This window comes from Cucumis melo, chromosome 12 (genome assembly GCF_025177605.1).
Source record: "Cucumis melo cultivar AY chromosome 12, USDA_Cmelo_AY_1.0, whole genome shotgun sequence".
NCBI classification, from domain to species: domain Eukaryota; kingdom Viridiplantae; phylum Streptophyta; class Magnoliopsida; order Cucurbitales; family Cucurbitaceae; genus Cucumis; species Cucumis melo.
Window position 1 is genome coordinate 21,315,984 of NC_066868.1, and position 69,070 is coordinate 21,385,053.

Consider the following 69,070-nt stretch of genomic DNA (forward strand, 5'->3'; position numbering starts at 1 on the left):
ACTCTAAAGTTAAGCGCTAAGCTTTAGCTTGAACTTTGGAGTAATCTTATGTTGGGTGACCTCTTGAAAAATTTCTTAGAAGGACTCATGTTGGATTATGGCTATGCCTTTCACTCTAATATGCATCTAAGACAAGTAAGGATGATGTTGTTGAGTCATAGGAGGTCGGAGATCCGAATTCCGAATCTTGATGTCGGTCCATAAATGACATTATATTTTGTATTTAATTATGTGTTTCAAAATGAACTTATCAACCGTATATATAATATGAAATTCTTATATATGTATATTGACCAAGATTTGACTTCAAAACCTCAAATATATATATATATGTTGAAAAGGAACTCAATTTTTTTAAATTTAGAGGCAGTAGTTAACTTCCAACATTCCATTGGCTTTTTTAATCATTATATATATATATATCTTAGGTGATAGGTCAAAAAAATTAGTTAGGCATATAGGTAGAGTTGTAAATTATGGTACGAAGGAAATTAAAATAACACTAAAGTTTCCCATCTCTTTTCAATAATATGAATAGATAATTACATATAGTTTCCATTAGGAAAAGAATCTTCAAATACTTTATAACTCTTCTAATTAAAACACCTAACAACATATATAGATCATATAGGTTAATTAATTAATGTGAGATAAAAAGAAAGTGATATGATCAACTTAGCATTTTTATGCTCTACCTAACAACTACTTCATTAATCAGTAAAATGGACCTTTTAGGCACAAGAGGTGCACGTCATTCTAGTCTTGTGTTGTAGGGTACAATTTATATCGAGTCAAAAACACTATTTGTTCAAAAAAAAAAAAAAACCATTTTAAAACACATGTTGCAATAATTTCGATGTCATTTTGAACGTGCAAAATAGATTTTCACTATTTTTTAAATCATATTCAAACAAAAATAAATAGTACATCTTACCTGTTAAAATTACAAAATAATTAACCTAACGTGTATAATTGTAAACCAAATTGAAGAGAAAGTCGGTTAAAACCAATAAATGGGTTTGATTGTTTGCTCTCTTGATTTTTTGTTGCACTCACCGAGAAACAAGTAGCAACGGGGAGGACACACAAATCAAACTTTAATTTATAATTAGGGTAAACTTGTAAAAGGGAAAAATCATATGTGATAATAATTTCAATTTGTAATATCAACACATTTAATAAAGTCCCAAAAATTTATAATCCTAGCCCTGCTACTTTTTGCCTTGATCTCTTGCAAGAAGAAAAGATATAGATAATGACACCCTCTGTTTGTGTTGTGTTTCTCTCACAAAACCAAGTTTTTGGACAAAATGGAGCTTTTTAGTAAATAGTATGTCTACATGGAAGCAATAACCCAAAATTAATAACATGTGCAATGTCATTATGAAAGGAACATTAAGCATATCCAAATTAAATCTTGTAATGAGAGCTAATTAAGTTTCCAAAAAACAACCACATTTATTACTTACTAATACCACAATTTTAATTATTCTTCATTAATATATAGCATTTTGAGGTCAACTTATCTCTATTGCTCTCAACCTAATCGTACATAATAACATACTTTTTTTTTCCTAATTGTTTTCATATTATACCAATAAAAATTAAGAAAATCGTTAAAAGTAGCAAATTTGACGAAATATTTACTAACATATAGCAAAATTTCAAATTCTATCAATAATAAACATTAATAGACACTGATATACTTTTATCAGTAGCATTGATAGACACGAATAGAAATCTATTAGTTTCTATCGTTGATAGAATCCAAAAGTTTATTATAGCTTGTAAATATTTTAATTTATTTTGCTATTTTTAAAAATATTCTTAAAAACTATTCCTTTTTTATTTAAATATTCGGACGTTGATTTTAACTCTAAACTTTTAATTTTATTAAATATTATACTAATCTCTTTGGTTATTCAAATTTACTTTAACATTTTTATTAAAAAAGGTTAAATTAATATAAGTAAACTTATTATAGAGAGTTACATATCATATCATCGTTTTATTGTTGTCCTCCTTGATCTATAGTGACATCACCTTGATGTTGCTACGACATTCTTTTTTTTTTGTTTAGTACTTGCTATGAGCATACACGAATATCTTGTAATATAAATGTAATATTAACAACGCGTTGGAATAGAAAAGTAAGAAAATGATAGAATGGTTTGTTTAGGGAAAAAATTGAGATGAGTGTTTACATATATCTGTTTCCTTTCACTTTCATGAGATAATTGAAAGAAAAGGGGAAAGCAACAACTCATAAAAGGGAAAGAAAAGTAATTGACTTTGTTTGGATATTAAAAAGGTTGACATTCATCCAATGTTAGAAAAAACAATAATCTTCAGATTAGATTCACTTTCTCTTTGTCTTTCACTTAATATTATTTAATTTATATAATATATAACATAAAATTAAATAATTAATAGGGATTTATGATGGAGACTATACAAAAGTCAATGGTTTTATATCAACATCCTCATTTTAGTACTGTTTTCTTGTCTCCTACTCTCCTTGGACAACAAAATCAGATTATACTTTTTTCCTTCTTGAAAAATTAAATAAAATTTCTCTTGGTTTAGACCTTAAACTTACAATACTAGAAAAATGGTCTAGTCAGTGTTCCAGCGATCATGAAAAGTATATTATGACAGTTTGAAAAAACTGTCACGATAGGTGTTTTTTATGACCGAAAATAAATGTCATGAATCTCTTATTGATGACAGATAATAACTATCATTATTTATATTTTATGACAGATAATACCTGTTATTATTTATATTTTATGACAGATAATAACTGTCATTATTTATAATTTATGACAATGATTAACTGTTATCATTTCACCTGTCATGACTTTAATTGATTGTCAAGAATACCTTTTCCATGATAGTTTTTTTTAATTCAAATGTCATAATTTTTTTTCAGTCTCTGTTTTTCTTGCCCTATTTTTTTCAATGCCTGTTTTTCTTACCGCCTTGCCATTACATACACCAAGTCAAGCACAAAGTACTATACAACACACCCATATGGAAACAAACCGTGAACGCTTTAATATATATACGTTAACATACACTTTGTAATATCTGTACAATTGTTGGTAAAGGGTTTGTACAATGATATAATGAACATACATGTTTTGGTACCAACAAACTATTTAAATAAGTACATTTGAACTAAAATTTTTCTACCAAACCTATAAAAAGGCCTAAAAATCAATCAATTGCCACAAATATGGCTTCACTACTCCAGTGGATTCTTGCAAAACCTAGTAAGGAAATAAAACGAAATTTTAGAGTATGATTCTACACATCAAGATAAGAATATAAGAAAAGTTTACATTCAGTTCATTTAACTGCAGCACATTCACATGCACAAATTGACATACACAGCACATTCACATACACAACGCATTCACTTCAACAACATAGCACATACAAATGTACATTAAGAAGGCAATACATTAACAACACAACACATACACAGAACATGCTACACAACCCTGTGGGAGCATTCAATCCACGAACTGTTTGGTATGGTGTTTATTCTTCTTCCTATTATGATCTGGACGGACTAAACAAATTCATGCTACAAAATCGAGGTTTTCTGCAGCATACATTCGTGAGGTTTATGACTTATATATAATTGTCTAGTCCATCATAAAGTTAAAAGCACTTTTAGGAAAGATAGCTTAAGAGAATACCCAAAAAGAAAGAACCCTTTCGTAGTTGATTGCAACATCATCCTCATCTGCACTAGAGATGTTGTGCAAGTAGTAGCACAAGTTCCTGCGGCAGGCCCAGTTCCACCTCCCACCAGTGTTGTGATGCCTAGTTAAATGCAGAGTTTATGACAAAAAACTAAATTTAAATAAGCTTAAAAATACACAAACAATGGTTTTGATAAGAAATAAAGGAAGGTAGAACACCTTGGGACATTACTTGCTTCTGTTTTGAGCTCCTAATTAGGCTTATTCTTCTAAAACTTATCAAACAAACAAAATGTACAATTATATTTGTTCCAGATCAAAAAGTACAGTTGTAAGCAGATTTTTAAAATAAAAAATGTTTTAAAAAAGAAAACATAAGTCAATGGCTACTCCAACGCCAACATCCATACCCATATACAATATATTTGGTTCCAAAATTAATGAGATTACAATAAAGGCACACAAGATAGTTAGTTTTCAAATAAAAAAAAACCTAGAAGCAGGAAATTTTACGTATGAGAAAAAAAGAAAAAGTAAGGTAGTAGTCCTCAAAAAATAAAATATATTAAAAAAAGCATGTCAATACATATATTGGTTAAAAAGTAGAGAACAATTTTGATATTAGTAACCAAAATTCCTATGATCAAATCCCAAGCTTCGCTTTAATACTTACATTTTCTTCGATGTGTAGTTAAGACAACCATCATTTTGGACAAAGGCAGCAATATTCTTTCCTTTAATACTTGGAGTATGTAAGGTCAAAGAAGAATATGGTAAACATAAAAGTAGGGAAAAGAAAAACAATAAGAGTGACTAAAAGACGAAAATGGATGCTTACCGATTGGGGATAGCCGACGTCAACTATATCATAACGATTTTCTTGCACTTCTCAAATTAAAGTGGTGATATAACATAACCTAGGATTTAAAATGAAAGAAACAGGAATACGAGTTGCAAGAATTTGATGATAAACGAGCAAAAGATTTATAAGGCTATTGAAGTGTTAGTGACAACTTATTGAAGGTTTCTTTCTTTAAACATCACAAGAAGCATTCAAGTTCTTAACACTTTCATAAACATAATTTGATCCATAACATTCCACCACAATTGCTCAAAATATATAAATAGAATGTATAAATAAACCAATTATAACCTAACAACAAAGAAGAAGGAGGAGGGGTTGCCAAGATACCATTAAATGAAAAAAGTGTGTTTGATCATCAACATGATTTTTGCTAAAAAAAGGAAAGTTAAGAGGTTGAACACACAATTCAATAAAAGGATCTATCAAATTACACAAGCACTCTTTGCATTCTTAAGATGATGCTAGGAGTTCGGTTGATAAGGACCTTAACTGTGTCATTCTAATCCTTCAAATTTTTCAAGGTATACTAAATAAGTTGACACAGTAAATAGCATGACATAAAAATCTGCACATGAATAATTAACCAAGAGAAAACAAGTGACGAAAAAGAGTTAACTGCTCAAACCCAAAAACCAGATTTGCCCACTCTATATCCCTGGTAATGAGCAAATTAGATCTAGTAAGAAGAGGTGCAACTCGGACCTAAAGTAATGTTTCGTGGATGCCAACATCACAAACTTTTCATAATCAGGTACTTTTGAATGAGAAGGTTATCAATGTATTTAGTTGAAAAACTTCTATAAAAGCTATTTGAATTAAAAGAATTAAAAGAGGCTTGTGTGGTGGTGGTGTGTTTGCTTTAGCATTGGCAGAGTCTCATGAAGGATGAAACTAAATTAGTGGGAAAATTTTTCATAGCTGTAGATGATTCCAAGAAGGTAAGCATTGTTGGACAATTGTCGAAATCCAAACGTCGAAAGTGACGAGTGTTTAACTTCATTTGCGTCAAATAAGTTTAAGGTTGCTGTAATATTTAACATATGATATGAAAAGGGCTTTCTGAAGCTTGTTGTTCTATATGAATCTTCATGTGGTGTCTGTTCTGTTTCATAGGCAATCTGATTTAACAGTTTGTTTGTTGTTTTTCCTATTGTAAGAAAAGAATTTAAATACATGAACTGATGTAGAATAATTTGACTATGTTCTTTTTTTTTTTTTTTTTTTTTTTTTCTAATAACAACTTTTGAGAGATCCATTTGTTCAAAACAAATGCATAAGAGAGAGAGATACACGAGAAGGGGAGGTACTCAAATTTGAACAGATTTGGGTTAATCGTTTATAACTCAAAAAAATCGGGCAGAAGATAGGAGATACACGAGAAATTCACCAACAGCAACGACAACATTGATCTGAGCAAGACGACCATCGAAAGAGGCTCAACGGCGAGAACGGTGGACGACGACAGGAGACTGGCAACAGGCCCGCGCCCGCACGACGAGAGTAGGAAGCAATGGTCTTGAAATTTGTCTAGTCGGGGAGAAATTTTTCGAGAAGAGGGATGGTCTCCTGGGCTTTCACGCAAAACTCAAATTCCCTCTCTCTTTTATTTCTTTCTTTCGTTTAATTTAAAATAAATATTTATTATTTTATTATTTATATGTAATGACATTAAAAATTATCTTAGATTTATGATACACAAAACGGTTATAAATTTTTTGCCAAAAACTTGAATTTTTTGTATTTATGACCGTTTTTTCTTCTCTCCTTTCATTTTGGGTTGTAGTTAACTGTCATGGTATGTCATGTTTTAGCAGTGTTATAATAATTCGTGGATGATTTCTAAACTATATATTTTCACTTATTTTATATAAATTAATCTTCAGCTCCTTCTAAAATAATGTTGCCAAAGTAGCAATAAAAATTGTGAGATAATTCTTCTTAAATATGGAAAGAAAAATAGAGAAAGACATGAAGCTGAAAAGGTACTCATTAATAATAATAAAAATTTATATTTATTAATTTGATTTCACTCATTTCTCTTAAATAATATCACGACGTCTACCGAAGTCTCGTACACGTGTGAAATTTATGAATTAATAACTATAAATTAGATAATCCTTAGTGAAAAGCTTAATTAGAGTTCAGATATTAATTGAACTTTGAAGTTTTAAGAAAGGTACGATTCTAAGGAGGTTTTCGACCGACATTCCCAATTCTAAGTAGGTGAAGTCTGCTATTATAAATAACTTTATTTTTTAGACTTTAATTATAATAATTGTTATTTTCAACTATACTTATAATCTACATTTAACAATATTATTACTATTTCAATTCTCTTTATTACATATTTTTTATTATTTACTCATACTAAAATGTCTAATACCTCAAACACAAACCTATTATAATCTAAATTGAAATTGTCTGCACCCCAATAACAAACTATCACATTATAATAACCACTTACCGATCGTTTGAGACACTGAATAGGATAGTAATTAGGTGGAATTGTGGACAACTATTTATAACCTATAATTAATTTTAGTAAATACTATCTCGATCAAACCATTTTAGCTACAATATTTACTAATCGCTTGAGTATTTACTATGTTTTGATCACCATCTCCCTTTTCTTTGCTATTGCGTTTACTATTTTTTTACCCAAACAAAAATAATTTACTCTTAAGATGTAACTATCATAACTCATACTAAAACAATTTGCATCTCAAATACTAAAATTAGCTAGCAGCTCACCACTTCAAGCCCAACCAATTCAATGCCATAAACACACACTAAATATTTAGACAATTCTTACAAAAGATCTAAATAGAATTTGTTTTAATAGTTTTTGGAAAAATAAAAATTGGGTACAAGAAAAGAAACACATAAGATAAAAAGGGATTTTAGAGACCCACCAACATAATAAGGGCAGGTTCCACTGAAAAATGTTTTTTTTAAAAAAATCAAGTTGCAAAAATTAACAATTAATAGTGGAAGTCTTTTTCCCAAAACCCTACTAAGGGGACCCCATTTTTGCCATGCACCAAAAGTTAATATATAATATATATCACCTCCACACAAAACCCTAAAATCTTTTGATCATTCAATACACTACCATACAACAACTTTTATTTTTTATTTTTTTTTTATTATTTTCTTTTCCTTTCTTTGCTTGCATTTTACATTTCTCTTTTATCTCTCTCTCTCTCTCTCTCTCTCTATGCTTTTTGGCTTTTTTTACAAATGAAAAATAAAATTCATAATACTTAAAGTCTACTCCTAATCATAACCTTTGTGTAAAACATTACATGATAATGTTTTTAGTTATTAAATTTTACACAACAAAGATTTCAAGATCTTCACATGTTTCCTCTTTATGTATCCAAATTCTACCTTTACACCAAGAGGGAGATTGAGTTTCATTTACATATATATATATATATATATATATATATATATATACTAATTAATTAATGTCTTTTAATTCAGAATTTGGCAAGTGATCTGTCATTATATATTAGTTTAAAGTTTGTCAATATTATTTACTTTCATATTTTTCAAATATCACTTCTCACTACAACAAAAACAGGTTTTCTAGCACATTTCTTGAAATTTTTTTAGCCTTAGAAACATATTTTAGTAAATTTATTGGATCAAAATTATATTTTGTGAGTGTGTTGCTAACAAAAAGCAGATTTTCTAAGAATACCATATGAAACAAATTAGTGACTTTAAATGTGTTTAATAAGCTTCATGATTTTGAATTATCATGTAATCAATTTCTATAAGTGCACTCAATAAATTAAAAGCACTCTTCAAATTTTGGATCAATTTAAAAGGTAATGTTTGATGAAATTTTGGAGTAATAGATTATCTAAAAAATAGCTTTCAAATTAATCTAGTTTTTCCTAATTTTATTTTATTATTTTTGTTATCTACTGTCCGTGTAACAAAACTCATGAGGTTAGTCATTTTTTAAATATTCCAGGTTTACCCTTCCATCTTTCTTTTCTTCCTCACAATTAGTCTTATTTCCGCGATTTCGTCTTTCTTCTTTTCTCTCTTTCTTTTCTGCAATTTCTTTCCAATCTTTCTTATTTTCAATTCTTTATTTATGTCGTTTAATCTTTTCATCGTTTTTCTTCTTTTTCTCTTCGTTTTTTTCGCTTCAATTTTTTTTCGCTTCAATTTCTTTTCATTGTTTTTCTACTTTTTCTCTTCTTTTTTCGCTGCAATTTCTTTCCATCGTTTTTTTCTTTTTTTTTTTACGCATTTACATTTTGTAACCAAATCTAAACGACTGTGTACAATAAAATAGTAAAATCTAAAAGATCGTATATACAAATTTAAATTTCTTTCCTTCGCTTTCTATCTAGATTGTTCGAAGAGTCTATAACCATTATAAGTGGTTTTTATCGCATATAAGGAAAAGGGCCAGGGCGCCTGCCATGTTTAGTATACCAAAAAAAAGTAGTTTTTTCAGACTTGATGACCGTTAATGACTAATGAGGTATGGGTTCCACCCTTCTTGGATTCATGTTAATGTTTAATGTATACAAATTTCTATAAGTTAATTATTTGTAATTGCTATAGACTAAATAAAAAATTATATACATACATGTGATATATGGATTGAAAAAAATAAATGTTACGTTGGAATTGGAATGACAAATGTTATAAGTACAAACAAAATATAAGAAAAATAAAAATTGGTAACACATATAGTATTTTGTAAGATAATATAAAACTACTTTTAACATTTATTTTATTGTAAGTTAATTGTTTAAAAGATAATTGAAAATATACTTTTTAAAAGCATGGGAGATTTTTGAACTTTATGGAAAAAAATTGAAAAAGTATTTATAAAAAGGGGAATAATTTGTTTTAATACGTAAAACTTGGCTATTTATAAGATAATGAAAAATTTTCAAATTTATATTAATGTACTTTTATTAGTGTCATCAATTATAGAAATTAATATCTACACCAAAATTATATAAATAGATTGGAATACAATTTAGTGAATAGAATTCATTATTATTGAAATAGAAATAACACTTAATTTATTGTTTCTAGAAAAGTATATATCTATAAAACTTAGTCTAAATATCAGACGTAACTTCTCTATATTTATCTATAAGAATGTATATAAGTATCTCACACACATTCTAGAATTCATTTAAACTCCAAGAAATCTTAAAACTGTGTTGTAATAAAAAATTCTAAAAACACAAAAATTAATTTTTTAGTTTTTAAATAAAAAGTTAAAGTAGATATCAAATCAAGAGGTTGGAAGATAAAAAAAATATTTATAGGTTTAATTTTCAAAAGAAAAAATAAAAAAAGAAAATAATGACTAAACAAAAATCTTAGATCTTGAAAAAAGCTTAGAAAATTAGAATCTCTCATCCATAAAAAGCAAAGGGAAGAAAAAAAAAACAAAAATAGAAAGTTAAAAACCTTAGATCGAATAAAAGTGAGCGACAAAAGTAGAGACATTTTTAAATATAGTAAAATAAATTAAAATATTTATAAAATATAGTAAAAAATTTTGAATTTTATAAATAATAGACCTTGATAAACTTCTATTCTATTATTGTTTAGCAATATCATCAAGCATATTAATATCTATCAAAAAAATTTCTTTGAAAAAGTATATATTTTTGTACTTTTATTCAATTTTTTTTAAAAAAATATAGTCTCTCTTCTTTTTTAAAAAATTTCTTCGATATTCCAATTTTCTCTAAACAAATAAATAATTTGAAAATTTATTTCACTTCTCATTTGTTATGTAGTTGTTCAACTCAGAAGTGGAAGTTATGTTTGTGGATGATATATATGTGTATACAATCCATTATAATTTTCCCAAAGAAACAACAAGATTTAGATTCACAATTATTAATATATATCTAAAAGAACTAAATTATTGTCATAAAAAAAATATACTACAATTATTTTTAGAATTTTCAAGTACTCATATAAATGATTTAACCTATACTAATTGAATGCACATGCAGTAGTAGATATATTCTTATAACTTTCTCATTCTTTCATTTCTATTTTTCATTTTTTTTTTTTTTTGTAATAAATTGATAGATTAGAATTACTAATTGATATATGTTATTAAAAAAAGAAATATTGTTAAAAAGATTTTGGATGAAATATTTTAATATATACCTTTAATAAATTTTATCTTGAATTTAAACCAACTTTAATAAATTCCAGCAGATTTCTCTTCAATTTAAGCAGTACTTGAATTGAAGGTTTAATTCACAAATCAATATATATATTATAATTAATAACATAATGGTACAATGCTCTTATAATTATAAAAAAAAAAAAAAAAAAAGGTTGGTTATAGATTATAGATTATTTTAACTGTATAAATTAAGGTTGTCACATTTTGAGGCAATTATGGAATTGATTAAATTTTGGATTAAATCATATAAAGTCAAATATGATGATTCTAGTGGCCCCAATTTTGTATAGTTTTGCCTTCAATTTTAAAATGCTTCCACATCTAACTACCTCATTCTTCAAAACTTTTTTATAAACCTAAACTATAAATTTAACATGTTTTATGTACTTGATCAATTTTGTTTCCATTTTATAGATGAGATTGATCCATCTCTCTTTCTTAACATTTGTTTTTTTTTTTTATTAAATTTTATTTGAATGATTTATTGAAAATAAAATCGTATTTATAAAGTAATAATCTTCTCAAAATATGCTTATAAAACATATGATGTTGTATGATTAAAGATAAATTTCGACGTTGAAAAGTGATTTTAACAATTTCAAAAATCATTCCAAACAATATGATTCGTCAATGAATACTTTTTGTTCAATTGTTGTATAAGATCGAACAAATAAATAGTTTTTAAAATTAAAGCTAAGCTAGCAATATTATTAAGCCAATACACTATGCAACCTTTGCAAAAGCAAAACAAAAGGAAGAACTAAGTATTGTAGGCAGTTTACCAAAAATTATGAAGAAGATTTTTGTATGACAAACTTGGTAAATAAGAAATGGACCTCACCAAATTAGTATCAATTGTGGAGATATAACTTTTTAGATATATAGTAGGTAGGAGTGGAAGATGTTAAATCACAAAATTATTAGAATATTAATTCCAAAACTTTTTTGGTATTACACTACAATTAGTTTTCTTTTCCTTTCCTTTTCTTTTTTTTTTTTTTTTGAATAAATCAATATTTAATCAATTCAAACCTTTTTAGTCAAACTAATTTAATATCGTTTAGAGTTTATTTGAACGAATAACTTCAATTCAAACATGACGACTCAAACAACGTAATTTAAATTGAATTAAATTGTTTATGTTTTTTAAATTATGGTTGAGTTACATCCTTTAAATATTTAGTTGAACCAAGCTAATCTAAATTTTTAATATTATTAAAATATATGATATTGTTTGAAGTTGGGTAAGAAAGGAACAATTCTAACTTCATTGATTAATGAACATTTCTAATTCTTGTTTCCATCTTGTTTTCCTTGTTGGATAATAATATTCTCCAAAAAAATGTTTATTCTTAACTATTCCTACATTAATAGATACAACTTGATTGGTGGGGTTCTACATTTAAAAAGTAAGCCTATATTTAGGTTTACTTTTTTGTGGTATAAATATTAAGGTGATATTTGTGAAATGTTTTGGAAATAAAAAGAACTTTAACTCAAAAACTTCCTAAAACAAGCGTAGAATCACCATAAATCTTATAAAACAAGTACAGAAAAGATTCGGGCTTGGGGTTTTCAAGTTTAAAAGGTGCGAGATATATACCAGAAAACGGTAGTTAAAAACTCTCTAAAACATGTGTAGAAGCACCTTGATTCACATAAAACAACTATATAATCGATTCAAGACTGAACATTTAGGGTTTGAAAGTTGCAAGATTTTTGCTGATAAAAAAAACTCTAACTAAAAACTCATAAAACATACGTACGTAGAAGAATCCTAAATCACATAAAATAAGTATACAATTGATTTGGTGCTATACATTTGAAGTTTTGAAGTTGCAAGGTGTTTACTCCATATAAAAAAAATAGCTAAAAACTATATAAAAAAAATATGGGTAGGAGCACCCTAAATCACATAAAACAAGTATAGAATTAACTTGGGATTAAAGCATTTGAAGTTTAGAAGCTGCAAAATGTTTATGAGATGATAAAAAGTATCTAAAAGACTTGCTAAAACATGTGTAAAATCACCTAAAACAAATATAAAATTGATTTCCTGTTATAAATTTAAAAATTGCACCAAAAATAAAAGAAAAAGGATTAAAGTAACCCAACCTAGAATCAATAGAAGATTAAAAAGATCAAATCATAAACACTTACAACAGTTAAAAAATACATACACAGAAAAGCTTACCATAAATATATTGAAGGTTAGAGAATGCTTTAAGAGTGATTAAAAATTCTAATGGCATTGCAAGGGAGCTTACAACGAAGAGAGTTAGAAAGAGGTTGGAGAAAAAGAAAGAGAAATGGTGGGAGAGAATAAAGAGGATTTATTCATTTAAGGTTAATATAGTGAATTTGTTTTAAAACTCATATTTTTCAAAAGAAAACCATCTTAGGAGTCTAAAAAAAAATATCTATTTTTTGTCGTAATTTCCTTTTTTAGAATGTTGGGTGTGTATTATGATCACACTGACTAAAGGTTCGTTTGGAATTGCGTTTACAATCATAAAACGTGATAAAGGAAAAATATTAACCGTCAACTATTCTATTTGATAAAACAACTTATTCATATGAAATTACCAAAAGTAGACAAATGTGAGGGGTTATACGTTTTTGGGACTATTTTTTAAAAAGTTGAGTTTTATGATAAATTAAAGTTGACTCTTGCCTTAATATTGTGTATTGTGTTTTTGAAAAATGAGACAAACAACTAACTTGAACCTGAAAATGATGGGATGATATAATTTTATACATGGGGCGCTTGTGGATGAGATGAATATTTATAAAACTTAAATTAGAAAAAATATGTACTATTTAATTAGAAAAATTACATGTAAGGGAACAATAATGAGTAATATGAAACATAGGATCTAACATCCCATAGACCATGTGTGGAGGCACCTCAAATGACATAAATGAAGTATACAGAAGGAAAAAAAAAAAAAGTAGTCAGAAGACTCTCTAAAACATGTATATGAGCAACCTAAATCACCATAAACAAATATATAACTGATATGGCATTAGACATTTAAAAAGTTGTGAGTTGTTCGTGAGATGTTTACAAAATGTTTGTAAGATTCATGCGAGATACAAAAGAAATAGCGAAAAACTTCTTAAAATGTGTGTACAAGCACTTTAAATCACATAAAAAACATGTATATAGTATCTTTTAATTCTAGAAACTTAAAAGAGGGCTACTTAAGAGGAAAATTACACAATCTTAAATGATTTATGTAATACCTTTTGAATTTATGAGCAATTAAAAGGTGTGGCTTCCTTACCCTTAGAGATGAGATAATGATATTCCAAAGGAAATGAATTTCATTCAGTAGAACCAAGAACACACATGCACGTTGAACAAGCTTTGGAATAATACAATTATTATGCTCTTTTTTAAAATTGCAAAAACATGAAAAACAATTGTTATAAATAGAAGAGAGAAACATATTCAAATGAGAGGATCAGTTTAAAAAACCTGGGGAACGAAATTAAAAGAAAACTTCAATTCAAAATATTTAATAGAAACGACAATAAGTTCAATCCATTAGTTCGTATGTGTAATCCGAATGTCGTATATGGAGGTATCAAAGGCTAAAGAGAGAGTGATTGTACAGTTGTTAAGTGAGAGAATTCTCAAAATTCGAAGGGATCAAACATAGGCCGAGTCCCCAAGCAATAAATCAAACATATCATCGGGAGTGAGGAAGGTTGTTCCACCAACAATCAGTTCTATATCTGGTCTTCCACTCTCAGATAATGCCTCTTGAGCTTCACGAACCTGATCAAAATTCAAAAGTACAAAAATCATGTTTACTTAACATTATCCAATCCATAATTAAACGGATGATGGATACTTGATGTGTGTGTGTGAGTGAGACTGGGGGAGACACAGACAACATGTTTGTTTGTGTGTTCGAGGGATGTGCAAGTAAGAGAGGAAAAAGTTATTCAATGTGGTTGGTTGCACTTCCTAAATGAAGTTAGGATCAAGCTACATTTTGGTTAAATTAAAAGTTTAATCTTTGCACTTTAAAGTTTGTGTTTGGCAGGTTCATGAACTCTTAAATATGTATAATTGGTCTTTAAGGCCATATGATATGTTTTAAAATTTATGATCTACTAGACACATAATGACCACATAATGACACGAAACTTAAATTATATCAAATATAATTAATTAATTTTTAAAACTTTCAAATATGTTAGGACCTATTAAATACATGATTGAAAATTCAAGGACCTAGTAAATATTTAGTTTGAAGACCTATGAGACACATAACTTAAAAGACACATTCAACTTTTTTTTTTTAATTTCTACATAGCTCTCTTTTAGACATCTAACAATTTGAACTGGAGTTACATTATTAATCCAACCACCTAAAAAAATTCTAAGAGAGAAAAAGAGAGATGCTACCTCAAGACCATTAACACCCCCAATAACAAAAACGAGAATGACGTTTTGATCAGCAAGACTGGGTTTAGCCTGAAAAACAAACAAACTCAACATTTAGCCCATTCGAATAAGAAAGATTTTAGCTTTTAATAATTCATCAAACCAAAACTCACTTGTCCAAGACCAAATCTTCCAAACCCACTTTTGAAAAGTCTCCCCATTGTGGAGGAATGGTATTCCAAATTAGGTAAATCATGCTTGTTTAAGATCCTAGCCAGAAGCTTATAAAGAACTCCTTTATTTGCATACTGATCACCATTGAGGATATTTTCTGAATTTAATGTTTCCTTTAACAATAAATTTATCTTCTTTGTACCGGACAGCTTGTGAAGTGTTTTGAAAAGACTATCCACTCGATCACGCAACTCTAACTTCAGCTGCATATCATCATATACTTCCTCATTGGTTGTGTTAATATCAGCATCGTCATCACCCCAGCTATCCCACTGATCGTCAAAGTCATCATCTTTTATTTGGCTCGACCCCATTCCTTTTGTTCCCTTTGATTTGATCCTATCTCGGTTTGTTTGAAGCTCTTCTATTAAACCATGGAGAAACTTCAATTTGCCACCCACTGGGTTTTCTAAAATTGCATCAATAATAGCTTCTTTTATGAAATGTTCCTCTTGCCAAGAAAATGGACCATCAGACCCAGATGTTGGAAAATTCTCTCCAGCCAATATATAACCAGTAATTGTAAGAAGTAAAGCATCTTCAAAGGAAAGAATGCCCTTTGAAGATTCCGATTTTACCACCAAGACACTTTTGTTTATAAGATCAACAATTTGCGCAGCCAGACCTTGACTAGTATCTTCAGCACTTGCGCGCAATATCTTTTCAGCACTAAGAAAGGCATCCCACCGAGTGGTGTTTAATTCCTCGATTGCAACTGTCGCAGCAGCTGCTAGCTGAAGAACTCCTTTATTTTTCAACAAACAAGTCTGGCTTCTAGCCAGCGCCTTAATCATAGATTCCAATTCCAATTTGGTAGGAAATCCCGGGCGAATTTTCCCATTCACAACAACATTTTCCTTGCGCATAGTTTCTTGTAGCCACTTCTTTATCAGCACAGTTCCATCTTTTGTTTTCCTATCCAGTATTGCTTCCATGTATGGAGTTCCTCGAAAATTTTCGGAAGAGACGAAACAGCCACTAAGTAGCTCAGGGTCATAAATTGGTGATTGTAGAGCTTGATCTCTGTTGCTTTCACCACTCTTATTAAAATTTTGGGAAATTGAGTTTCCAGAATTCCAACCAGAGAGAAAAGCTTCAATCCTTTCACCAAGCCGAAATTTATCAGCTTTACCTCCATCTTCAGTAAGAATTTCTGCAAATGGTATCCGAACATCAACAGGTGCTCGTCTACAAATACGTGGACCCTTTTTTAGGGAAGTTTCTGGACTTTTGACATGGGTAACAGGTGAAGTTCTTTTTCTGCGGGGCAATGACAAAAACATGCGGTCTACAAGTGAGTCTCCATGACAACAGGGTGTAAGAAGATCAAGAGTCCGATCGACTAGCAGGAGACCAGCTGATTTCTTGCGTCGGCCTACATCATAAAGACTAGACATATCCGTCAACATCTTTCCAACGGTTTTTGACAGATCACCAATGGAAAATATTTCCATCTTCAAGTCCATCTACATTATTCAGAAAGAAGAATCATGGCCACTATTATAAGGAAAAAAAATGAATAGATCATCCATGTCACGACTCTACATTATTATTAACCAAAAAATTCCAGTCAACTAGTATAGGTGTGTTGAACTTCCATTATAGATTAGCAAAATTTTCTTCTTTCTCAAAATAGCATCCAAACTTATTGAATCCTTAAATACTCTATTAATTCAAAGACCAAAGACAACTTTGAAAGGAAGGAATCAATATGCTACATATTCAAAATGAAATAGAATTAAATGGTAAATATCTTACGAGCAATGATTTTTTTTTTTTTTTTATTTGACAAGCTGACAAAGTTCCAGTTAAAGTCATACTATATATTTCTTAAAAATATTTATGTAAATAAGAGAATAATCATGTATATGTGAAGGTATCTAGTTTTGAAATTTCAAAAGTTTAGGCACAAATAGTAAGCACAAAATTCAGTTGGATGTAATGGGGGCCATTAACAAGATTCTTTCTTCAGCTTCAATAGTAACTTACACAATTCAGCCTTTCTAATATGGTTCAGAAAGACGGAGAGAACATATTTTCATAGAAGCTCAAGATAGAAAAACCATAAAGATGAACAAGAATAGGGTACATTTTCACTCAAACATGAGCAGAGTCATTACCTTGGCAGCAAAATGGTAAAGAAAATGTGCAGTAAGAGTTGCCCCAGGAGGAATATCATCACCATCAGGAGGCATCCCAGTATATAGGGGAGGCAAACCAGGACTAAGGGAATCCACACTTTCTGCTGATAAGCATGCTTCAGCAATTAATCCCTCTGAAGGCAAGACAAAAACTCTTGGTGAAAATGGACACAAAATCATTGGGAAGTGATGCACAGAAACAACGAGCTTTTGCCCTACATCTTCTTGGTGATTTGTCAAAATGTCTTCATATGATTCTCTTCCACTTGAACTAGCTTCTAGTTGAGTGATGTCCTCTTCACTTGAAGTGAGTCGTGACCATCCTTCATCTTCTGAGGATATATATTTTTCCAAGTTTCTGTCCTCCGATGGCAAAGCTTTTTTTTCATCTTTCTTAACGAGTTCCTCGTAATCTTGGACAAGTAAAGATTCATACTCATGGAATGCATCTGGTCCCAAAGGTGAATCGGGGTATGCAGAGTGAGCAAGCTGCAAAGTATTTCATTGCATTGAACAACCACTATCAATCAAACTGACTTTTTCGGATCTGATTGTACATATGGTTTAAAGACTTCAGAGTTATATCATCATAGTCCTAACTTGCATTCAAAGAAATATAAGTCTTCCGTAAGGCAAATTAATCACAATAAAGAGTTTAAAAGAAGCACCTCTGAGATAGATGTGAATATGGTACAATGGCGAACGCCTTGATGTGTAGTCAGGCAGCGTAAAATATAACGATGTGCATCACTCAGGAGACGGGATGTAATCACCACAAGTTTTGTTGCAGAAGCCGGGTTCCAATCAATCACCTAAAAGAGGTTCCCAAGATCAAGAATTAGGATAAAATTACATTGGGATATAAGAATATTACATAATCAAATAGAAAACCTATTGAATCATGGATAGTTTATTTGCATCAACCACTAGTTTCCCGTTCAAAATATTATCAATCAAAACTTTTATGACTACTTTTTCATTTCAGGGTGAAAAAAATGAAAAGAAACTATCAATAAAAACAAGATGAGCAACATTTAACCTTTTGTAAAACCTCAAGAACAACTATCTTACAGCATCAAGAGAAGCCATATTTTCCAAGCTACAGACAACATTGACACCATGGTCAAGTAATAATGGGAATCCCCCAAGAATCTGGAAACTCTCGACACACCCAGCATCAAGATACAGTATGGAACCCTTAAGGTGATCTGCTATCTGTCAAATGCAATGGGATAACATTACATAAACTGGTAACATAGAATAAAACAGCGTACGACATGATAATTGATACATAAAGATAAATATAAAACTCTGTCGTTGTACAGAATGGTAAATGCAGACTTCCAAAACAAACACTTGGACAGAAATAGGGAGAGATGTAACCCAATCAATGACTCAAAAATTACTAGAAATGAAGGGCTTTCAGAATTTGAAACTAAAGAGAAGGTAGCCATAGTTTTTATTATAATTAGATTTACCTGGCTAATGGAATCAAGACATGACCTTGTGACATCAAGCAAAGCCATGCGTGAAGCTAGAAGTCTTCGGCAGAAGATGCAAAACCAGAGGAACAAAATTCAACCAAACAGATATTTAGCTTACAGCCATGCGGATATAACAGAGGTCGATAAGCTCAAATAAAATCCTGCATATCAAAATCAACCAAAAAAAAAAAAAAAAAAATCAAAACCAATTATTTTAATGCAAATCCTAAGGTATCATAGATGAGGTTCACAGAACATTCAGAAGGTAAACTTTAAAAAAATACAAAAGTTCATAGAATGAAGAAGTACATTCAACAATTATTTCGAAATCTGTATTGGAATTGAGTTAAAATTGATTCCTACAAACATTAGAAAGAGAAATGAAATTTCAGAAGATTGATTTAAAAAACTTCAATTATAATTAAAAAAACTTAATTGTATTACAAGGAATCAAGCAAAATGTTTCTCAAAGTATAATCAAATTAAACGCAGGGAGAGCCAATTACCGGCGATTCAGGTTCCGATCGGAAAGGGAAGGATTGGAAGAAAACTGAAGGGTGTGTAGTTGGAGCTTCGAAGTTGGGAGTGGACGGGGCCAAGATCCCTCAACTCTCCCTCTCTCAAAATTAATATAAAAATCTCTTTTTGAAAATAAATAAATAAACAAAGCTCGAATATATACTAAATTTTCTTAAATATAACCAACTATAATTCTCGTTTTTCTTTTTTCTTTTTTTCGCTTCAAATCGTCATTCTTTTTCTTTTTTTTTTTTTCCTCTTTTTTTACCTTTTAAATCTGATATTTTTCTATTCTTTTTCTTTTTCTCTTTTTTCGCTGTCTTTCTTTTTTTATCCCAAATGCAAAAGATTAGTTACAAAAGAATTAAAAAAAATAGAAATAGTCAAATCTAAACTATAGTTTAACTATATAAATTTAAATTATCGTGTACCTTACAAAAATATTTTAGCCAAATGATCGCGTACAAATCAATCTAAACGCCAATTTATTACGCCATCGATCTGTGTGTTTTTTCGTTTTTAAAATTGTTGTATACAATGTAAATATTTTGCCACTTTATTATATTTTTCAAAGACCTCTATAATATATATAAATAATATTACATGGATCTTTTCAAAAATATAACAAATGGGCGAATTTGCTTTAATTTCATGAGAAATAGTGAACTAAAAATGACTAGAAGTAGGTTTAATTTCAGGATCAAATTGGAAGTAAGTAGAAGATGTGAATTTGCTTTATATGTGTTTCGAATGTTTTCTGTGTTAATTCGTGGGGAATCTCGTTTCCATTCCTTCAAATAAGTTGCAGAGAGTTTCAAAATGAAGAGATTGATGTATAATACATTAATTTTGGTCAAATATTGAGGAAGTTGTGAGTGTTTGAAGTTAGGTTGTTGAATTTGGGAAATTCTAGAAAAACAATATGAAATGTTCTTTTGTATCTAAGTTTTGGACTGGTAAGTTTTGTCTTTTGAGCATCATTTTGAGTTGGTTTATAAGACAAGATTATTTGAGATGTTAATGCTCGGTTTTGGTTTATTTGACAGGCCAATAAAAAATAGGTTGAATCTACAAACCATTAGAAGCTAAGTCATGATCTGTGAGTGACAAAAAGAATTGCTATGAATATTGATTTTATAGTATGAACTGTTGCTTAATGGAAAGTTTATGTTTTGGGTTGTCTTGATGTATGGTTGATAGCTTTCAAACTTTATGTTTATGAAATGTTTGCAAAGCATGTTTCTAAAGAGTTTATCTAATGTTCTTGACCCTTTTGAGATAAATTGGTGTCTTGGAAGATATACATGTTTTTATTGAGTACCCTCTACTAATAGCGACCCTCAGTGATATCAACAGTTGTTGTGATGAGTATTCCATAAAGCTGACAAGGAATAACGAGGGCATGAGGAACTCTGTCTCATCAATGGCAAGAGCATGAGAAACTATGTCTTGTCAAGGGTTGAGGATATAAGAAACTCTTTCTCAACCAGGTTATAGAATGTTTTATGAGGAAATCTGTATCGTTTTTCTTATAATATTTCGCATGGTTACCATTGGGTTCGATAACATGCTAATAGGATTCTTTTTGTATGCAATTATTAAAAGATATATACCTCAGTTTGACCATGAACTTAGATTGGATTCACTTTTGCACTTCACAAAATATGACAATTTGTGGTTAGTCAAGGAATTCTCACCTCCAAGTCGTTCATACTTTCTTGAAATACCTTAAGTCCAATTCGAGCAAGGAATTTTTTTGGCAACTTTATCTACTTTTCAGTTGAAAGCCTTCTCGAATGTAGATTGGGGATCATGTTTAGATTCTCGCAAATTCACCATTGGATTTTGTATATTCCTTGGTGATTCTTTGGTCTCTTTGAAAGCTAGAAACAAATCACTAAGTCCTAATCCTTAATTGAAGCATAGTATCGAGCTTTGGCTATGACAACCAACCTAGAAAAACGTTCATAATTCACCTACCGTTCTATGCTTCCTCTAACATGGATTAAATACTCATGTACACATTAACATACTTACCTAATGGATTCAATAAAAGAAATAATATGAACAAAAAATTTTGAAAATTGACACAAAATAGTAATGATATAGTTAAGAAAATATCTAAGCGTAGGAACTTCACTACAAAATATGAACCACTAAAACATTTTTGTGTTTGTTAGAATATGCAGTAATCATATGTGTTCGTATATAAGTAATGTATGAGACTTTAAGTGATTTCTAAAATAAAATCACCAAGGTTTATGCAAGCATACATTATTTTACCATTAGGTAGAGATAGCTAGAAGCTTCTTTTTATCTTTCCTGTAAAAAGTCATAGCTTGTGATCCTACACAATAACTTTTTAATTACTTGTAATTTGAAATAACAAAATGATAATGTTTTTCTTTTCTTAAAACGCATATCCAAGCAATGGATAAATTACAAAAAGGGGTTTCTATAACTTTGTTGTTTGTGTCAAAAATAGTCATAAATTTTCAAATGTGTCACAAATGCCCTTAAACTTTAAAAAAAAATTATAAAATACCTTTACCGTTAGTTTTGGATTGAAACGGTTAAATTTTTGTTTCAAAAATAGCCTTCAATTGTTGAACACCCTTTAGCTAAGTTAAAAAAAAAAAATATACTCTTAATGATTCAAATTTTACACAAATTTTCTCACCTCCCAAAACTTTAAGTTAAAACCATAGTTTTAAATTTATTTTACTACTACACAGAATGATAGATCAGATACTCAATCAATCCCAATAATTATTGTTGTAGTTAACATCCAATCAATTCTCAAAATAGAAAAAATGCATCTGACTATTAACACAAAATGATAGTCTGATAGATCTATCAGTGTGAGATTTGAATACTTATTGTTTTAGTATAATTTAAGGAAAAAATTTTATTTCGAAATTTTGTGAGATTTTGTTGAATTTTATGTTTTAACTAATGTTAAAATATCGATGTTGATGTGTCTATGGAAGTCTTAATTTCATAGAAATTTTTATTTGGATTGATATTTATGGAAAATTATAATTAAAAACAAAAAATTCAAAAGTAAATTTATGTTAGTAAATAAATATTTTATTATTTTCAAATAAATAAACATGTCTATTTTTATATTATATTTACACTAGTATCCTTTTGATGTTTGTTACTTGTGATTTGTGGATTTTTCTACGGCTTAACGAAAATATCGACTCAATCCATCTATCGATATCAAACCCATGGAAATGTGAAGATGTCAATAGAAATATCAACCTATCGATGTAAATTTGAACTATGGTTATGACTTCAATTTTTTGTGTTTATTTTGGTACTAATAAATTTGGTATAAAAATAAGAGTAGTTAAAAAAAAATTCTTGTAAGTTCAAGGGTATTTATGAAATTTTTCAATAGCTTAGGGATATTTTTGAAACAAAACTCTAACGGTTTTCATCCAAAACTAACGGTAAAGGCATTTTTTAACATTTTTCAAAAGTTTAAGGACATTTTTGAAACTTTTAAAGGTTTATGACATTTTTGACATAAATCACAAAATTGGGAGGCCTTTTTTATAATTTAGCCATTATTTAAATTGTCATCTTAAGATCAATGGTTCAATTCTTTACCCCACAATTGTTATACCATAAATACTGTAGAAGGGTTACGAGCACTAGATATGGTGAATCGTTGATCGTGGATAGCTGATCAATTAACAAGATATTTTTTTATCTAAATTTTTTCTATTTATCCCAACTTTATTTTTTAAGGTCGAAGGTTTTACTTTTCATCCAACAGCTGGTTTGAAAGGAATAACCTCTAGTGTATAATGTATGGCATAGTGTCTCTTTATCTTTTATTCGTCATTATTCATTCCATTGCCATACTTCTAACAAAATAGATTAAATTGCATATCATCAATCAACTTCAAAGTTAAAAGTTCAATTTCTCATTCTCGCACGTTGTAAAAGAAAAAAAAAAAGACCTTAAACCCCTAATCTTTGTAGGAGGCTTTGCTGCAAAGACCTAATCCTTGAAATCATCTTTCCACTGAGTTATGATTTCATTGTAACCTCGTCCAAACATAACATTTTATAGCAAGAAAACTCTATAGATGCTTTAAAAGCTTCATTATTAATAGACATTATAAAGTCTATTGACTATGAAATCACTTGGATTGACTTAAGAAAAAAATATTTTCCAAAAACCTTATTTTTATTTAACTATTTTGATTTAAAAAAAACAATTTAAATATGCTTCAAAAGTTATTTTGAGTAGTTGTTGAACCCTTTAATCTTGTTCTTATTTTAATCAAAAACTTAAGAATGTAATCCAAAACACACTTTATATGCCCATCAAATTAACTCAACCATACAAGGTGCTACTGAAGAACCTTAGAAATATAAGAATACAGATAAAGGATTACATTAGAAGCAGAAGTAAACAAATGAAATATCAATGGAAAAAGACTTGGCATAACAGACATAAGACATTTGGATGATGCATTAGAAAGATATTGTAATAGTCATGCTTTGTACAAACTTCCATAGACGTCTTAAGTGCAGATTTCCTGTTTCCTTTCCTTTCTGTTATAGGGAGAAGAAGTTGGAATGAGGGTGGGGATTAACAATGGAGGGGCAAGGAGAAGACAAAAACTTTACGAGATTCTTCACTTCAGATGAAAGTTGTTTCACAAATTTGTAAAACAATGTATGAATTATGACTGCTTAAAAATGTATAACTTTACGGTATAAGATGAAAAGAAAGAGAAGGAAAAAAATGATGAACCCTAACTTAAGTACCTCAATTTTTTCGAACTTACAACAACAATAAGTTCAATGACGTCTCGTCTGAGCAAGGAACACATCACTAGTCAGTGGCAAAACGGAGGATATTCGGTCAGATATACTAACTACAACTAATCACTGATCAGAGATTGCAGTCGCATCTCCTTCTGAACCTCTCCGCTTCTTCTTCCCCTCTCCATGCCTTGATCGCCGAGGTGCCTCATCCTCACTTTCGCTTTCCTCATTCCTAAAGGTTGTTCCCATTCCATATTGCTCATCAGGATAAGCTTTTGATCCCTGCTTATATTGCATTCCTTCATCATGTCCACTACTTAGCATCTCCTGGCCCTTGTTTTGGTCCGGTCCCACAATGTATCTGTCGTTCCGATCACTAGTCGGTCCCCTTTGGTCCCTCTTAATGGCTCGATTGATGTTCTGAGCTGAGGGTACTGCTGGAGGTGGATACAATGGAGAAACACCCACAGGACGACCAGGTCGAGCGGGGCTAGTACCAGTAACTCCCATCCCACCCATAAAGGGACCACGTCCTTGGCCCATCATCATCCCAAACCCACCAGGGGTGAACATAGCCCCAGGTTGAGAAGGACGTCCACGAAACATCATAGCCGATGGGGGACCCATAAAATCACCGGAAAACCTAGGGCCATATGGACCAAAACCACGAGGAGCCATACCAAAAATGTCAGGCATGGGAAATCCGTCGGGTGTAACAGGCCCATAAGACAAACCATCCGGACCCATCATCCCAGGTGGAAAACTTTGCATTCCATGGAAGGGTCTGGCACCACGTCCCATTGGCATATGTGGGGGCCACATGATTCCCCTGCCCCTCCCTCTGCCTTGTGCTGGTAGACCAACGGATTGGCCAAAGCTCTCCTCCTCCTCCTCTTCACTCTCTTCCTCTTCCTCTTCTTCGTTATCCTCAAACGGGACAATATCTGGGTTCTCATTTCCGATATCGGGATTAACTCCCTTTGCTTTCTCCTCTTCCCGTTTCGATTCTGCTGCTATTGAGACAGCCTGGTCACAAAAATAAGAAAACACACTTGAGAAATCCAGCAAGAGCTATCCCACACCATTACACAATAATAAATCCAGAAACTGCCATAATCAATTTCCTCAAATTCCATTTCCTTCATCTCCTGCTTGCATATGTAATCCTTATTTTGTACTGGGGGGAATGTATTTCAAAATTTTCTGTTTCGAAAAAAATGAACAAATAAGCATACCATGAGTTCACCGTCTGGCTCAAGATAAAGCAAAGAAGCCAGCTGCTCACCAATAGAGGGCTCTAGCTCTTGGCAATCTCTACTGATCTACTTGTAAGAAGTACGAAAAAAATGATGGCTCAATTAGTACCCAATACTAACATTGATTGCAGAACAAGATATGAAGGACAAAATATCATCTCTTAGAACAATCATCCTCCAAGTGCATGTGAATGGTAGGCAGGTAAGAAAACAAGACAATGAGCGGTTTCATGCCAAATGAACAGAAACAGGGTGCAATTGGAAGATTCTACAGCATAAACAGGATGGCTTTCAACTCAATCAAAGTTGAAGCACAGTGAAGCCATCAGAGCCATCCCTGTGTGATACACAATCAGTATTAACAATGTTCCAGAAAATTATCTCGTTTCTATCAAATGCCACTATCCAACAAAATATCCTGGCCTTTTGCTGTATTTCCTAATCCTCCTAAATAGAGATCGGAGTGTAATTTAGTGACCCCCCCCCCCCCCCAAAAAAAAATAAAAATAAAAATAATAATAATAAAGAAAGAAAGAAAAAAGAATGTTTTCAGATAATTTGACTTCAATAAAACCGATAAAATGTATTATCACCAGAAAGAACATAACAATATAATAATCAATAATCATAAACATAAAAAATAAAAGAAGTGAGGAAATCTTTTCAAAAGTTCACCACCACAGTAAAAGAAGAAGCACGAGGGAGAAAAACACAACACAACATAACATCAGCAGATGTAAATATAAATAGAAATCTTTCATCAAGCTTGAGATACCTTTACGGGTAAGTTTTCATTATATGGATTCCTCAAATGGCGTGTTTTCTGGAAGGATAGTTCACATAACTGCAAGTAACAAAGTCAAATTATTCACCGCATCGTACAGGACTCAAATTGACTGGAACAAAATCATCTTTCACAACATAATTTAATTTGAACTTTGAGCTTGGATCTGTCAAATTGAAAATTTAGCATGATTCCGGATGTCATAGAAAATCCATAGCATAATTCTTCAACGTACATATTTTCTTTAATTAAAAAGCGAAAAGACAAAAAAAGAGCAAAATTGAATGCTCCAAGAAGTATGATGCACTCTCCCATGGGAAGCAACAAATTTTGTCATGATGTGCCTTTAATCTAATCTGTTATTTAGATAAGAATATCAAATAATTATAATGAACTCATAGACCAATTAATACTGGAAATAGCTTTGATAAAGTTTTAGAAACTTTGTCTAGGGTTTCAGATTTAGATTAAGAAATTGATCCAGTTTTCTTCCTATTTCTAGGATACAGTGAACCAATGATTTTTTCTAACATCTTTTAATGATGAGAAAAAGAAAAAATGTTAATTATCACAGATTAAAAAAGAATAATTCGGTATCATTTTTAATGAGCACTACATTGATGAACTCTGAGAGTAAATTAGATGTTCTAGAGGGACAGAGAGTGCAAACAGCCATTAGCATTATTGCAACTAACAACGATGCAACAACATGATGAGGTACAAATGTTATATAAATTTCTATACAAAATTATAAATCTAAGAAATGAAATATCAACCTTAAGCCATTTAAGTGAAAAGTTTTGACCATAATGTGCAGTTCCATGTGCATATTTCCAATTGCCCCCACTGACAGAACCACCAATCCTGGACATCATCTTTGCACAACCCTAAGCAGCCAATAGCAAATCATCAATGACCAAGTAACGTCACACACAAATTCAATAGGGAATGGTTAGCACCTGAAAATGTCGAGTCCGGTTGACTGAGAAAATCAAAATAACATTATCAGCAGAATCAAAAGCTTCATTAAGTTTAGCTTCATTGCTTCTTTGAGTTGCCCATACCCCTTGTTGCACAGATAACTCCAAATTCTCACGGTTGCAACTTTTAACAATAAAGTACCTAATCTTTCAAAAATAAATTAGGTCATTTAGAGTATTTAAAAGGTTCATGTGAAAGTCATTTTTTTTTTCTTTTTGTATTTTCATTTGCAGAAATATATTAAATATGAGTAGCCATGTCTTTATCAGAAGATGAATGGAAAAGGTTACAGAACCGAAAAGGGGTACCCCCTTGCTGATTGTGTTTTACAGAAAACAGTTCAACTTGGCATAAGTGACAAAGGGAGAATAGTCACAGAAACTGGAGGGACTCCATCAACTTCAAGTATTAAAGCAAACTAAATCAAAAAGGTATTTATGAAGTCTCAGTCCACAGATTAAAAGAGACCCTAACATGACAGAGTGTGAGCTGCGAGTCAACAGATTCTAGCCAATCAATGACAGAACCATAAATGTGTAGGCAAAAACTAGTTACACGACACTTGACAATTGACATGAGTTACTAATGAAATGAAGCATAAGCATATTGTAACGAAGCTTTGGCATAAAATTTAATAGCTTGAAAAAGAACGTGTAAAATAACCAATACCTTAAGATGACACCATTCATGCCCTTCTGTATTGTTTCATTTCTTCTCAATGAAAGCAAGTTTTCTGATCGTTAAAAAAAAACAAACAAACAAAGAAAGAAAGACGATACCATTCACCAAGCCCAAGGGGCAGCTCGTATTGTGCTCACCAAAGGAGGAACTCTTCTCAAAATCTCAAAAGATACTGAGTAGGAATCTCATTCTAACTAAAGATTCTTGTGGTCCGACAACAAATTGATATAAAAAAAAAAATATTTTTGACTAAAGTATATGAAAACGCATTTATGATATGAACAAGGAAGGTAAAATAACATATCTCTGCAACACTGTTTCCATATGATACAAAAGCTGAGTTAAAGTAACGTGAAAAAAATACTTCAGGTCTCTTCAGACACACCTAGATATTCCTTGAGGCAAAGACGTTGCAGTTCTGTTTAACTGATTGGGCTGGCCATTAGAAACACTTTGTATCTGAGTCTGGCTGGTTTGTTGTGCAGGCTGTTGAACTTGCTGTTGTTGGACATTAGCAGATTCTGCTGTAGAAGGTTTTCCAATCACTCCTTGAGTAACAGGGGCTGGACCCTGAGGAAACTGAGATTTTTCATTCTGTTGGGGCAAGCCAACTCCACGTTGTGAAAAGAATTTGTTTGAGGAGCCATAATTGTATGAACCTAAGTGCTGTATTTTCTGAAGGATTTCTTCCACCGAAGGTGGAGGTCCAGGTAGCTTTGCGTGCCTATATCGACAATCTGGACCATTTGGACAGAAACCAAACTTGTACCTGCAGTTCCAGTGTTTAGCCTTTTGACAAAGAACATCAATTGTTTGCAAGCAACAAAAATCTGTCCAAAAAAGATGTACTGCAGAAATTAATTTACAAGATTATGTTATTGCAAAACAATTTGTCTAAGTAAAACTAGGGAATCATTTCGCAAAAGCCTGAATGAGGATTCCTCAAGATCTAGCACCATAAATATATCTAACGATATCATCAACTTATATATAATGAGTATCTTCGTATAAAAGCTGTACACATGCTTAAACTAAAAGCTTGAAAATATCCTTGGGGAATCATTAATTTCATTGATGGAGGGGAAACCCAAGGGAAGGAGTATAGGTCCAAATAAGTCCGAACACTACCTACTACTACTTTGCTCGTATAGTCGTATAGCAGAGACAAAGGATACTCTATTTCATTATTTTATCTCTCTTTTAGATCTTTTTTCTTTGGGTAAGAAATAGTTTAATATGTACACAATGGTGCAACTGCAAGTATAAAGACACAGTTGTTGAGTGGCAAAAACTTTAAAGAAAAGGCTTAAAACTCTTTGGAATTATGCAGCCAAGCCCATCTCATAGGCTTTTATGGTTAAAAATGGTATTTTAGTATAACAAAGAAAGGAAAGAGATCGAAGGAGGCTTCTTATTTGGATAAGTTTCTCTTCATGGTGGTATTAGAATTTGTCTAATGACTTGTTTGCAGTTTTCATGCTCTTTTGTGTACTCCTAATGGAAGAAAGTAAATTTTGTTCGTGAATTTTCATATATTAAAGAATTGTCTCCTCTTATTTAAAAACGAAATGAAAAGACATAACCCAGTCTGTAATCTATGAACTGCATATGATACTAATAAATTCAACAACTAGGAACAAAGAAAAGGGGCATAAACGATGATATATTGATCACCCCCAAAGAATAGTACAAGAAAATAAAACAACCAAAAATGTAAATATAACGAACAGCTAATAAATTCAAGACACAAATTGAATTCCAAATTCCAAAACGCACATATTGCACTCCTTTATATCTTCATTGGTATGTTTATACACGCAATCCTGCTCGCGGCACTCGCCATAGAGACGAAAGAACCGGCAAATGGGCATCCGAGACTTATCATACTGGTGAAGGAATCCACAAGCATCGCCCTTCATACAAAGGCTGCGAAGCCAATGGCGGCAAACGGTTTGGCGGAAGCTCCTGCGGGTGCCGACGTTGGCAGTAGGGGCACCAAGGGGTTCAGGAGCAAGAGTAGGACCGAGGGAGCCGGGAAGGGAATTGGAGAGGGGGGGAGGGGCAGAAGAGTCGGAGGGGATGAGGGGTAAGGAGGAGGAGGAGGCGGCGGCGGCGGGGTTTGTGGGGGCAGCATCGAGACCGCCCTCGAAATCAAAGCTGAGAACACCCTCAGAATCCTCCATCAGGAAAGAGGAAGAGAAATGGTTAGGGGATTAGGGTTGTGTGGGAGAACATCAGCATAGCTCAAAAAGACGAAGAAGAAGAAGAGAGGGGAGAGAAGCAGTGAACTTCAAAGGGAGTTGCCGTTGCCGTTGCAATTGCAATTGAAGCTTTGATAGGTTTTGCATCAGACGGTGAAAGAGAAGAAGTGAAGTCAAAAATACCAATTTCGGTTTTATTTTCTTTTGGCAGATGCGCACCTCTCAGGTTTCAAATCTTAGGATACTTTTTTTGAAAAACCAAAGACTATGATCCTTAAAGCACTTAAAAGATGTTTATTATATTTAAAGCCGATTTGTATTGAGTTAATAAAAATATATTTTTCAAAAAAATTCATTTTTTATTAAGTTCGCTTATGTAGAGATGGTTTAGATATATATCTTCAATTAAGATGGAAGATATAAATCCAGAACTTAATATAAAAAATAAAACTATGGAAATAAAAAGAAATAAAATTCCATTCCTGTTACAATAAAGAAGTAAAGGATGTTCTTACATCTACCACAAACTACCACTTTGCATTTACAAATGGATTTGTGATTAACCACAAAATCCCTAATCAACAACACATTTAATAATCAACACTAAAACAACCAATAATTAATTCAAACTAACTATAAATTGATCCCTCTCCTAATTCCAATTTCTTCATCATCATCATCATTCATCTCAATCAAATCTTCACACACTGCTGTTGCTTTCTACTGTTTGGGTCTTCGACTCCATGGCAGTATCATAAGAAGCATGCAACCCAAACAATAAATAGTAAACCAAGAGAACTGCAGTCCATATCCCAAACCTTCCAAATGAAGCTTTATCAATGGACCCAAGAAGGAAAATGTTAATGGCAATGGATATTGATGGCAGCCATGGGACCAATGGCACGCCCCACACTCGTGGCTCTTTCGCCTGTGGGACACCGAGCCATAGGGCTAGAGTTGAGAGGAACCATATGGGAAGGGTCACTGTAAAGCCAATCCAACCTTTGCTTAAGCCCCAATATGCAGCGGTTCCAATTGAAGATCCTATGATCAGAATAAGGCAGATTATAAGCTTGTTTCTGTTCAATGGTGTTGTTTCACCGCTGACGTAGTAGCGCCGAACGATGAGGCCTACAGCTACTAACATGAAGATGAAGAGAGTGGAGATTGAGAGAAGGTTTGAGAGGATCCCTAGAGATGTGAAGAAGGCGATTACTGCTGTTGCAGCCATCATTGATGCTGTTGCGTTCACTGGAGTTCCTGTTCAAGAAATTAAACATGTGCAAATTTTAGCATTGTGTTCAAAATCAATATAAAAACACTGTTAATCATTCAAAATTTAAAAATAAATGGTACAAAAATCACATTCAAATGTATAAGTTCAAACATTAATCGAGTGTGAATTACTAAAGAGACATTTGAAAATAAAATAGTTAGAAAACATACCCGTTCTTTCATTGACTTTGGCGAACCAGGGGGAGACCATGTGAGTCCGGGCAATGTGTGTGAGGTATCGCGCTTGGCCAACTGCACTAACCAACAACACAGTGGTCATGCCTTTAATAGCACCAGCAGCGACAATGTACTTAGCCCAACTCCATCCAACAGCCTCAAAAGCCACAGAAAAGGGTGCATCTTCATCGATCTGTTGGTACGGTTGCATGAGGCAGAGTGTAACCGCAAGAATGCAATACGCAGAAGTGGTGATCACCATCGATCCCACAAGACCAATGGGGATATCCTTACCAGGGTTCTTAGTCTCCTCTGCTAATGTCGAAACTGCATCGAATCCAACGTATGCGAAGAACAAGACAGCAGAAGCTACAAAGATGCCACGAGGGCCGAATGGGGCAAAGGGAGTAAAGTTTTTGGGGTTGGCTTTGGTAAGTCCAGCGATGACGATGAAGAGGATTACAACCACATGCAAAATGGATGCAATGTAGTTAAAACGAGAGGAGCCTTTGGTGCTCATGACTGCAAAGATGCAAATGACGATGATGACGACAATGGCAATGGGATCAAGTCGGTTGTAGTTATCAGCAAAAGCAGGGATGTGGATGCGAAAATCATTTGGGTGGTGGTTGCAAAGGGTGGCAAAGTATGAGGTCCATGAACGGGCTACGGCTGCACTACCGATAACATATTCGAGAAGGATGTTACCAGCAGCAATAAATGCCACAAAATCCCCTAGTTCTACCCTTAGGTAGGCAAATGATCCACCTGAAAAAAAAAAAAAAAAAAAAAACAATTCAATAGTTATTGAAAAACTAGTATAATTGATACATACAATTAATAGCCAACATGAACGTTTAATATCACGAAATTATTTTGAAGAGAGATTTAAAGAATTGCTTTTTATGGAAAACTTTTCATTTGTCACTTAATTTAGTGAAAATAATTAAAAAGTCTAATATGGATTTAATAGAAAAGTATGCTTTTTAGAATAAAATTAGGTTATTTAAAGGTAATATAGATAAAACTGACATAAAGTTTTATGATTTAAACTCCCTGTTGAAATTTGATTTAAACAAAACGATGATAATAATAAATAAATAAATAAAAGTTGTCAAAAATAGAAAAATTAACGATATATTTACACTACTATACAAATCAGTTTTTTATATGGAAGATAAATAATTTGTTTTCTTTGTATTTGAGAAATCCCCATCAATAAATAGAAGGAAGATACATATAAAATTAAATAGTCTTTATCAAAAATTTATATTAGCATACAATTGAATTGAAAGAGATGAAATACACTATTTGATAACTATACTTTTAATTATTTATTGAAGATGAAAGTAGCTTAATTAGCACTCACTGCACTGCTTTGTTCTATGTTGGGATTTAAAATCTCATTAAAACCTCCTATGTAATATCACTACCATGTCATTACCTCTGAAAAAAGAAACACTATAACAAACTTGCTAACAAGCCAGATTAACAAACCCGTCACTCATAAAAAATTAATTCTTAGATAGATGGCTGGATTAAACCTACAGCCTAATTATTGAGATTATGTCCTTTTTACCACTAGGTTGATTGTTTTTTTGATCTTATTATAAATTTAAGTCTTCCAAATGTACCATGAAATTATTTGGCAATTCGAAAACAAATCACAACTTCGTGCTGGGGACCCGAAATGGGCAATTGTGAGCAAACGAGGTGAGAAGTCTAAAATAATTTCTAAGAACAAAATAAATGGTAAATTAAAAGTTTGGCTCTAGTTTATTAAATATTTCTATCCATTTAAATAGTCAAATACTTAGTCAAATTAAAAAAAAAAAACTTTTAAAAATTATTTTTCTAGTTTTTTAAATTTTGGTTAAAAATGTAAGTAGTGTCGATGGACTTGATTTTTAAAAATAAATCATTCTAGTTTTTCTATTTCGAAAATTAAGTTTACAACACTAACCCTTTTAAATTGAATCTTTAACTAAATTATAGAAACAAAATCCATTTTTTTAATTTTCAAAATTTAACTTCATTTCTTAGCAAGCAAAAAATGAATGACAAAACAATAAGAAATGGACAGTACTTGTAGAGTTTAATTTTTTTAAAAAATTCAAATGGAGAGTATTTTGAGGACTTAATTTTTTAAAATAAATTCGTGAATTTAAACCTTAAAATGTATAATAAATACTTCGACTTTCAAATTAGATTTTAGAGAACTTTTAACATATTAAAAATAATTAAGAATCATTTCATCTACGAATTTTATAACCAATACATAAATTTGTCAAATAAATTCATGAAATTTAAAAATTTATTAAATAAGAAAGGACGACTTCAAAAAAAAAAATAATAATAATAGACAGTAGATAAACACAAATAAACAAAACCAAACTTAAGTGAAACCGCCGTCCTTTTTTTCCTAAATAACAACCATGACATTAATTTCAATATTTAAATACTATTTTTATCTTATATGGATCTCAAATCTTAAATTTTTAAAATACTACACTAAAAGAAAAAGATGATTTCTATATTTGAATAACTAAATATTAAATAAGATAAAAATACATGGATAACTAGTATCCCAAATAAGATACATTTCAGGGTTTTAATTTTTAGTTTAATATTAGATGGTAAATTAAGAAGTTATTTTCCTCAAGACGATCAGTTTGACTTTTTCTACTCATATGCTTACTTTGTGATTGTTAAAATGCTTTTTTGGGCTTTATAATTCATTACAGAAATATTTGTTTACAATTTTATAGAATTAATTTTAAACCGATGTTCTATTTCTTCATTTATATTCTACTTTTTTATTCTATTTTATTTGCTCCAAGATATCAATTTGAAAAATAAATAAATAATTTAGAAAAATAATAAAATTAATTTTTAGTTTGGGTATATTTAATTTAAGTGTATTAATTATATTTTTAGGTTGGCATAAATAATTTATACAATAAATTAACAAAAAGAAATATTTATCAATTTAATTAATACTATAAATATGAACCTAATCATCAAAATTGTAAAGGCAAAGATCAAAGTAGTTTATTTTTATTTTTTTGGAAAGTTCCATATCAAAATAGAACAAAATTATGAACTAAATAGAATTTAAACCTTATTTCAAGTACTTTTCCCAGAGTCCAAAGTTGGACTATTATCAGTATATGCATAATGCAGACGCTGATTAAAATTAATTCTAATTGTTAAAAGAAATAATAATAGCGTAATCATCAAAGTGATTAGTCCACCTTGAAAATAATTAACAATAAAAATTCAATCATAATTATTTCAAAGAAAATAATATTTTTAATACCTAAATAATCGTTTCCATTTTAAAAAGTCAACATTTTGTTTCCATGTTCTCTGTACGAAAAGTATGGGGCAACAATTGAAGAATAGCTAAGGTTCTTTTTTTCTTATTTTAAAGTGAAACATGGAGATCAATAGGAAAAAGATGTAATAGTTTAAAGAAACGGAGCCTATCTTTACTACGTTTTCACTCACTTAAAATAATTTTTCTATTCTAAAACTTAATATCATTTGAAAATTAACTCAAAATCTTCAAACTTAAAAGTTAAAAATTAAATTAAAAATGGGCTAAAAATATATTGATTAAAAGCACAATCCCTTTGACCTATTATTAATTTTTTTTTTTTTTTTTTTTTTTGAAAAGGAATATTTTTCTTTCATTTTAATCGATAAAGACTTCAGAAATTATCAAAATAGAAAATTTGACCTATATAGGTGTAAATAGTCTTTTTAGTTATTTATTTATTTATTTTTTTTGAAAAAATCCCTTAAAAGGGGATTATTAAGTATAATTAGGATAGTTGTTATGGATAGAGAATAATTATGTATTATTCATGAATTAAAGAAATTTTAGAAGATCTAAATAAAATTAATGATATAAAAGCCTTGGAAGGAGTGAGGTGTGAAAGGAAGAGCGTACCGGCGGCCGGAATCTCGACGGCAAACTCTGTGTAACAGAAGACGGAAAGCAGGGCGGAGACGCCGGACACGACGTAAGACAAGACAACGGCAGGGCCAGCGTGTTCCTTAGTTTCGAGACCGGTGAGGACAAATATTCCGGCGCCGATAACGGCGCCAACACCGAACCAAATAAGATCCCACCACGTGAGGTTCTTCTTCATCTCGTGCTCGCTTCGAGCCTTCATCTCGACGAGCTCGGTTTTCTCGGCCGACCGAGTCATTAGTCGGTCCATAAGCCGGGACGGCGTCGCCTTCAGCGCGTTTGCATAATTTCCCCAACTCTGAAACGATTCCTCTGGAAGAAAATCCTCTTTTCCACAACCACAGGATCTTCTTCTGATCCCTTCTCCATCACTGTTTGACAGTCCCATTCCGACTTCACACTGAATCAGAACAGAAAAAAGGTAAGAAACTGAAATTCTCCCAAATCGAGTGAGAAACAAGTAATCTTGATTTTCGTTCCGTCTTTTCATGTGTTTGATGATTTCCAAGAAAATAGATTAATCTCTAACTATAATATATAATGATTGAAGTCTAAATCTCATTTTTGAACCTGTAATTTACGGCGTAGTTTGTCTATTAGAAAACAATCAAACTATTGAAAAGAAAAAAAGTACAGGAATCGATTTTAGTTCCTGTAAAGTGTAAACTCCAATTCCAAATTCCAATATCAATCCATTTGAGTTCTACTACTTGGAAACGATTTCTATAATTTGGAAAACGCCGATTCATAAAAGTACATGATCTAAAACGAACAGAGATTCGATTCAGATTCATTTGCATTAGGCAGAGAATCAAAATCGACGAATATTCAGGAACCAAAACAAGATCGTAACCTAATCAAAATCAAATTTATACCCAAAAAAGCGAATCACCTGAAACACCAAACCTATACAAATTTTGTTTAATGAAGATACAGAGACTTTTCAAAAATAAAATTGGCTAGAAAGACGCAAAACAAAACATGAAACCATTTAACTCACACTATCACTGTTCCGTTCAAAAGCAAAAGAAAACAAAACAGAAAAACCGCAATCACCATCGCCATCGCCATTACACATTAACTCAACAGTTTCAAACATGACAAAACAAAACCAAGTAAAAGAATACAAGTCTACGGATTCAGAGAGAGAGAGAGAGAGAGAGAGAATGAAAAGTCACCGGAAGACGGCGAGAGGAGAGAGAACTCAGGCGAACGGTGAATGGAGAGAGAGAGAAGGAGGGAGAGATTCCTTAAAGACAAGGCGGGAAAGAAGAAGAGAAGGGAAATGGTATATAAAGGAAGAGACCGGAAGAAGGGAGAAAAAAGGACCGGTGACAGCCGGTAGAGCAGTGGTTTTTGGGAGTGTGGAATTGAGAGGGAACTGACATGTGTTGGTTAAAATGAAGGATCAAATTATGTGGTATGAACTATGAGGCTGTAGTTACTAAATTTTAATGAATTCATTAAGTGAGTATTAGCGAAGATTCAGGGTTTTACTAAAACGGTTAAAAGGAATATACGACACGTCGTTACTCCAAATCACTCTGATTCGGATCCTTTGCCTTCCAAATCGCTCAATATTATTGACCTTTTTTAGATTCGTTAATAAATAGATGTCGTCCAATCAAATTCCTCAGTTTATTTTTTTAAAATCAATTTAATTTTAATTTAGTTTTGAGTTTTTGAAATGTTTATTTGTTTATGTTCAATTTTTTAACTAATGTTTCAAAAAACCTCAACTAGGTTTGCATGGATGGAAAGTGGACAAGAAAAATGAAGAAACCTGGTGAAATTGTAGAAATAAGATTTCAAATGTTGACGTCCAAAAAAAAATGAGTTCTTAATTTTACCATTATGTCAATAGAAGGAATGACAAATGTAGATGTCGATGCTATTGATATTTATGGAAAAATTATAAAATTGAAATTGGTAAATAAACATTTTAAGACTTCTAAACAACTTATCTTGTATTTATTTTTATTAAGTGACATTTTGTTCATTATGTTTTGTATTTTCCGGATATTTTTATAACATCGATAAAAAAATATTAACAAGTTGACCAAAATTTATTATGGATAGAAGTAGTATTTATGAGAGAAATTTTCAAATGTAAAAACAAATTGAAACTATTTATAAAATGTTGTTACACTTTATAACAATCATAAAATTGATCGGTAGAAACTAAAAGCTCCAAAACAGAAATGATGTTATGCTTAAAATCTTTAATTGGTTAATTGGTTGGGAGATATGTCTATATTCATTCTAAACGTTTTGTATTCATCTCAATTCCCAATTTTAATGATTTTCTTTATATATTTCTTAACTTGTTTTATTTTTTCATCATATGCTAATTTTTCATATATGTATAGTATTCTTTAAATTATTTTTTTATTCATTTATTAATTTGTTATATTTATATATTTAATTTTTTTAATTTTTTTTTCCTTCCTTTATTAATATTTCATATATGTTTAAATTTTATTTATTTATTTTTATTTGTTTCTTCTCTTAATTTATCATAGTTATAAGTTAATTTCGTTTTGAGTTTCAAATTTTCAAAATTGATCTTAATGTATTATTTGATTTTCAAATCTTACATATAAATTTAAATGTTATTTTGTTTTTATTTAGTTATATTTATTTTAAAATTTTATATTTATATATTTAATATAATTTTAAAATTTATCCTATTTAATATTTAAATCTATATATTATTTTTATCTTCCAAATTTAAATTATAAATATGCTTATTTAAATATTTTCTAAATTTTTATTGGGGCATTTTCAAATATAGGAAAAAATTTGAAATTATTTACAAACAACAACAAAATCGTCAAATTATTTACAAGTCATTTGAGTTTTTTTTTTCTTTTCTTTTTTGTTATATTTGGTAAATTGTTTCAATTCTTTTGCTATTTTCAACAATTCCTCTTTTAAATTTTAAACTTCAAATTTTGCAATATGCATGTTTATATGTTATTTAAAATTTGAATTTATTATTTTTAGTACCATAAAAATTAGTTAACGAAGACAATCATATAGGTTATCTTTAATATTTCACCCTACGACATTTACGTAATAATATAATTCAGTTGAATTTAAATCAACGTCACTTAAGAGAAATGAATTGAATGAAAAATAATATTTCAAACAAATTTTAACGGCGTATGATTAATAAAAATTATTGTATTATAGTTATTACTTTTGTAAACATGATTTATGTGTAATTGACAATGTTAATGTTTTATAATTATTTTTTTCATATTTTAATAAACTTTATATTTTTTTTTACCTAATTAAATTATATTTAAAATAAAAAATAAAAAATGTTAGAAAAAATAACTCAAAAAACGAGAAACAAAAAATGATTATCAAATAAATTTATCCTTCTATTTTTTTTTCAAGAAACAGAAAACGAGAATAATTATAAAACATAGTCGTTTCTTGTTCTAAAAATGAATAAACGAGAAACATTAAAACAAAAACGTTACGAAACGAGCCATTATTAGATGATGCCCACTAGACTTAACCATTTGACTCATTTTAAATTTTTTTCTTGTATTATATATTATTATGTTATATTCCAAAAAAAAACAAAAGTGATCTAATATTAGTTGTATATTACCTAATTGATAGAAGAAGAACTTTGACCATATCCCATTCTCATTTAATATATTGGACATAGAAATAGTTAGAGACATTTATTTTGACCTCATACTTAAAACAAGTCTTACTTCTTACAAATAAATAAATTAAATAATAGCAATTTGATATATTTTCAAAGTCAATAGCGTAAAGATCAAATTTTGTATAGTTTTATTCGTTACATCACTTTTTTCTTCAACAATAAAAGTTATCTTTAGAATATAATGTTATATGTAGTTATACCTTCAAACTTATTTACGTATTTGTTAAATTTATAGCGATTATATAAGTTGGAGAGATAAAATTGTATTATTTGAAGTATAATTTTTATATATAAAAAAAAATCATATTTGCTGGTTTATTGTTGTTGTTTTAATGGGATTTTATAACTAAAAATTGTTTTAGAGTATTAAAGAAAATAGTAGGAAGAATAATTTGGGTATTTGAAACTCACACGTGTGTGAAAGAAGCTTTCTTAAACTGAAAAAGGCTAAAGATTAGTCAACAATAAAGGACGAGGATACAGACAACATTTTTAGTCAGATAAAAAGTTCATTTGTTTAAAACTCCTTTCAATTTTTGGAATTTTGATTTTGGTTCTTTTTTTAAAAAATATATTTATTTGGTTTGTGTACTTTTTACCTTTCAAATAAAAAACTAATGAAAATGTAGAGATCAAAATTGACATTTTGATGAATTTGCCGTCAATTCAACTATTATCTTAACTTAATGAAACTCTTTCCATTGACTTATTGTCCAACTTGGCTCTTTTTTTTTTTTTTTCCTTTTTTTCTGTTTTAATTTATCTTTTAAAAATATAAAGATAAAAATTAACTAAATTTGAAATTATAAAAATCAAAAATAGTAATTTTGAAAAAACTAAAATTACAGTTGAATAGGGGCATTTATTCACACAAGATTTTTAAAGAAATTTAATTTGTGGAGTTGAACTTATGTTGGAATTAAATTTATGTCGGTGTTGATTATGATACGATGTAGTTCGTTAGCTAGTATCTGATTATTTGATTCTAATTTAGTTCTTAAGTTCTAAGGAATATGTTCATTTACCTCTCCTTTGTATATGTTATCTTGAATTTTAATAAATGAGTTTAAAAGAGCCCTCTCTCCCAATCCCATATTGATGTTCCTTCTCCCTCTTTTTCATGCAATTCTTTGATTCTCAATGTTTTTTTTTTTTTTTCTATCCTTTAATTACTATTTTAGTTATTGTTATTTTTTTCAAAATAATAAAATTAATGAAAATGATCTTTTAAATTTATTATTCAAAACTAGAGAACAAACTAAATGCACCTATTCCTCGAAACAACCAACTATACATTAAAATTTCTTTTAAAGATTTTCAAATTTCTATTTGCAAAATTCGATGCTTTTAGCTGTCAAAATTCCCTTTTTGTTGATCTTTTTCGGTGGTAAAGATCAAAGTTAGGACAATTTCTCCATGCTTACTCTTTTCTCTTTTCTTTTCCTTTTTTCAATAATAATAATAATAATAATAATAATAATAATAATAATAATAATAATAATAATTTTGAAAGAAACTTATTTTCGAAGAGTTGTTTTGGTTGGTCTCGAAATATAAGTTTAAAAGAAATATAATATTGAAGAATTGTTATTGATAGAAAAAATAAAACTATTTTCAAGATATAGTAAAAAGAAAACTTCAATAAGTTATAGAAAATTTGTTTGATTTTAGATATATAGAATATTTAAAGTAAATAATACATGTAATTCTTTCCGGTTAATTTTTAATTTTATTTTCAAAATATTCACTATTTAATACATTTTTAAAGTATTATATATATATTGGGCACGTCAAACTCACATGTGTTGAAAGATGACATAACTTAAATTACAAAAGGTCTAAACAATTATAAAAGTCAACAACAAGATCAGAATTATTATAAATATTAAGATAAAATATAGATGTCCGTTATCCATTATTAAGATTAATGTCCATCATTATGTGTCATCCCATTAATCATTCAGTACTCATTTCTATAAAATACACGCTCTTAATGGTCATGTAATCCACTCATGGTTACCAAATTATCTATAAATTGTGACATTTGGTGGAGTTGTAAGATACACTCATACTGAAGGGACATCCAAAGAAATTGGAGAGGGTGGATAATTGAAAATTTTCTTAATTTCTTAATTATTATTTATTTATATTATATCATATTATTTAATACTATATTTTCTCGATCTTCATATTTCGATTGTGCCTTGTTTTTACATCATGAATAAGAATATTTTTTAATAAAAAAAATGAATGCTTAATTGTTTAAATTCTACTTCGTTTATTTAGAGTTTAATTGCATAACTTTTATCTTAGATTTTGGTTTATCTTGTTATGCTTTTAAAACGTTTATTTTCTTTTTTAAGAAAGTGCTTGTTCACAAGAGATTTAATGATAAATGTAATTCGTGAAACTGAACTTTGTATTGTTTTATATGATATTGTGGATACAATCTCTAGTATTTATTGATTTGTTCATTTGATGCTTCCTCTCAAATACAAAATTAAGATCTATAACTTTTTAATCTTCGATTTTTAGAAAGTTGTAGTTACAAATCTATTTGAGCTTCAATTTTCTAGAATTCAAATAAAGTTTGATCATCCAAATCTTTAATATTTCAGAATATGATGATCTCAGTGTTGATAAGAACTTGTACATCTTGAGAGCTTTTAAAGTTTGAATCTTCAATTCTTCAGAGCTTCGATTCTTCAATTCTTTTTTCAATCAAAGATCTCCAAATGAATGACAAATGTCTCTATTTATAGAAAAATTTCATGGATTTTAGGTGGGCTTGGGCTTATTTGCTTAGTGGGTTCGGTCTCGGACCCACTTGTTTGGCGAGTTCGAACCAATTATTTCTTTGGCCCAAATTTTTATTAAGGGCTTGAACATGAAAAAATTTGATTTCCCAAACCCAATCAATTTATAATTATCAAAAAAAAATTTTGTTGAAAGGTACTTTTTAAAAGGTTTATTTGTTTGTCCAAGTATTCTTAAAATATTCGTTTTTGCCTTTTATCTTTTTACTTTTTGTTTATTTTGATTATGTACTTTTAAAAGTTATCATTTGGGTTGTTTAATATTATATTAAAATGATAGAATATTTAGAAATACAAAGAAACTAAAAACTAACACTACAATCAAATTGCTTATTTGGCTTAAAGAACGGCATGGTCTAACCATATAATAAACCAAACCTTTTGAATGAGTTCAAAATGAAAATCAAAATAATTTTTTTATAAGGATAATAAAAGTAGTATTTAAATAGTATATAGTCTGCATTAGATTACATTCCCCTCGCCTAACATATCCTAATTTTTGTTTGGTAATTCCAATCATTCTCATAATTTCCTATTTGTTGACTTTTTTTATTTGCCACAAAGGTCAAAGGTAGGCAATTTTTGTGTTCTTTAAAACTAAAAAAGTTTTAATTTACAACTATTTCTTAAACTAAAATATTCAATTTTCATTTTAAGTTTCAAAAACATTCTTATTAATTAGGGTTTAACACACCTTCTTGCTTAACTTAGTTCTTCCATCATTCAATTTAGGCCTTTGCCTTTTATATATTGCCAATTATTAATACACAAATTAGCAAATTGAACGTGGAGGGGAGGAAGAAATCAATATCTAGGGAAGATGAATATATAGTTTGTTTGAAAATAATTTTAAATAATTTAAACTTTCTCTTAATAGTTTTAATTTTGGGTTTATAAAACTGAAATTTCAATTCATTTACAAACTAATACAATAAAATTGACAAATAATTAAAAGATCAAGTAGAGTTACATATATAGCCAAGACCATTTAATTATTTAAATGACCCATCATTTAAACTTTTTTTTAAAGGGGAAAAAAAAGCAGATTTGAATTTAAGTGATATTTCTAAAATTGATTAATATAAATATTTTTTTTTTATTATTGATAGAATTTTATAGTTTTCTTTTTCAAAGACATTAGATCAATGTTGAGCATTATGCCATGCCAATTCCTTGGCTAATTTTTTATTACAATTCTTTTTATACTTTTTTTAAATCACATTTTCTTCCTACCTAAAATTCCTTTGCAATAAATGAGATTCTTTTGTACATAAATGACATTTTTTTAAAGGTTAAAAGATATTCTTTTAATATTGCATTAAAAAAAGAAAAAGTTTCTACAACAGGTTTTAATTTGGTGACAATATTAAATATCTTACTCTCTAATTTTCTCCAATTTATTTCTTTCAAGCCTGAAAAATTCAAATTTCACTTTCTATTTCTCAAATTTGAGATTAATGTTTTATTTGGTTTTTAAAATTTGATAACACATTTTAGCCCCTCACATTTAAGTAATCATTGACTTTTTAAATTAACATAATACTTATTAGTTCATTATACAGTGGGGGTGAATATTAATTATATATTTGATAATATGTCTAGCTGTCTTTTATTAGTTGAAAAATCAATTTAAATTTAAAAAATAAAGAAAAGTTGTTATAATATTTAAAAGGTTAAGATAATACCTCCCCACATGCCCTAAACTACACCTCAATTCTAATACCATTGACATCCTTAGCGCTCATTTAACAAATGAAACTTGAAATAAACATGAATCTCAAATCTTCCATTTTGCCATTTATTTTATTTACAACACTCGTTACTTTTCTTAAAATGTAAAGTATCGTATCACTGATTACGTAGCGTCATTTTCATTTATATATTTACATTATAAAACTATACTTTACATTCACATTTAGGAGCCGTTCGAGGGAAGAGTTAAGGTTATGATAAAACTAGTATTACGATTCATAACATGTGTTTGGAGGAAGAGTTTAAAAAGGTAGTTTTATGATAAAATGTGTTTGGGGGAATGGTTATGTAATCAATGTTATAATAGTGTTGTGATAAAGATATGTTTGGAAAAAATGTTATGTACGTAGGTTTATGATAGTTTTATGATAAGATGTATTTGGGGGAAGGATTATGTGGATAAGGTTATGATAGGGTTGTGATAAGATATGTTTGAAAGAAGGGTTACGTGGGTTAGAGTTATGATATTTTTTAATTTTTTTTTTATATTTTTGTTTCCAATTCACTTTGTAAATGTAAAAACAAATTATTGCATATTTTTTAATTTTGAAATCGTCCAACATTTTGAAAAAATTCTTGAAAAAATTCAAATTTCAAACATGGGACGACTTGTGATGAATGTGGATTGCAAAGAAACAATATTGATATAGATGTTTTAAAAAGTCTAATTTGAAAATTGGTAACCCTTGTAATGAAACTAGATGGAAAGAAAAATATGTATAACTTTTTAAAAATTTCTACTTTTCCTGAGTGGTTACACTTGTGATAGATGTGTGCAATTAGAAAAATATATACGAGTATTACCAAAAATATCTCTCTGCACGTCGCTCACATGCAAATTCCACTAAAAATTGTTTTTAAACACATTAACGGTTATATTAGAAAACGTTAAAATAGACTTAGACCTATGTTTCCTAATGTGAAAAAAATTTCAAAAACTAAACATGTGTTAATATTGGAACTATAGTAGGTTTGAAATTTTCGTAGTTTCATTTTTTAACATATTAGGGGGCATCATTTCACTTTTGTAAATTGACATAGTAATGAGAATGTAAATTTATACTTTTTATTGCATTTCAATTTATCGACTTCACGTTTGAAGGTCTACTTATTAATGTCAAAGATAGTAGTGAATTATGGGAAAAAATTATCGTTCAATATTTTGTTAGACTACTGTGGATCATAGTAGTTGAAATGCAAAGTATTGGGATAGTACTTTTGCAAAAAATGTATTGAACATGCATGGAATAAATTGAAAAGATTTTCAAATTATAAAGTGCATAGAATGAAAACATACGACAAATATTCTACATAACGTGAAATATAGTGTCAATACAAAACCAAAAAGTGCCAAATTACAAAATCGAAAGTTTTTTTTGGGAACAATTGAAATTAAATTATATTTTCATAACGATAAATGAAACAAAACGACAACAAACCGAATAAATGAACTACAAACGGCTAATCTGTAGTACCTCTTACAAGGATATTATGAAGGCCAACGTCCAACATAAGAAAAACAAGATTAGTAAATGACAAAGGGACGTGCCCATGAAGTATTGTAAATTAGTGGAGTTGTTGAAAAGAAAAAGAAAGATAACAAATACATACCTTGTACGTCGATGAATGGACCTGAAATTAAGATTCAAAACATAAGGTGTCAATAATAAGCATGAAAATGTAAACAACTTTTTTTTAAAAAAAATAATAAGTAGCCTCAGAGTAAAGAAATTCGCTTCATAAGAAATTCGTTCAAGAATTTGAATTGAATTTCATAGTAGTGGAAACATCAATTAAAAGAAAAAAAAAACAAAAAATAGACACGGATGATAAGATGGAGTGTAGATACAAAACAAGGTAGAACAGGACGAAGGATGCTACTAATATGCAAAAACGAAATGAAGAAACAAAGAACAAGGTACAAAGAACACACAAACATTCGACAAACTTAAATGATGGAAGTAAAAACATATAACGACATTAAAAACTTTTTTCTAGTGGTTGAAACATCAATTAAAAGATTGCAACATAGGTAGGTGACACTAATAATGACATGGAGCATAGATACAAAACAAGGCAGAAAGGGATGGAGGATCCTAATAATATAGAAACAACAAAATGAACAAACGAAAAACAAGGTATAGAGGACACGCAAACAGCCAACAAACTCAACAAAGGAAGTAAAAGCATATAAGGAGACCAAAATATTTTTTGTTAAGTGGTTGAAAGTGAAGTAAAAGAGTGCAACATACCTGAGTGACATCAATGACAACATGGATTATACATACAAAAGAAGGCAGAAAGGGATGGAGAATGATCAAAATATGGAAACAAAAAGTGACCTACCAAAGAGAACATAGCAAAAGACAGAAGAAGGCGGACAATGAAGTCCAAATGCAAGTAATATGGCGAAAGAGGAAAGGTGTATATATAGGGGGATAAAGGAAGTTATGATGCCTTTAATGACCACATACCAAAAACCACAAGGGATCTCTACAAATGACAAAATAAAAGCATAGAAAAGTCCAACAACAATCAAAAGGACTGAAGAGACAAAACGATCTATAAGGAACAGATTCTAGGTGGCCAAGAAGAGGGCATAAAAAATTCATAATTCACAATCAATCAAAGTGAAGAGAAATTACAAGAAGAGGGGAAGGGGATGGATTTTTCAGGCGCAAAAACGAAACGGCAAAACTTATCACACAGAAGGACGACAAATCGACAATGGAGGAGTAGAGGGAGAAGAAGAAAGAAGAACAATCGAATTGAAGGGAAAGAGGGATCGAAGGGAAGACGAACACGGATTGAAGGAGATGATGAGGGAGAGAAATCCGCAAGTGGGCATATGAGAGAATGGGAGGTTTGAGGGATAATACGAGTATTATGTAAACCCTAAAACTAGGGTTTCCATAACCCTACGTCCAAACAGGGGTTATGGTTAAGATAACCCAACCCCACCATGTTTATCTCCCTCCCAAATCCCTTAATATTTGTATCTATTAATACCATTGAAAAATTTAACGAGTGAACTTAATTTTTATTTTCTTCTAATTTTTAAATATCACTGTAATTCTCTTAAAAATAGTTTGATGTTAGGGGTCTTTTAAAAAATATAAGAAACTTCAAAATCATATTTTACGTTTTTTGGTTGCTGGATTAAAATGGGAAATGACCTTGACATGAGAGTAATAATGTAAATGGAGTATTAGTAGTAGTTGTAAAGCTAAAGAGGGACCAACAAAATAGAGAATTAATGTGATTGTGTACATTTTGGATAAATTAAAACATAAATTAGGCACATTTATGTAGTTTTCCCCTAATAAGTTATAACTTCCTTCCATACCTTAAATGTCGACATTAATAGCGAACTGCAATAAATGGTTGAATTTCTGTTTTCTATTTTTGTGTTGAAAATAGATAAGAATTAGATAGCAATAATTAAAGGGATCTTTTTTTTTAATAATACATTTTAAAAAAGTAATGTCAAAAATAGGGTGGAAGGCAAACTATTGACAAAAATAGAGTGATTTTGTGGAAGTCGTGTACCATGTACACGAGTTTGTTAGAAAATCGTATACGGGGTCCACGACTTCCATGCGTGGACCCCACTCCCTCCTTTTTTTAATTCAAAGATATTCAATATATATATTTATTTATTTAGTATTTAATACGTGGGTCCCACACATATTAAATATATATTTATATATTTATCTATTTATTATTTAATACGTGGGCCCCACAAGTTATTTATTTTTAAATTTAAATATATTATATATTTATATATTTATTTAACATTTAATTAATTAATATATATATATATATATATATTATTTTGGATTTTTAATAAATGCATTAATTTTCTTAAAACGAAATTAAACAAACTCAATCTTTTAGATTTCTATTCTACCAAATTTCGTTATTCGGACTAAGCTAAGCAAATAAAAGATGAAAAATATGTAAAAAAATTTGGGAATATTTTTTTTAATAATGCATTTTAAAAAAATAATATCAAAAATAGGGTACGAGGCAAACTATTGACAAAAATAGATGTATTATTAAAAAAAAATATTCCTAAATTTTGTTGGATTTTATTGATATAAATTTGATGTATATATAGAATACTATTGTCTTAATTTTTTTAAGCTCGTTTTTACTTATTTTTCATCTTTTATCTACTTAGCTTAGTCCGAATAACGAAATTTGGTATAATAGAAATCCAAAAGATTGAGTTTGTTTAATTTCGTTTTAAGAAAATTAATGCATTTATTAAAAATCCAAAATAATATATATATATATATATATATATATATTAATTAAATGTTACATAAATATATAAATATATAATATATTTAAATTTAAAAATAAATAACTTGTGGGGCCCACGTATTAAATAATAAATAAATAAATATATAAATATATATTTAATATGTGTGGGACCCACGTATTAAATACTAAATAAACAAATATATATATTGAATATCTTTGAATTAAAAAAGAAAGGAGTGGGGTCCACGCGTTGAAATCGTGGACCCCGTCTACGATTTCCTAGCAAAGTCGTGTACGGGGTACACGACTTCCACAAAATCACTCTATTTTTGTCAATAGTTTGCCTACTACCCTATTTTTGACATTACTTTTTTAAAATGCATTATTAAAAAAAAAGATTCTAATTAAAGAGATATACTATAAATAATAATAAGAAGAAGAAAGGTATGAGCAGTTTTGTAGGAAAGAACAAGTAGCCGTTCAGTTCACATTCAACAAATGGCTTTCTTTGAAAACAATTATTATATTTTAAGGATTTTAAATTCCAATTTTGTCATTTTCGAAATTGATAGGCTTTGAAAAATTAATTATTTATGTCAAAAGCAAAAAAGAACTTCTTAATAAATTGGGTCTAAAACTAAACTCATGAGTTTCAGATTTTGAATATATTATCATTAGGTTCATTCCAGAAATATATTCGGTCAAAAATCAATTTTTTTTTTGTTTTTTTTTTTTTTTAAATTGCTACATCCACCTCTCACTTTCTATATTATCTACATTTTATGGATGGTTTAAAAAATTGAACTAAATTTTACAAAAAAAAAAAAATTCCAAAAACTTGTTTTTGTTTTTTTGCATTTGACAGAAAATTCAACCACTGTATTTAAAAAAGGAAGCTAATATCATTCTAAGACATGAAGAAAATATTGGCTTAATTCCAAAAAACAAAAATAAAAAGGAAATTGTTACCGAGCAGAGCCTAAACTTTCATAATTTCTGACAATTTATTTTTAAAACTTTGGTCTATAACCATTTAGTTCTTAAACTTTTAATTGTGTAACAATTTAGTGGTCGAACTTTTTACTAAGTAACAATTTAATAATTTAATCTATATTATTAAGATTTAATGAATTTTTTTCATAAATAAACCAATAACAAATTAGTAACTCAATATTTCTATGTACTACACAGTCTAAATCATAAAAAATAAAGTTTAATATGTAATTTTGATAATTTTATTTGTATCATATTGGGTTAAATTGTTACAAATTTAAAAATAAAAAATTAAAGTTTATAAACTAAATGGTTCATTTGCAGTTTTTCGAGGGAAAAGTGTCATTTGACGGTAAGTAAAAGAAAAAGACATAATGCAGTAAATGGGGAATTGAATGAATGGATATGCAAAAACTCAACAAAATTTATTCCTTATTTGAGGTGTTTTTATTTTCATTAAATGCTCATTCACAAATTGCTACGCTTTATTCAAATTAACTTCAAAATTATTCGTATCAGGTAAACTATTATATATTAGTTAAATCATGGACCTCTTTCTATATTTGGAAAAATAAGTTTAAGAGAGTGTCAAACAAATCAACAAAATATTACATTTTACAGAACAATTTCGAATATAGAAAAATACAAAAATATCCCGTTAACCATGCCATCAACAAAGTGCTAATATATTTGGTACATGATCGTTCAAATTTGGTTATTGTTTGGTACTCGTTTAGTTTTGTTCGTTTAGATTTGGATGATTTATTTTTTCGTTTAATTTGATTACACGATCGTTTAGATTTGACTAGACGAACATGACCGTTTAGATTTGGTTACTCCAATTTAAACGATTTTTTTAAAGATTTTTTATAATCCTTTAGATTTTCTTATTTTTTGTGCACGATTGTTTATCATAACCCTTGTTTGGGAGAATAGTTTAGAAATGTAGTTTTATGATAGGTATTTGTGGGAAGGGTCATGATAGTATTATGAATAAGATGTGTTTGGGGGAAAGGTTATGTGGGAAGGGTTATGGGGATTTTATGATAAGATGTGTTTGGGAGAAGGGTTAGGTGGGTAGTTTTATGAGAATTTTATGATAAGATGTGTTTGGGGGAAGAATTAGGTGGGTAGGTTTATGTGGAATTTATGATAAAATTTATTTGGGAAAAGTGTTATATGGGTTAGGTTAATAATTTTTTTATGTAGTATAATATTTTTTAAATTAGATCGTAAATATGATAAAAAAAATTATTGCATATTTTTTTACGAAAGCGTCAAACACGTCTTATTGCAAATAATTTATTCTATGTAATGTTATTCAATTAGTAAAGACACATGTCCAATTTTGAATTAATTAAGAACATATTGTGAAAAATTTATTAAAAAACCTTATTTAGAAATACAAATTAATTGTTTGCTAATTACATTGCTATTTGTAATTAGCGATAGCGACGTCCCCCTATTTTGAACATATATAATTACGTGGTATAACGCCTGGGTGAAATTTTGAAAGTTTATCCAATTGCAAATTTAATTAAAAGCTTATCTACAGACGGTTACTAATTGTTTATTAGGAATTTGCAATTTCATTTTATTAACTTTGTAACATAGTTTGACCTCTCATTTATATGTTTGAATTGATGGTGGTAAGGAGTGATGTAAATTGGTATTTATTATGAAAAGTATGATTTTACGTTAGCTAATTTGAAAAATACATAAGTTGATTACTGTGTTATATGTTAAACATTTCCGTTATACTAATTTACTTACATTATATAGTACTTAATTGCATGATATGAAGATTGACGAAAATTGAAAAACATATTGATATTGCATATGTATATTGATCTTGCATATGTAAAAACTACGTAAAGAAGATATTTAAACTACATAATGTATACACATTAGAAACCAAATGTAGTTTAACAAAATGTTCATAATAAATTCATACAAAACCCACAAAAATAAATTACAAAAAAATATTGAAGTTCGTAACAATAGAAAATAAATTACGATTCGTAGTGCAAGTGACCATAATATATGAAACAAAACAATTGAATGCCTACAAACGACAATTACAATAGTACCTCTTAGAAGAGTATACTCGTGAATGGTGAGATCCTGCATAAGATAAACATCATTGTTAACATTTGTACATAAGACAGAATATATAAGAAAAAAATATTTGAAAGAATATTACGTATACATACCTTCAATGACGACCAATACGACCCGAAATCAACATTGAATGACTAAAGGCATTAATACTCAACATGGAAAGTTTAAGAAAATGCTATTTTTTTGAAATTGGTAGCCTCAGAGTTTTGAAATCAATTCAACATAATGAATGAAATTCCATAGTAGTAGATACATCAAAAGCGAATGGAAAAAAGACAAAGAAGCATATAAGGTAAACATCAATACAATAGACGAAACAAGTACATACAAAAGAGTGCCTAATTGAGGAAGTATGAAAAGGCAGAAACAAGGCATAAACATAGGTTGTCAAACAGTGCACAAACATACGAAAGAGGTTAAAAGCATTTACGTAAGAAAAGTATGAACAGGCAGAAACTACGATTACAAAAAAGTTTGAAAAGGAAAGAGGGAAGCAACTAAGGCAGAAACCGTGAGAGAACAAGGGAGAAAGTGTGATGAGAAAAAAGTATGAAAATGTTAGAAATATTTACCTACGAAAGATCAATTTGGAATACAAAAGAAAGAGCCAAACAATGAGAAATGTATACATTTTCCCAAAGAGTATAATTCATATTAAAGGACAGGATATTCATGACAATTTGGAGGCCACTATATTGAATATAATTGGGACAAAAATAGACAATAGATATATGTGAAAAATTTAAAAAAAAATTGCATAAACCAGATTTCATATAAACCAAATCAATGAATGAAATTGAGCAAAAAAAATTTTAGAAATCTATCATCGATTGACTACTCATTATCGGCTGTGTTTCAAAAAGAGTAATGAAACAGAAATATACCTCCCTACCATGCTCGGGTAGGACCAATTGCTGGCGAAGACAAAGCATCGAATATGTTCTGCATCAGTCCAGGGCAAGGTCGAACGGAAAATTGGACATGGAGCGGCAAGGAAGGGTTGCTTCAAGGGTAACACGCACATGCATGTTCACACAGAACACGCAAAGAAATTCGAAAACGGTTTCGGTTTGGAGGCAGCGTCGGTGGAGGGCCGCCTTCAACAAACCCCAATCTGTTTTCGAAAGTGTGAGAAACGGATGAGAGAGATCAAGATCGGCAACTTCAATTCCGTGTATGAAACCCCTTTTATAAAATAACGGGGATAAGCGGATTTTCGGGCTAAAAGAACAAAAAATAAACAAAAAAAATACGAAAGCTTTCAAAAACATAATATAGACAATAATAGAAGGCGAAAGTGAACGAAGCCGAAAAGAAGAAAAAAATTTCACCAACAGAGCCACAATGACGGAGGCGTAAACACGGAGGCCTCAATCGAACGTAATACACGGTTGAAAGAAGGCGAAAACATGGAGGCGAAAGTGAAGGAAGAAGATGAGGCGTAAACACGATTTAAAGAAGGCGGCAACACGGATTGGAAAGGAAATTCGGCACGGGGGTTTCAAAGAAATTTTTCTTATGAAACCAGTTTTAGGGTTTCCATAAACCGTGGGCCAAATGGGGGGTTAGGGTTGGGCTAACCCAAGCTCACAGTGCTAACCCTAACCCCAAACAGCCCTTTAGACTTCATTATACATGTTTATTTATTTAGTGGTAAAAGAAAGTTAACTCACATGATACATCTCGTATACATTAACACATCATTTATACAAACTTGATACACTCGATATACTAATAATATATACATCTCGTATACATTAACACATCATTTATACAAACTTGATACACTCGATATACTAATAATATATACTTTGATATACATATGTAATATATACTTGATATCCTTCTAATAGACAATTGATATACCAAATATTTGGATTGATGATAAAAGATCGAGAAAATAAAATTATATATTTATAGTAAAAATATAAACAATAAACACATACTATTATAACCAAAACTAAAATAATTTACCCTCAAATATAAAGTATTTTAATTCAACTATAATAACTTACTCATGGTCCCAAACACTCCCTAAAAAGTGTTTTTTTGTCCTAAAGTTCATAAATATCAACTTATTTACAAAAATAGTCTCATTGCTTTATGGCCTATTTATTAATTACTATTAAATTAAAAAACTTTAATATTTTATCATTTCCAACATTTATGTATTTTAGGTGTATCGATTGTATTAAATATATCAAGTGTATATTGAATGTGTGAGAGGTGTAACACTTGAATTGAACTTGTTTCCTCACCACATTTACAAAATGTATGTACAAAATGATAAAAGTATGTACTTGCAAATCGACACACATCAAGAGCAGGTTCATAGCTAAATTTGGTATTTTCCTATTCATTTTCATTTTTTTTAAAAAAATAGTAATTGAGTAAAAAAAATGGGCATTAGATAATAGAATAGACTGATTATAAAAATCATTCCCAAATAAACTCAGAGTTTTAAGACTTTAAAAATGAGACTGTACAAGAGAATTGAGGCTTTTTGGTATGACAAAACAGAGTAACAAACTTCAGAAATGAAAATGGTAAATTTAAAAGAAGAGCAGATCAAAAATTACAAATTCAGCTAATGTTTAATAACATAAAACTCTAACCAAAGTTGAATATCACCCCAATAATGCCCCTATTTAATTTCAAAATTTCTGACTGTTGTGGTAATACAAAACAAAGGGAAAAAGAAAAAGATAAAGAGAACCTAGTGATGGATAGTACAAAGAATGATTTGTAATCTAAAATGCTACAAGACTTTTGAAGAAGGTTAAAAAAAGAAAAAAAAAAGTAAAAATTAAATGTCCATATGAACAGTAATGAAGGAATTACCACTGAAGGAAGCAAGAAACTGAAACCTAAGTGAACAAAGTTACGACGTCTCGACGGTATCCTCTTACGATCAAGAGCCTAGGCACATTCTCAACCAACAAATCCAAGTACTCCATATAGAAGTATGCAGGATGGTTGACAGGAGGTGGTGGAAGACTGACGAGCACGACCGCAGCCATCCTCGAGTATCTCAGAATTGTTGAGTTCAACTTGAGAGTTGTATTTAGAAACTTCTCGACCTGCTGCTCATTCACACTAACAGGCTTGCCATCAGCCATGAGTGTGGTTCCTCTGCTCTCGGCTGTTGCCTTCATTTCACTTAAATAACTAGCAATCCTCCCTTGGGCCGCGGTGAAGGCTTCCATCGATTCGTCTTGTTGCGCGCCCTCCACTTGTGTGTCCCATGACTTTATCGTTATAACAATCACCTCAGCTTGCATTCGTAGATCATACAAAAACTTTTTGACGTCAGCTTTGAGGCCCTCGGCATCAGAATCCTCCTCTGCTATGCAGAACACCTGAATCTTACAGCTTTCAAAGCTCTCCTTTGTAAGGAGAAGCTGAGAGAGGAGAAGCATAAGACCACCATCTCTCACAATCCAGTACAAATCTATAGTTCCATATTGCCTTTGAAATTCATTTGGCCATTCATCCAGACCCTTAACAATCACAACTGCCTTGTTAGCATCAATGCAGTCATTGATAATTCCAACAAAAGTAGCCGGAATTTCTGTTAGATTTTCACGACGCCATATTTCAGGGTATCGCATGACTACAATATTCGGCTTGAGATTTCCAAGACCCATCGTTTGAACGATCCCTCGGAAACCTTCAGACATCGTGGGAGCCACAACAATCTCTGCCACACCTTCACAACGTTTGTAATCAATATAGGTAGCAAGCTGCTTGCAGGCAGCTTTTCCATCTTCAACTCGTTCATGGTAATCTCCATCTAAAATGGAAACAAATATGGACATTCCACGGCCTTTTTTCTTCATGCAGTTAGCAAAGTCCGCAAGTTTAGGGTGACAGGGTACGTTTTCCGGCAGCTTTCCCCACGGCCGGCAAAATATCAAGGGAATGGGATACCAATTCTTTGGGTGGACTTGGCTCGCTGCAATATGAAAATATTGCTATGTTAAGAACAGTAGTAACAAAAATCTACGACAGTGCATTCCACAAACAGCTATAACAAAACTAATAACAGTGCAGTGGAAGAGCTAAGCAGCTATATCAAAATATTGAGCTCTGGCTCTCCACGACAAAACAAGTTAAAAATGAAAATGCAAGTTAAATGAAACCAAGAACACTAGCATAAAGCAAATGACCAAAAACTATAGTCAAGATAGTATTTATCAGCAAGTGACAGTAGTATGCTTACCTCCAAGCGAACGAAGACTACGGAGAGCAAGTTGGAAATATGCACTCTTGAAACCATCACCCCAGTCTCCAGCCTTACCTCTAAGGCAGACATAATAATATATAAGGCTTGCAAGGGCTAAAGACACTATCGTGAAAGACCACGAGATCAAGAACATTATCACTGTAAAAAATAAAAGAAAATGAGTCAAAAAAACTCATATTGGTTCAGACGGAGGGACAGAGAGAGTCATGCTGGAGAATCGAGATGATTGGCAAATAATTTGTTCTAATGACTTTTGTTATGTTAAACATAAAACATAACAGATGCAAAAATTTTAATCCTTAGATTTTGGGAATGCAAGTAGTCATGTGTCCAATAGAAACGTCAGAATGAAAACAAGTGTCTCATTTTTCATCATTAATAAGTAGAAAGTACAAGAATTTGTTAGATATGTTGCACGAATTATAATGCTATTCATCATTGAATTTATTGGCAATTGTACACCGGAGGGGGACATAGCAATTTCCTTTGTTTGATTATTACTGTTACTTGTAAAGTGTGCCAAATAGGCACTCTGAGATTTCAAGTAAAGAAACAAAAATAGATGTTGAACTTGCTAATTGGTTACATGAGACATGCAAAATTTTCTGAGGTAAAATTAGAAAACTAACAATAAGAAGCACTTGAATCTAAAAAAAAATAACTCGCTACATATTTCAAAGTATAGCATACCTACACAAAGTGATGCTCCAAGAAGAGAGAGGCTCCAGTGATGGAATCTCCAACGTGGACGCCAACTGGGAGCGTCAAGTAAATCCAAAAGGAAGCAGGATAAGTTAACACCAGCATAACACAGTAAGAAAAACATGGTTACAGTTGGTGTGATAAGATCAAGATTCCCAATTATGACACATCCGATGCAGAGAAATGCAGTAAAGAGGGTTGCAAAGTATGGCTCGCTGCCATCTGCTACTTTAAAATAGTTTAGGATAGGCAATATATCATCATTGGCTATGGCTGCTAGTAAGCGAGGGGCTCCTGTCAGGCTCTGAAGGGCAGCTCCAAGAGTTGATAAAATAATTCCAACATAAATAATTGCTGGGAAAGGCCAAGCAACCGTAGCAGTAAGAAGCCTACATAAGAAATTTCAGTTCAGTATAGAAACATTTTGAACTGCTCAACCAAAGCCTTCAAAAATACGATACTAATTCCACCCTCTCTAAGAATTGCTCAACTTTCCTTTCATACTTCAACTTTGAATCCGATTCCTAACAATGACTTGCAAGCAAAACAACACAATGCTTTAGCTGTTACATATTCTTAAGGATTCGGCCCATCCAAATCACTCGCTAGCAAATAATAGTAATAAATGAATATGGATAATGCAGCGTCACTAGCTATAATCCACTCAAATAGTCATGTCTCAGAATTGCCAATGATCAACATTTACATCATCTCACTTGGTACTATGAGTCTATGATGTATTACCTATCCGTCAACAATTTCTCTCTGGTTGCCAGTGCTCCAAACAGCAAAACAGAGACCAGATACAATGCAGTTGTTGTTAAAGTTGCAGCCAATGTTCCAATGGGAATTGAACGCTGAGTATCCTTCAGTGAAGCTGATCTATTAGAACCAGCCATTATTCCCGTCACAGCAGGGAAAAACAGCCCAACCAATGCACTGCAAGAGAAAGGAAGAGAGAAAGGAAAAAGAAGAGGCAAAAGTAGAAAATCAATCCTCAAGAGTTGCCTTGAAATATGTTATCCAGTTCAACGACTCAAGAAGCCAAAAATCTGATAGTAACAGTAACGAAAATTAAATAGGTAGTCTGACATTATAGCAAAATAACATCCAACGCTTACTTGAAATTCCAATATACTTTTCCTAGAGGATCAGGAATTCCAGCACTGTTGGTCATCTGATAATCAGAACTCCAATTTTCTTTAAAAGATTCCAAACTCAAGCCTGTGACACCCTCTGCATAACATATCAAAAGAAAGGACCAATTAAATTCCTCCACTTCATGTACACCATTTATAAAAATGACGAAGAGTTAAATAACCTCACTATTTGTGTTCAATCATGTTTATCATGATTATACCAAAAAAACTAAACCATAGCATTGTTGAAAGACCGGCCCACTGGTGGTTACATATAGATTAATTATCGTTACATCAAGATTCTCGTACAATTTTATCTAGTGCTAATTGAGGAAAAAGTCGGCCAAATATTTGCTAATCTCCATGACAAGTAAAGGAACTGACATGCAGAACAGCAGAAGTATGGAAAACCATGTCAGAGACATGATAGGGATGGAGCACATACGTTATACATGTGAAACAAGTGAACTGTAGAAATCAAGATTCCTTTTATGAGATCAGTAAGCAATTTGTAACATCATCCTTCAACAAGTAAGCAGAAGAAAAATGCACAGCACTGGTCAACCCACTCTGACGTCCCAAACACACAAGGAGGAGAGAATGACAATGTATCCGAAATAAACTGAAGTTTGCAACAAACTATGAGCCTAATACCCATCTTGCCACAAAGATATTGATCAAGAATGAGTAACAAGTATCAAAATTAACATTTAGTGATCATGTATTGTAATGTAACAATTAACACGTACCTAAAATTCCAATTTTTTACACATGCATTTCACATAAGTTAATCTAGTACTCTAGGTATCCACAATAATTCATATTAGAACAAAGTCAGAAGAATCAATTAGGAGCAGCCATTTGTAACACATCTCCATTCAACTTTAGAGGTGAGTGTAGACGTAGTGTTTGAAATATGACAGGTTGACAGTTTGAATATGCAGAATGAAAACCTAAAGAACCGTCAAGTGTACATAGGACCCACATATTCAGAAGACCAAGCTAATAAGAATTATTTTTCATTAAAAGAAAGTGAAGTCACCTGTAGGGTCGTTTTTTCCTGCCAGAAAAACTCCAAGAAATATGCAAAGTACTGAGAACAAAACTGGAATCAGGAAAGCAGGAGCAACCCTATTAATCATTTTCACACCACCAAACACAATGAAGCACAGAAGAATCGTCACAATAATGCCATAAACTTGCAAGTCATGTGAACTTGGACTTTGTATTGGCTCGACGGTTGTTCCATTAACTTTTGTTACAGTCTCTGCATTGCAATAACAAAATGATCAACATAGTGCAGCAGGTATCTCTGATATAATTTAATTAAACGTGTCTTGCTAATACAGTAATACTAAATATGGAAAATATCTAGAATCCCATAGCATACAACACCAAAAAATTGTAATGGACAAATACCTGCTTGTGTAATGGACAATAGCACAAACTACATGTGAAAAGTTTTTAATGTAAAGGAGATAGTGGTGAGGTTCTTATAATAAATTTTAGGTATCAATACTGTCTAAACCAGAGCATTATACAACTACATATGCTTCTGTTAACGACCAATTGTTTTAAATTGGAATGCTATCCAATCCTTCCTTCCAATTCCACCTAGAAAACCAATGCTTATTACTTCAAAATGAAATGACATTACTATGTTGTAAACAAAAGGACACGGTGTCTTAATGAGAATAAACTAGAGTAACAGTGCCTCATGTAAAATTATATCAAAACCTCACATACCAGACAAATATATCCTTGATAGAAATAGAAATTAAAAACTACGAAATGTTGTTTAAATACAAGTTATAAATGAAAACTAACGAGATCCACAACTAATAACAATATAAAAAGGCTTAACTAGATCCAGATAAGTTCTATGTATGTAGTCTAACTCTAAAATAACAAAGACTCATCATTACCTCTGAATATCCCTGCAGCTGGTACAGCATTCAAAAATGTTTCTACAGCTCCCAACACATAACTGAACCACCAAATTGAGGAGAAGTCAGAAGTTATGATACACAGAGGTGGTGCACATTTAGACTTAAAAAAAAACAAAACATAACAAAAATGCAGCTGGACAATGAAAGAATGATAAGACCACTACAAGTCTGAAGTCTTTTATATAATAAATATCACATATATCGAAAACCATAAAAATTAAGTTAAACATCATTTATACTTACAGAGCACCAGCAACTGCATTTCCAAGGAAGAAACATAGCCCAATGCTAACTCCAACCTCTGGACCAAGGGCACGACCTATCAGATAATATGGTCCCCCACCCTAGAAGCAAACAAACACAAAGAAAACTTTAGTTGACACGGAAGCATAAACTTTAGTTGACACGGAAGCATATTCTACATTACCTAAGCTGGTATTTTTCTCACTAACAAACTAATTACTCCATGAAACTATCAAAGAATAGAGAAAAAAACAGACATGCACACATAAGTTTCAATTGAATAAATCAATTATCAATTCAAAATCTTTGGTGACATCTACTCGTAAGTGGAGATTCAATTGATTACTCTTTTGAAGGAAAAAGATATCTTAGTAATGTTCATTTGGTGCTTTTAAAAAAATATTTTTTTTCTTTAATATAAGAAACAATTTATTGGATAAAATGACACAAAGGGGGGCGGGGGATGGAGATCCAATCCCTGGACAAGGGCATTTAAAGAGTGTACACAAAACTAACAGAGAGTTCAAGCTATAATTGTTAAATGGAGGAACATTACATGCTAAGAGCCAAAAAGAAAAGAGCTTTATAAAAATCTGAAAGGTCCTCTCTTTGTCAATTAAACCTTATCACGATTCACTACTTATGAGCCAAAAAAAGGAACAAAATTGCTTAGAAAAAGTTAACATTCTGAAATATAACTCTTTTCGTCTTATCTTGCTTTCTCATAAATAGAAGAAAAATTATTTTTATATCTTAAAATTATCAACGCTAGTTGAATACAAAGTGAATCAGAATATTTTATAACTTATAGACGCTGCTATACTCCTCCTCGTTAAAATTTATGCTCTTTATTAGAAATAGTGGGCTTGGGTCATGTTGAAAGCCTAAGGGTAGTTATGATTTATTTTGCCCTAATTTTTTTTCTTTTAATAAGGCTCGTGTTGCCTATAAATATTTTTCCCCTTATACTTTTATCATCATAAGAAAATAACAAGAGATATTGGTATTCTGGTTTTTCTCCCTGTACCAGGGTTTTCACTAAATTTGTGTTTGTTCTACGTCTCTACTTTCAATGCTCTTAGTAGTTCACCGACAAATTAGTAAGTTCTCGAGGTATAATAACCACAACATTACAAATAATATATGTATTTGGAAAGTTATAGACTATAATATGCTAATAAATTTCAACCTAAGAAATGTACCTTCATAGCACCATTAGTTGCAATAGCACTTAGCGAAATCGAAGTCAAGAACGTACATAAACCACAAAACGCCACCAGTACTAATGACTCACCAATGCCAGCCATCCCAACGATCCTGCATTTTTGTTCGTGATAGAAACATCTTTCATTTAAAATAAACAAGAGAGTATACAATAAATTCCCATAAAACAGGACCCAACAAGCAGGCAACAAGCAACGAACTAACCACTACAAGAAGGAACCTCAATTGCTACTAAAAAAAGAGGAGATTACAGAAGAAATAAATGTCAAGGCATATATCACCATATATCTAGATCGTTAAATAACATACGTTTGGCATATACAAGTCTTCTATTCCAGTGGACAATTTAAAAGGACAATGTGCCTTCTGTGACATATTGACATACAGAAAAAACATTAGTGAAGTTACAAAACTACCTATCACACTAACCTACTTCTAAACCTCATAAACTCAACGTTTTATTTCTTAAAAAATAGTAATGATAATGACAATACTTCATTAATGTCAAAAAGGTTATGGCAAATGGGAAACATCTCCCTGGAAATGAAACCCTAACAAAAAACCATGGTTTATTAAATACCCTCGACAAACAATAATCAAGAATGAATTACAAATGAAAACTGCAAAATACTCCAAATGGAAGCATTACATTTTACAGGGGGAAAAAGGATCTATCCTATGCTTGATCCAACAAGTGTGAGATTAGGCCGAATCCATGACCAAACAAAGGAAATACGTACCTAAGAGTTGGAGAACTCTTTAGAACAATGTTCTATTTTTAAATATGATTAAAAAAATGTTTTTCCATTACAACCATAAACCAACTATTTTTATACAAGAAAAAACAAATAACTCAACTTAAAATACTGATTAATCTAAAATTAACAGCTAAGCAAATATTAACTAGAATATACGAATTATGTAACAATCTCCAATTCTTCTCATTAACCTCGACTTTACTTTATAAGAAAAATTGTCCTCAAGTTTAAGGTGACAGAACAAAAACGTATCTGCTAAACTCCAGTTGAAAAATCTCAGTGCAAAATTTTCTAGACCCAAATAGGAATTAAAGTCCAAGTTGGAATTAACTTAATGAACCACCAAAATGTTAGAAGTTGAAGAAATTGTGATGTTCTAATTGGGTTGGAATGTTTTAGGAGAAAGGATGGCCCTCGGTTAGAAATTTAGAATTTAACCCTACAGATTGACCAACTGAATGAATTTAGCACTCTAAATTGCAATTTTGGTTGGACAAGTTTCCAAAATTGCCCCACCACATCTTCCTTCTTCATTGTGAGCCATCAACACCCGACAGTGTCTTTCTTCTTCAACCTTCACCAGTGATAGCAACAACTCTATCCCTTCAACTAAAGTGATGCCGGCTCACACCACTTTTTCACATGTGCAGACTCGTGAAAACCAATGAGCCTCCAAGGAAGAAGATGACCTCCCTCTGAAAACTTGTAAGAGTCACAGGTCCCTATTTGTTGAGATCTGAGAAATTGGCCACCTCCAACAATATTGCATCATTTGGCACCCCCTCTTCTCACTCTGTCCCCACTTCTTCTACATCACCGTGGTTTCAAACGACTTTTTTTCATTTTATTCTCGCCCTTTCTCTTATTTACCTCTCTAATTTTTTTTCTATCATCCATGGACATCAAACCTAATTTCTACTCTTCTGATGTAGTAGGATTAGGATATATGAACGAATCCTTAATTTATTAGGATTATGATTAATCTCTTTGATCAATTAGGATTATAAGTAATTTCTTTTATTAATTAGGATTAGGTTTAGTTTGCTTTTCAATTTGCTATAAATAGAGTACTTGTCTTCTTGTATTCAAAACTTTTGATCATTAATAAAATTTCTCTCATTTGGTATATACCATCTTATTTTCTCCATTCAGATTCTCAGTGCTACAGTTAGATGTCATGAGTGAGTTGAACCGTACGCTCACTGAGGCAGTTTCCACTTTTTCCATGGATCTGTTCAGTTGAACCGGTTCCACAACCAATGCCTAGCTAGTATACACTTTGCAGGACCTTCAGAGACCAAACGGGGGTTACGATTTCTTTGTTTATATGCTAAAAAATACCAGAATACACTCTTCTATCATTTTCACCATCTCTCTTGGGTCTAAAAACCCTTTATTTAAAGACAGCATATTATGTTTTCTGGATGGCTATAACTTGAAAGGAAATGTAAGATTCTTTGGATGGAAGCTGTTAAAGAAACTTTTTGAGCATTATGGCTAGAATGAACTTCCGCAACCAAGGCGGGGGGTGGATTGGAAGGAGGATTTTGACTTTACCAAGTTCCAATCCTCTTCATGGCAGTGTTCACCAAGTGACATCAGTAACAATTTCTCCCTTCATAAATAATGTTATTTGAGTTCTGTTTTCCTGCAAACGCCTAGAGGGAGAAAATAGATTCGTTATAGCTAATTATTCTTACCATGAAAAGTGTCTCTTTTTTCTTAATAGAAATAGATACCGGAAATTTCAGCTAAAGTGTTTTCTCCAATTTTGTTTCGAAAGATGTGCCTGGCCCAAGGCCTAGATGAGACTTCAACGGTTCTCCTTATTAAGCTCATCTGAAAATATAAACACATGACCTCTAGGAAGGTATTGCTCTAAGCCAACGGAGCATATGGGTTTTTCTTTCTTCAAATTTCATGTAATGGTTAGGAAAAGACATGTAAAATACAACAATAATGAGCACCAACTGCATTTAAATAAAAGACTTACCAAGAAAATCGAATATAGTAAATGATTCCCAAAATGTTCTGCAAGCATGGGATAAATACACCCATCAATGTACCCGATTTGACTTCATTGGTCTGCATGAAATGTATTGCAAAACAATTAAAAATGTATAATTCAAAGGTTAAGAAGCAGCAAAATGATACATCATTTTTAACCCACTAATAATGGCTTTCACGTGAAAGGCATAAAAAATGGATCTACACAGAACTGAAAACACAAAAATTACTAATTCAAGCATAAGTTTATGTTGCTAGAAGAACACAGTGCCAATTTCAGAAATGAAACAAGTAAAATAAATAGAGTAGACCACCTTGTTTGAAAACTATCAGCGCCACAAATTTCTAACCATACAAGCAGAGCAACAATTTTCTAATATATAGCTGCTTCAAGATTTACTATCACAAGCATTTATTAATAGATGCAGAGAAAATTGATCCCAAAGACAAATGAAACAAAATATTTCTGTCTAGTCTTCTAGTGACATTTTTTTTATGAAAATCTTCTTCTAGTGACGTTAAACTTAACGAATAAATGTCCAATGTAACTGAGCCATTTTCAGGTTTGACTTGCAGCTACTTACCAACAAAGTTAGTAGTAACAGCCCCAATGCTGCAATGAAGAGATCACCTAAAATTAACTTGCTCGTGTTATTTATAAATTGAAATTGAAAAAATATTTTTTACAAAATATTAATCAATCAGGTAAAAATAATGAATGCATTTGTTACTCTGCAGCTACAAAAAAAGAAATAGCCCTATATTGTAACAACAGTCCTTTCTCCACAAAAGTTCTCTTTTTTTCTCTTTTTCGTAAGAAACCACACTCTTAAATGAAATAATATACAAGGGTTTTCTCCACAAAAGTTTGAACCAACATGCTGGTTTCAAAGGTCTCAACAATATGGATAAACAAAGAAATAAGATTCACGTTCTCCATGCTGACAGTGTCCAGACAAAACACAACAAAGCAATCACAATGTTTCAACATCCAAAAATTCTTGTAAAGAAGTAATATCTCTTGAGAAGGCCATGACAATAGCATAGGTGGACGTTTAAGGGAACCCAGGCCACAGCAAATTGCAAGTCACTCCATGTGAGATGCTCCACAAAACAAACACGAGGTTTTGTTCTTTTCAAAGGAATAAAAGTATTGTGTTAAGTAGAACGAACGTAGGAATAAGGCCTACAAATGAAGGCCAATAGCAAAGGTCCAGGCCCCTATATAACAAATAACAATCATACACAATACAAAAAGCAGTCATAGTCCTTAGTAATCAATCCAGTAGGAAAGCACTAAAGTCTAAAACTTGCAGTTGACAAAATGAAGACAGAAGCATTGAAGAAGGCGCACAGCACCTCTCCTTATAACTTTTTCTAATCCTTAAATACCCTTGCATATTTTTCCAGCAAGAAGATCAAACAAAAGAATAGAACCCCACTTATCCCGTAACCAAATGAGAGCCCCTTTCTCTTCCAAAATTTCCCAAAAAAAACCTTGCATGAACTTCTTTAACAAAGCTCCAACTGCAAAAAGATTTAAAGATATCCAAACAATAAAATGGATTTCACTAAGAACAAATTGCACAAGGGTGAGCTGCCCGTCCTTAAATATAGACTTTCTATCAAGTTTTGAGATGCCAGAGACTAAACCTCAAGGACAATGGGGTCAGAATGAAAGAAACCAACAATAATGGCCTAAAAAGAATGCCCCAAGTAGGAAACGGCCAGAGCAACTTCATAACTCACAAATGAAGAACATTACTTGACCTTGGTTCAACCACCAAAGAACCCCAACACTGGTCACTTGGATCTTTTATTTCTGGCAGCTCAGAAGAAAATTTTCCTAGGAACACTACAAATAAATCAGATGAGCTCTAGACTTTCTCACCCTAAACCCCTCACTGGGACCTTTTCCGTCCCTTTAAAAATGATTTTGTGGAGAGTATTAGCACAACAACTACAATAAAAAGAAAAAAGATGAGAATCCCCTCATCTGATTATCTTCTTAGGGAAAAAGAGTGAGGAACTCTTATGATTGTCATTGCACAAAATAAAGAAATAAAATGGAGAAACTGATTAGCATGAGGCTAGGTTTTAAGTTCTCTAATTATATCATAGACCCTTTCTCCATAACAGCTTACCCAGAAAGCCTAAAGAAACTAAGTTATGACTTTCACAGGATCAATCCGGTTCTTAGTTTTATTATTGACTATAATTCTTGGTAACCCATTTCCAATCAGTAATTTGTCTTGAATTGTGTATCTTCTGACAAACCACCCTGACAGCAGAAGATAGTGGAGGATAAAAAAAACCATGCCTACTTTCCACTGTCATCTTAGAAATGACTTGTAGAAACGTCTAATAGGTCTAAAGACTTTTACATTTGCATCTACTTCCTCTAATTTCTTTAGGATAAGGAAATGAAGGTCAAGAATCAATTAACCCTCGCTCCTTCGATAAATACCTTAAAAAAATCCATCTCGTGTCCCAACTTTCTTGAAAGAAGGCCAGAAAAAACCATCAGAGCCTGAAGCTTTACTCCTCTCAAATCTGATAACCACATAGCCAATTTCCTCAAGGGAGATGATCTCTCTAGCCACTCTCGTGGTTGCCAATCCAAGCCCTCCAAGGCCAAGAAGGTTTGTGAATTAGGTTGTGTGTCTACAGAGATATTATGTGATCACTCTGACTGAAAACAATGTAAATACCTAAATGGAGAACAGCAAGGAAAACAACGCGATAATGCAAGTTCAGATAGTTTACCTTTGGCAACCCTTGAGTCATAGAAACATTCTCACCATCCCGAGGACTAGAAGGCGCTTGAATTTGTTCCCCCATCATACTATAATAGCAACAAACATACTAGTACCGTTACACAAAATCTAGACTAAGGAATTGAATGAAAATCTCTAAAAGCAAAGTGCACCATATCGAAAGGGCCAATGAGCTAGCAATATGTTTGTGGGTTGTCCACTAGAATTTTATGCAAAAGGTCCTCTCACAGATGCATTGAATAAATCTAAAGAAGTTACTGGAAAAGAAAAACATCATACCTCTTAAGGCCAAGAATATTAACAAGAGAATCAAAACCAAAAAACTCCAGTTTCGATTCTCGCTGGGGGCCATTGACTTCAATACGAGTAGGAGAGTTCCCATCTTTTTCAGTACCTGTCTGAGAGCCCACTTTTACCTTCCTGCCATAGAACCAACAGATCTTCAAACAAACCACATCTCAAAGATATAATCTAAAATCTCCAATACTTAATCAAAAAAATAAAAACTACATCTTAACGTACATCTAAATTACAAAATCCAAAGATCCTTCCTTAAATTCATTGGTCAGAGATATGACAATTCACTTAGCCATAAAATTCATTCAAACCCAACAAGTAAAGAATAACACAACAGTAATCACAAGACCAAAAGTATAAGAAAAAAAACAGATTACTTGAGAGAAGGATGGCGTATGGGTGGAATAGAGGAAGAAGAAGAAGAGGAACCCGGATCCAAAGAAGACATTTCAAGAACAGCACGATCATGGGCTTCAACAGGACGATACTTCCTACCCCTCTGACCATGAAATTCCTCTTCCCCACTCTCAATATCACCATTATCCATTTTCAGAACAACCCAATACGAAATAGAAGAGTTGGGTTCTGAAAAAGATGCAGATCCAAAAGAAAACCGGAAACGAATCAGAGATCCAAGTGAAAGAGAGCGTATATAGGAAGAAAAGGGATGGAAGACCAATGAAAGAAATTGAAAGAAGAAGAAAAGGAAGAGAAGAAAAAGAGGAAATGGGAAATATATAGCTAAAGGGAAAATCCAATTTCCATGGTAATGTGCAAGAAGAAGGAAAGGGGCGGGGCGCCGAGAGAAACGGGTTTGAATGTGGGAAAAATGGCTCGCGAAGAAAGAACCAGCAAAATCTTGCGTTTGCGTCATTGCTGTTGGACAATGCTTTGAAACGAATAGCAGGGGTTGAAGTTCACGGACAAAGAAGGCGCGTGGATAAATGTTATGAATTTTTACTTTTAACTGAAATTTTTTGGGTAACTTCTTCTTTTTTTTCTTTTCCTTTTATTTTTACCATAGATTTTCTCCTCTTTATTTTCTAGTCAAATTTTATTTATTTATTTCTTTTTTTTTTTTTTAAGAAAAGTTAGATTAAAAATGGTTGATATAATTAATTTAAATTTTAAACTTTCAATTTCATTCATTTTCATCCTAAACTTATAACATGAGTATCATAATTGACTCAATTTTCACTGATTTTGTTAGCTAATTTTAATAAAAAGAATAAAGATTTAAAAAAAAATTCTCATAGATTTGTTTAATTTCGATAAAGTAAAATTAATAATAAGTTTGACAGATGGATTAATTTAGTATATATTATTGTGTTTTAATATAATAACTAAACAAATATAGTATTAGAATTAACTTGTTGTAATGATCTATAATATCTTAACTTACTATCACAATTTGTAGTTTTTTTTTTTAATAATTTAAAATATTTAAATAGTTATTCAGAAGGTTGTGCTTTCTCTACCTTAATTGTTAAGTATTAAGGAAAAATACAAAAACTTTTCTTTTTGAAAAAATCAATATGGTATTATTTAAAGATAATAACTGTGTTCTATTTGAACAAAAACAAAGTACTGCATATATGATATCAATCTCAGATTTGAAAGTTGAAATTGAAAATGGAAAATTAAAAAAGAAAACCATTAAACAGTAACAAATGATTTTGTAAAAATAGGCAGGGAACTAATTTTAAAAGTTGTCTGAAATGAATACAAAATTTTCTTTTTAACCTAGTTTTAGTTGATTCAATCAAAAAATGGTTCACGTGTATTCAATCTCAATTTTGCAAGTTTTCACGTGTTTTATTGAACCTTTGTAACAATAGGCTGGAACGAAAACTTATGCCCAAAACTTGTAGGGCTTCCATAATTTCCGTTTTATCTCTACCACCTTTGAAAATTACTCTGCCGAAAATCTTTCCATTTTTTTCCTTCAACCCATGTTTACTCTGCCCTCAATTCGTCTTTTGTTCTCTTTGATTCTCTTCTTCTTTCAGTTCTGATTTCAGTTTCTTCTTCTCCCTATTCTCTTCCATTTTCGTTTTGTGTCAATTCCTTGAAATTTCCGTGGATTACTTTTGCCGAAAACCCCTCTCATTTGTTTCCCTTCAACCCGTGTTTCTTCTTCTTCCACCTCCGATTTCTGTGGTTTATTATTCTTCCTATTCTCTTCCATTTTCGTTTTGCGTCGATTCCTTAAACAAAAGTTCGGCCAATATGGATTTTTCGCCGAAAAATTCATTTTCTAGTTTCCATGGAAAAGGGGTTTCCTACGATGATTCCAACGCCGATCTACATCTCTCTCATTTGTCTCTCTCACTACGCAAAACGAATATGGGTTTGTTGAAGGCGACCCTCCACCGATGTTGCCTCTAAATTCCTTTCGGTTTCTCTTTTTTGC

At 31.0% G+C, this 69,070-nt stretch overlaps 4 protein-coding genes and 1 long non-coding RNA gene across 9 annotated transcripts; all 5 read right to left on the bottom strand.

Annotated features, from left to right (window-relative positions):
• Positions 1-14,268: 14,268 nt before the first annotated feature.
• On the bottom strand, positions 14,269-19,706 carry LOC103488296 (sec1 family domain-containing protein MIP3). 2 transcript variants are annotated; one of them, XM_051079781.1, is made up of 8 exons: positions 19,539-19,706; positions 19,027-19,193; positions 18,620-18,763; positions 18,217-18,360; positions 17,528-18,037; positions 15,347-16,873; positions 15,195-15,263; positions 14,269-14,558 (listed from the first exon to the last, which is right to left on the bottom strand). In XM_051079781.1, the coding sequence occupies exons 2-8, from the start codon at positions 19,072-19,074 to the stop codon at positions 14,430-14,432; spliced, it is 2,571 nt and encodes an 856-aa protein (XP_050935738.1). In that variant the 5' UTR covers positions 19,075-19,193; positions 19,539-19,706; the 3' UTR covers positions 14,269-14,429. The 2 variants fall into 2 exon arrangements, with proteins under 2 accessions (XP_050935738.1, XP_050935739.1); XM_051079782.1 differs by having other exon boundaries at positions 19,027-19,090; positions 19,539-19,673.
• A 4,480-nt stretch (positions 19,707-24,186) lies between these two features.
• On the bottom strand, positions 24,187-30,503 carry LOC103488286 (30-kDa cleavage and polyadenylation specificity factor 30). Its single transcript, XM_008446961.3, has 7 exons — positions 29,821-30,503; positions 28,430-28,813; positions 27,342-27,504; positions 27,159-27,269; positions 26,374-26,442; positions 25,578-25,664; positions 24,187-25,368 (listed from the first exon to the last, which is right to left on the bottom strand). The coding sequence occupies exons 1-7, from the start codon at positions 30,225-30,227 to the stop codon at positions 24,463-24,465; spliced, it is 2,127 nt and encodes a 708-aa protein (XP_008445183.2). The 5' UTR covers positions 30,228-30,503; the 3' UTR covers positions 24,187-24,462.
• Positions 30,504-30,704: 201 nt separating this feature from the next.
• On the bottom strand, positions 30,705-36,972 carry LOC103488279 (cationic amino acid transporter 1-like). Its single transcript, XM_008446938.3, has 4 exons — positions 36,855-36,972; positions 35,653-36,076; positions 31,692-32,465; positions 30,705-31,505 (listed from the first exon to the last, which is right to left on the bottom strand). Exons 2-4 carry the CDS (start codon positions 36,062-36,064, stop codon positions 30,946-30,948), a joined length of 1,746 nt encoding a protein of 581 aa, XP_008445160.2. The 5' UTR covers positions 36,065-36,076; positions 36,855-36,972; the 3' UTR covers positions 30,705-30,945.
• An 8,243-nt stretch (positions 36,973-45,215) lies between these two features.
• Positions 45,216-46,894, bottom strand: LOC127144287 (uncharacterized). Its single transcript, XR_007815906.1, has 2 exons — positions 46,185-46,894; positions 45,216-45,564 (listed from the first exon to the last, which is right to left on the bottom strand). It is a non-coding gene; the product is annotated as an uncharacterized LOC127144287 (long non-coding RNA).
• A 6,951-nt stretch (positions 46,895-53,845) lies between these two features.
• LOC103488259 (cation-chloride cotransporter 1) lies at positions 53,846-67,529 on the bottom strand. Of its 4 annotated transcripts, none has more exons than XM_008446912.3 (13): positions 67,035-67,529; positions 66,640-66,780; positions 66,350-66,428; positions 63,570-63,661; positions 60,797-60,911; positions 59,595-59,695; positions 59,328-59,389; positions 58,445-58,669; positions 57,385-57,499; positions 57,008-57,202; positions 56,252-56,652; positions 55,538-55,699; positions 53,846-55,270 (listed from the first exon to the last, which is right to left on the bottom strand). In XM_008446912.3, the coding sequence occupies exons 1-13, from the start codon at positions 67,202-67,204 to the stop codon at positions 54,183-54,185; spliced, it is 2,946 nt and encodes a 981-aa protein (XP_008445134.2). In that variant the 5' UTR covers positions 67,205-67,529; the 3' UTR covers positions 53,846-54,182. The 4 variants fall into 4 exon arrangements, with proteins under 4 accessions (XP_008445134.2, XP_016899733.2, XP_008445142.1 ...); XM_017044244.2 differs by lacking the exon at positions 67,035-67,529 and adding an exon at positions 66,051-66,247 and having other exon boundaries at positions 66,640-66,682; XM_008446920.3 differs by lacking the exons at positions 66,640-66,780; positions 67,035-67,529 and adding an exon at positions 64,168-64,214.
• Between the last annotated feature and the right edge of the window lie 1,541 nt (positions 67,530-69,070).

Coding starts and splice junctions, on each gene's coding strand:
- LOC103488296 (XM_051079781.1), bottom strand. CDS start 19,074: ATGGCTTTGCTTGATGTCACAAGGTCATGTCTTGATTCCATTAGCCAG. Junction 18,038..18,216: donor TATTCACATCTATCTCAGAG/GTGCTTCTTTTA, acceptor AATACTTTGCAG/CTTGCTCACTCTGCATACCC. Junction 15,264..15,346: donor GAAGATTTGGTCTTGGACAA/GTGAGTTTTGGT, acceptor TTTGTTTTTCAG/GCTAAACCCAGTCTTGCTGA.
- LOC103488286 (XM_008446961.3), bottom strand. CDS start 30,227: ATGGAGGATTCTGAGGGTGTTCTCAGCTTTGATTTCGAGGGCGGTCTC. Junction 28,814..29,820: donor GATATAAAGGAGTGCAATAT/GTGCGTTTTGGA, acceptor CTGGAACTGCAG/GTACAAGTTTGGTTTCTGTC. Junction 26,443..27,158: donor TTTCACTTAAATGGCTTAAG/GTTGATATTTCA, acceptor TGTTACTTGCAG/TTATGTGAACTATCCTTCCA.
- LOC103488279 (XM_008446938.3), bottom strand. CDS start 36,064: ATGGGACTGTCAAACAGTGATGGAGAAGGGATCAGAAGAAGATCCTGT. Junction 32,466..35,652: donor CGTCGAGATTCCGGCCGCCG/GTACGCTCTTCC, acceptor TTTTTTTTTCAG/GTGGATCATTTGCCTACCTA. Junction 31,506..31,691: donor CAAAGTCAATGAAAGAACGG/GTATGTTTTCTA, acceptor TTTCTTGAACAG/GAACTCCAGTGAACGCAACA.
- LOC103488259 (XM_008446912.3), bottom strand. CDS start 67,204: ATGGATAATGGTGATATTGAGAGTGGGGAAGAGGAATTTCATGGTCAG. Junction 59,696..60,796: donor CAACTAATGGTGCTATGAAG/GTACATTTCTTA, acceptor GTTTGCTTCTAG/GGTGGGGGACCATATTATCT. Junction 56,653..57,007: donor GAGAAATTGTTGACGGATAG/GTAATACATCAT, acceptor TTTCTTATGTAG/GCTTCTTACTGCTACGGTTG.